Below are 72,089 nucleotides of genomic sequence, written 5' to 3' on the forward strand. Positions count from 1 at the left end.
ATAGAGTGGGGGACCCCACTGCCTGTGGTCTAATCTCCCTCTTTCATGGATTGATATTACCTGCTGGCTGCTGTTTGCATCTGTGTCTGAGTTCATTTAAAATCAGTAGACTTGAGATTTTAAGCCAGATCCATTTTTTCCAATTCTGTTGCTCTTCCAACGGATCCCAACACAGTCCTGAACACATAAATCATAAATGTTTCCAGTCATTTGACAAATATTTACCGAGCACCCATTATGTGTAGCTTGATGCTGGGGGTGGTAGTGAATGAAACAGATGTATGTTTAGGTGAACGTAATAGGTACACAGGGATGTGTGCATGTATGTTTGTGTGTGTATCAACCAATGCAGAGGTACATTCTCATCAATTTGGTGTGAGCATCAATGAGATAACACACATGAACTGCTGTAAGTTGCATGATGCCATGCAAATGTCAGACAAGCACACATCTGTCTACATGTTTCTGGAAACTGCATTTTCTGTTCAGTCATCTCTGAATGGGTAGCCCATGTCTCTTGTTGGAAAGGTAACTGCTTCCACTGAAGCCCTGGGACCTGGATCCCTGCTCTTTAGCAGCAAGGAGGCATCTAAATAAACCATACAGACTCTTGGAATGATCAGCTTGGGGGAAACCACCGGGCAGTACTCTGGGAGCTGGGACCCCCCTATCCTGGTTTTTCCAGGACTAAAGTGAGACTTTCAAGTACAAAAACTTAAGAAGTTCAAGGGAAATCAGAACATTATGAGAGGGAAGGAACTTGTTGCACAAAGAGAACAGTCTTTGGGGCCAGCTAGGCCAGGGTCCTGCCCCTGTTCCATCTCTTCCTGGCTGTGTGACCTTGGGCATGTCACTTAACCTCTCTGAGCCTTGGCCCTATCATCTGTAAGAATGCCGTGTGCTGGTAAGGGTGCTCTGAGGATAAAATAAGAAAATGCATGCAAAGGCTGCCTAGTACCTGGAACCTACTGTGCACTCAATACGAGCCCGCTCCCTTCTCTTTTCCTTGCCTTCCAGAGTGCACGGCACAGTGCAGGATGTGCAGTAGGTACACAATATCTGCTTGATGAATGACTGCGTTGGCTGCTCTCTGAGTGGCTGCACCTCCTGAACCGACAGATGAACTAGTGGGTGAATAAAGGACGTCCCTTCCTCTTACCCAGACGTGGACGAGGCTGCCCACGCAGAGGTGAGCAGTGGCTCCGGTGGGCCCGGGGTTCACTCCCATTAGAAACTGAGGTTTGCTGTAAGCGTAGGAGCTCCCTCTCCCAGCCCGCTGGCCTGGCTGCTTTCGGCACCCAGGCCTGGAGAAATCGGCCTGCCCTGTCCCGGCACACGCTGCCTTCCTCGCCTGCCTCTGGAGGGAAGCATGAGCGGGAACGGCTCTGCGTCCCACCCTGGGGAATTAAGCCTGGCTGCTCCCGGCAGCCCGGACCCCCACCGTGACTCCGTGAGCGGAGGCCAAGCCCGTGGGGTGGGCCGTAGCTGGAAGGAAGCCCCCCGTAGGGAGTAACTCGGTGGCGCGCAGAGCTCTGGTGTGAGAGGCTGAAGAGTCCAAGTCCTGGTCACACAATGACATCCCTTCCCCCCAGGGCACGGGTAGGCTTCCCGCGTGGCCCAGCCCTCACCTTCCTGCGTCTTCCTGAGGGAACGGAGGGGACCACACTCCCATTTCACGGCGGGAGAAATGGAGACTCATGCCCACCGCACGACTAGCCGGAGTGCTGGGGGTACAGACGCCATTCCCGCCCTCTTGAAGGTGACAGTTTGTGGGTGTAGTTCACAAACTGGCTCAGCTGCACTAACAGAAACTAATAATGGCTTCAGAAACACAGTTTTATTTCTCTCTCACTGAAAACCCAAGTCGGTAGGCCATCTGGGGGGTGGGTGGTTTTGCTCCAAAGTCAAACTTTTGCCCAGGTTCCTCCCTTCCTGCCCAGCCAGCCCCCGGCATGTGTCCACCCATAGGGTCAAAGCTAAAAAGAAGGAAGGTCAGGGCAGGCAGTGTCCCTCAAGGACCTGACCTGAGGGTCGCACTGCCTCGCACGCCTGCTCGCATCCCATTGGTCTGATCTTAGTCACATGGGCACATCTAGCTGCAAGGGAAGCTGGGAAATGTAGCCTCTAGCTGGGGGGCCACCTGCACAGATAAAACGTGGGAGTTTTATTACTAACAGGGAGAAGGGAAGGTTGGGTTTAGGAGGCACTTTCTGCCACATGCACAGAGACAACAATAAATACTTTTACACCATAAGTCAGGTGGACAGGGAAGGCCTCTTGTGATGACGTTTGAGCAGAGAGCTGGATGGATTTAGGTAGCATCCTTGTGCTGTCCAGGGAAAGAGTGTTCCGGGCAGAGGAAGCAGTGAGTAAGAGGCCCTGTGTGGGGAGGAGGGACAAGCCTGGCATGTTTGAGAAAAGCAGCTACAGAACAATTGCAAAGGGCCCAGTAAATCACTGGAAGGGAGTTGGATTTTATTCAGAGGGTGAAGTGTAGGGGTGAGGGGGGGACATGGGTAGATGCAGAAGCAAGGTAGGAGGCCACACATTTGTGCAGGTGAGAGGTGAGGCCTTAGTCTAGGGTGAAAGCAGAGAGAGGTGAGAATTGATGAGATGTGTTTTAACCACAGAGAGGAAAAACAGCATATATTAGAAAAATGGATCAGAGTCAAAATTTTGAATGCCCTTATATGCCTTGCTAAAAACCAAACCAAAGCAAACCTCTGGAAGTTTCCTTTGTAGGCAGTGAGGCAGCACTGAAGGCTTTGGAGCAGAGGCACGGCATGGTCAGAGCTGTACTTCGGAAGACACATGTGTGAAGTGATTTTATTAATATTAAATAAGTACAGGAAAGGTTTAGGGGGTAGCCTGTCAAGATGGCAAAGGGGAAGTGTCAAGGTCCAGCTTGTAGGGCAGATGGAAATTGCAGGTCTGCCCCTAGCCAGGCCCTGAGAGCTCAACCCTCTCACCAAGGGGACAGAGCGGGGGGCAGAGCTGTGAGATCTTCAAGACGTGTGTCCGCACACACAGTGCTCCAGAGAGCCCTGCGTCACCAGACGCAGCAGCGGGAAGCCATCATGAGAGCCTGCACAATCTATTCTAGCTGCGAATGTTTCCCGATATAATTTACAAAATTTCAGTTGGAAATGCATTAGCAGTTGAGCAGTGAGGAACTTCTCCGGGGTAAATAGGAAAACTAAATTAAAACCCCAGCTTTGAATGTGATCGAACGGTGTGCGCAGCCCCTGCAGTCTTCTCTAACCTTTTCAAGTCCAAAAGCCCTTTTGTTTCACCTGGTTTATGGGCTGGCTTCCATCTGATTTGGTTTCAGCAAGGTTTTATGGAATCCACGCAAAGCACTGTTGCTCAGCCCCGACGGAAAATCTCCCGTCCACACATCCGCAGTGAAGGGGTCTCGGGAGAGAGAGGCAGGCACTTGAAAACACACAAAGAACACACAGTAGGGAGATCAACAGCAGGAGCGAGACAGACAGACAGACAGGAATGGGGACAGAAAAAGAGAGAGGGAGAGACTGAAATGCAGAGGGAGAGAATGAGACGAACACCATGCGCTTTCCCCCTCCACACTGCCTTTAAACAACAAGATATTACACCCAGGACATGCTTTTCTTTTAAGTTGTACAAGGCCTCTCCTGGTCATATGTCAACCGGCCCCTGCATTGGAGAGTTTTGCAGGCGGCCACAAGGCCATTCACCCCTTCCCCTTGGGCATCCCCTTCTTTCAAAGAGCGGCTTCATAGCCTCCGGTCCCCTCTCCGCACGACTCTCCCTCCTTGCTGGTGTGTCTGTGTTTTTCCCTGGCTCCACTTCCCAGAGCAGGAAGTTCTGTTTGACATCACGGGATTAGTAGTTTTTCTTTGGGAATCTGAAACACAAGTCACACCCTGGACAAAGTCTAAGCTGCCTCCTCCGTCCTCTCTGAAGATCGGGAGGGGCCTGTTCTGTGGGTGCGTGACCACACAGTCCATAAGACCCCAGGCCATTCCCAGCCGCGGGGCCAACTCTGATTCTCCCTGCCCATCCTGGGTCCCTCCATTTCACAGACTGTTGTTGACAATCACTTGGAGCACCCGCTGTGTGTCTGTTAGGGGCCAGGCACCCAGGACAAAGTCTCTGTTTTCATGGAGAGTATGTTCTAGCAGGCAAACAAACAAATATCCCACTTTCAGGTGCTTTACAAAAATAATAAAGTAGAAAAATGACAGTGCGTGCTTGGTGGGAGAAGGGGTTTCTTTAGGTGGGGTGGGCAGGGACTGCTACTTCAAGGAGGAACATTTGAGCAGAGACTTAAATAACATGAAAGGAGGAGAGAAAGTAATATGCCCTGAAGTGGGAATAAGCTTGATATCTTCGAGGAATAGAAAGAAACGCCTTCATATTGCTTGGTTGCATTGGTGACCTAGATAAGTTGTTAAAAAAAAATTTTGGACACCCACTTGCACCGCCAATGTGCTGCTGTTAGCTTCCCTACAATGGGTACGAAGTGGTTAAAGAGCAACCTCTTCCTCCCCAACAAGTATCTGCAGCCAAGGGGGACACTCGGTAATGGCGCAGAGGCGGAGGCAGAGAATCCACGCCTGAACCACCACAGAGCTCTGCTCCTGAAGCTGCACGTGCCCTCCGCAGCCTGAGCAAGGGGAAGCCCTCTCCCACCCAGCCCTGCTGCTTAGCCTGACTCCCAGACATGCAAAGTTAGAAAAAGGCAGGTCTGGATGCTGCAGCACCAACCAAACAGCCCACACCTAGGCTGCAGGCGCTTTGCAGGATGCGGTGGAGGCAGAGGAAAAACAAACCTTGAATCTTCAGACATAGAGAAGAGAAACTGATGGGCCTTTAAATACGCAGTTGCTGATTCTCAATACTGAGCACCGAGCAGATGTGCACAGAGGAATTGAGAATTCCCTGCTGTGGGTGTTAAATATGGGTGGACTTCTTCCGCCTAGGCCAGGCTGCATCACAACAGCATGTTGATGCTGCAAAACTTGTTTTATGAAACAGGAAAGAAATGCACACAGAACAAAGAATTTCGCAGTCACACATGGATAATTTCTAGGAAGAAAGAATTAGCAATTGATACTAGAACTTCAGTGTGTCTGTGTAATTATATATATAATTTATAACTCTCTCTCGCTATATATAAGTCATCTGTATACAGAAGAGTGCTCTGACAAGGCTTCTTGCTTGAGTGTCCCATCCATCATACTTGCTTCTTTTATGGGAAGAACTAAAACCAAAGCAGTAAATGAATGGAAAGAAACAGTGATTTTAAATCTGATCTTCTCCTTGATTACATTAAAATTTTAAACTTCTGTATGGCCAGAGCAAGAGGGAGAGAGAGTCTTAAACAAAGTCAGAAGCCAAGCAGTACTATGGGAAACAGTATCACATAATAGACAAAGGGCTAATTTTTATTATTTACAAAGAGCTCTTAGAAATCAATAAGGAAAAGACAAACACCCGATAGATAAATGAGCAAAGTACAGGAACAGGCAGATAGCAGAGAAAAGCAGCACATTTGGCCAGTGACATAGGAAAAGATGCCCGATCTCACGCACAATTAAATAAATAAAAATTAAAACATTGTCATCTTTTTTTCTTAACAAAATAACAAAGTTTAAAAATTTGGCCTGAATTTGGAACCCCTAGAAGAGCAACCTCCCCCTAACACACATACACCAGTGTTTGAGAGGAAGTAGTTGATCTGGGGAGGGATCCCAGGAAATGGCAGCAAGAGAGTGGGGACAGAGAGAGGGAAGGGAAGAAAATAAGTGAGTTACCCTTGTCATTGGAGCTTAATGCCACTAAGGAACTGGGGAGAAGACAGGAGCACTCAGCATTATATCACGTGAGGGGAGAGAGAGCTGGGGTACTTACACACCAATCCATCAGGCACTAGCCAAAGGCTGCTGGGGGTTGTGGGGAGAGGTGGTTATTCCTTCCCTAGCCCTTCTGGCTTGCAACGAACCCCTGGCAGCCAGCAAAGCCCAAGGCAAAGAAATGCAGGTGCTGACAGTGGGAAGTTGGACATTGGGCAGCACACTCTAAAATGATAAGGGTAAGGGGTTATAGGGTCAGGGCATCAGTCTGCTATAGAAGGCTGCATTTGTTCAGTTCTTACTCTGTGCAAGGCACAGGCTAAGTATTTACATGTATCATCATCTCACTTAATATTTACAAGGACCTTATGGTATAGATACTACTTTGATCCCCATTTTCAAATGAGCAAACAGAGATACAAACAGGTTGGTTAAATAACATTCCCAAGGTCCCGCAGCAATGAGATGGAGGAGAACTGATGCATTTCAGGCTGACCAACACCAGAGCCCCATCTCTTAACTAGTGTGCTTCCCATAGATGGAAATAAACATTTTACAACCATCAATGGAAATGTAAATCTGGTACAGTCTCTTTGGCAGGTAATTTGCCAATAGCCATCAAAGTTTTGAAAATGTACATATGTGACTTGTCCACTCCACTTATAGGAATTTATTCCACAGATAAACTTGAAAAAGGGAGTAGCCATAGAGGAATAAGGAAGTAATTGCACTGCTTTTAATAAGACAGAAAACTAGAAACAATATAACTGGATTTTAATAAAGAGCTGGTAAAATACTCTCTGGTATGTCCACACAATGAAATACCATGGAGTAGTTAAATACAAGGGCAAGGAGTTATTTGTTGAAACAGAAAATAGTTTACATTTTTTAAAAAAATTGTCTCATTTTGTAAAAAGAACATATAGCAAAAAAGTGTGTTTGGTGTGACTCCATTTGCTTAAAAAGAAAAAAGATATTTGTTTAATACATATGCTTGTGTAAGATTAAAAGAGAACAATGGTCAGGACTAGGAATCTGAGGGGTAAAATGGAGGAACTTTTATTTTCACTTTATATCCTTCTGAATTATTTGAATTTTCTCCCATGGGTCACTTTTATAATTTAAAAATCCTAATAAAAAATAATAAACAAGCTAGGCACAGTGGCTCACACCTGTAATCCTAGCACTTTGGGAAGCTGAGGCAGAAGGATTGCCAGGAGTTCAAGACCAGCCTGGGCAACATAGTGAGACCCCATCTCTGCAAAAAATATTAATTAAAAAAGATCAGGCTTGGTGGTGTGCACCTGCAGTCCTAGCTATTTGGGAGGTTGAGGCAGGAGGATCACTTCAGCCCAAGAGTTTGAGTTTGCAGTGAGCTAAGATGATGCCACTACACTCTAGCCCAGGTGACAGAGTGAGACCATGTCCCTCCAAAAATTTATTTTAAATTAATAAACCAACAAACCAATCCATTACTATCCTTGGGATATTAACATCTGGCTTCTTTGGTCCACCTTGACCTGATTCTCTTCTTCCCCTAAGTGTGCCCTTCTCTTAAACTCAATCAGTCTCCTCCTCCTCTCCTTTGCCAGGCTGCTCATTTCCCTAGGATGCCTCTTCTCTACTCTGCTAACTTTCCAAATCCTACGTATCCTGCAAGCAACTACCACTCCCTCCCAGATGTCTTCCTGGGACACCCTGGCTCCCAACTGCCTCCTTCCTCTCCAAACACCAATAGCAGCTGAGCTTGGTGCCAACCATGTGACCTGGAATCTCAGTTTTCTTTATTTTCTTTCATGTCTCCCATGTCTGTATTTGTTTTTCCAGTTAGGCAGAAAACACCGTCAGAGCAGGGGCTGTGACTTATGGGGAAGGTCATGAAACTGACACGCGAATCACAAGGAAGAAGGAACCTTCATTCCTGTTGAAAACCCACCAAGGGAGCTTTTGGATCTTTTGACTTGGGAGAGTGGGGGTGGGGGGAGGCGGGCAGGGAGGAGGAAAGAAATGAAGAAAGAAAAACAGACACAAACACACATATCTGTGTGAAATATATATTTGTATGTATTTCCTGCAGATATAGATATCTTCAGATATAAAGAAATGATTCTACTGTACTGGCAGATACCAAATAGAAGTGAACGAACACCCTATGACAGATTCCTGTTGGCTTGGAAGTATTTGCACGTAGCAGTTGGTTGTCCAGGGGCTTAGGGGTGAGGGGCACAGAGCACGTGGCCACATTTGCCGTTTTGTGTCATCTTCTATGCTGGCACTCCACCAAAACTCACCTTGAAAGGATGTTTCTCCTAGCCTTGAAACTTTTGTACTCCTCCTCTGTTTGTATACCCTCCTCTCGTTCTAGGACTTGCCCTGTGAGCCACAGGTGAGTTTGTGGTAGATGCTGCACTACCACCAGGTCCCAGCCTGGCGCTCACCTTCCTTCGCCTTTTGCCTGAAACCTTTGGCAGTGCAAGACGCAGCCACATGCATGGGACTTTTCCAGCCTTGTTGTGTGGGGCTGGGAAGGTGGTATCGTGCAGTACTTCCATGTGGGAATTTCTTTCTTGCATTTCTCAGGAAATTTATGTTTTCCAACTTCTGAGAAAATGAGGAAAAGTATTATAATCCTCTTGTGCGCGCTAAAGCTTAGCAACCAAAACGCAGGCATCGCTTGTTTGAAGGAATCGAGTGACGTCAAGCAGGAAGCAAGAGCAGGAAACACTGACACGCGGAGTTCAAGGTTAAGGACGTTTCCAGGAACCAGGACCAAAGCATGCAGGAGAGAACTGGTCATAATTCACCCAGTCATGCCTGCAGTTGTGTGTTTGTGGCCTTGTATCCTGCTAATAGTGAGTCAGTCTTGCAAATGAAATAAATATTAATATATTTTTAGGGATAGTATACTTTATTCAAGTCCTACGAGTGGAGTTCCCAGAAATAACAGGGTTAGAAGCAAAATAAGTCCTGTGGCAATTTCTTGAATCTGTGTGGTGCTTTCAAACCCCGCTATGAGAACTGAATGTTACATTATTCAAATATTACCCAATAATGTTTGCTGGCACTTTCCAGTATTTGAATATTTGTTAGAGGTAAATATTCTTTATAAATTCTTTGTAAAGCTCTCTATAAATACTATTAAATGTACTATTTCTTATTTATCTAACAAAGTCTTTAGATATTCATAATAATTATTAAAGAGTATGAAGAATGTCAGAAATATTTTAAGAATAAGTTATGATTTGGGGAATTCCAATTCCTCGTTCCCAGACGTCAAAGATTAACATCTGTTGGGAATTTGGAAACACTAATGCTGTCACAGAGGATATTGGTTTCTCAATTACAAGAGCTTTGCTGTTCAACACGTGGGTGGTGAGGTCTCCTGAGGCCCCCACAAGCCCCAGGGACAGCACACAAACCAGCCGTCACAAGTGTCCTCTGTTCATCTACCAGCAGGTGAGCAGGTCGTCACCAGGGCCTGGTGATGGGTGGGTGCTTCAGCTCACAGAGGCCTGCAGTGACGATGGTGATGATGATGATGATGACAACGATGACGGCATCTGTGTGCATGAGTGCGTGCATGTGTATGTGTGTTTTTGCCAGATTCTCAGTGTGCATACGACCACTGGCTTCTCTGGGCTGTAAATTTTCCATCTGTATAATAAACCAGTTAGGGAAGCCAATGTCTTTTTCAAACTTAATTTTCAGTGAAACCCGACCCTAGGAAAACCCCCAGGGTGGACCATAAAATGACAACAATATTAGCTATGTGCCTTACCACGGTCCCAAACACTGTATACTTATAAACTTAACTAAGCCTTCCAACAACCCATATTTCCATATTACAGATGGGAAGACTGATGAGGTTCCAAAGGGGTTCAGGTACCTTGCCCAGAGCCACACATGAGCAGCCTAGTCCAGAGTCAGGAGCCTGGGCAGACAGCGGAGAACCAAGCCCTGCAACACCCCTGGGCTCCCAGAACACAGCTGGAAAAGTCACTGCCCTAAGTGATCTCCAAGGTTTTTTTTTTTTTCAGTTTAGGTCTAACTGAAAAACATTTTAATACCACTGTCCATTTTTGTAGCTTATTGAAGTCTGCAAGTCTGTGGAGCATTTACAGCACCTCACACGAGCATCACACACAGCCTGTCAGACGGAAGAGGCGTGGATTCTTAGCCTGGTATTTACAAGGAGCCGAGAGATCAGCCTGAGGTCATACTTCAATTATACGGCAGAGGCAACTCTAGAAATCAGGTCTCCTGAGTGCTGGCATATGAAAGCACTTTGTCAAGTGTGAACACTGTACAAATATTCAGTATTATTTTTGCGCCTACCTCCCAGCCCTGTACAAAGTAGCTGTTCAATAAGAGTCTGTTGAGTTGAATAGATGATTATATCTGCTTTATGATTATAGAATTAAAGTCAGAAAAGAACAATGGGAAAGCTCGTGAATTATGATTCTGTTTACATTTCCATTGTCAATCCTAATCATTTATTTCTTCCACGTATGCCCTCTGCCATCCTTAGTCTGACACACAGAGGGGAGTGGGCATTTGCTGATTACTCTTCAGCTGACCACGAGGGTTACTGGCCCAGAAGCACAATGCATAGTACAGTAGCCAGGCTGGGCTTCAAAATTTGCTGTAGAGCAGCGGGGGAGACCCTGTCTCGTGCACAAAGAACTTTGCTGCATATACCAAACCATGTCTCCCGAGAGCACCTGCTGCTGCTCATTGACAGCCTTAAAGATCTGCAAATGCTTCGACCCAGAAATTCCAATTCAAGGAGTTTGTTCTAACAAGACCCAAAGATTTGGTTAGAGAATTGTTTGCTGCGACACTGTTTACAAAAGCAAAAAATTAGGAACAGCCTAAACATCTGCAATAGGAAATTGGCTTCAATATATTATGTTAAATCTAGTCCATGAACTATTATTTAGCTGATGAAATTTTTTTGTGTGAAGCAATTCCTGTAATTGCATGAGATAATGTTCCCAACATACTTTTAAGAGGAGAAAATCAGGTAATATAATAGCAAGTGCTGGATGGGCTCAGAAATTCACATTTTTTTACATTTTTATATACATAATATATATAATGAGGCTGAAAATGTGTATATGAAAATTTAGTAGTAGTTATTTCTTCATCAGTGAGGTTACAGATGGTTTTATTGTTCATCAGTTTCTCTATAGTTTTATAAGTAAGCATATTTACTTGCATAATGAAAAATAATATAATCATGCTAAAATGATGCTATGTAGAAATACTTAATATTAATAGCACTAAAGGATGTTGATGCTTAGTAATAATGCTGACAAGTGCAGATAGTGTTTATTGAGCACTATTACATGCAGTCACTCTGCTACGTCCTTTGCCAGTTTGCTCCATTCAGTCCTTACAAAAATTACGTAAGGAAGGCATTATTAAGTGCTCTCTTTTATGGGTGGGCAATGGAAGGTTCAGAGGGGTTGACATTGAAACCACTGCATGCCGTATTTCCTCTTGTTAAATGCAGAAGCAGGGATAATTCATTTGCATGTGCACACGAGTGCTCACACACACACACACACACACACACACACACACATGCACACACGCACACAGACATATTCAGCTAGATTTTTCTTCCATGTGTGGTAAGATCATGAATTCTTTTCATTTTCTTTGTTTTACTTACCTACATTTCTTATTTTTTCTAAAACGGGGCCATACATTGACTTTGTACTAGAAAAAGGCAGAAGTATTTGAAGATTGGGAAAAAAAGCTTGCGACAGAGAACACACACCCTACATGTACCAGTGAAAACAAGGCATGAGGATATTCTAGCAGGGAAAACAGGAGGAGCTAGAATATTATGTCAGTCCCCTGAGGCGCAGTCTGTGTCTTTCTCATTCCCTGTGCCTTCCTCTCCCAGAGCAGCGTCCTGCCCCCAGGAGGAGGTGGCCCATGGGGGAGTTAGCAGGAGAGAGCCCCAGCTGTCCTCTGAGCGCTGCCTGAGTAGAACTACCTCCCAGTTTCTCAACAGCACTTCCAGATTCTCGTCAGCCCAATGGGCCTTCGAATTAGACAGACTTGTGTGCAAATTCGAACTCTGTCAACAGTGAGATCCCAGGTAAGTCACTTCACATCTCCAAGTTCCCACTGCCTGTCTATAAAACGTGCCCTATGTTATTACCCACCTCAGGATTGGGGGACTGACATAACTAAGTCATGCATGTGAAGAGCCCAGCACACTGCCTGGCACATAGTAGGTACTCAAAAAGGCAGGTATTTGTATTATTATGGTTATGAATGATTATGATCATGGCATTGAGACATATTTATGATAATATTATTGCTATTAATGTTATTTCCTGCCCCTCCCTCTTTCAGTCCCCACTCTGGCCCTCTCGAGCCTGGCCCCTTCCCTATCCCAACACCAAAGTCTTCCCCTCTTTCTCTTCCCCCAGGAAAACCTTCCAGACTATAATCAGATTCTCCTAGCCAAACTCAACCAACGAAATTAATTATTATGAATATATTAAAAGTCAAGAATGGGCCAGGTACGGTGGCTCACACCTATAATCTTAGCCAAGGCAGGAGGATCACTTGAGGCTAGAAGTTGGAGACCAGCCTGAGTAAGAGCGAGGCCGTGTCTCTACAAAAAATAGAAAAATTAGCTGGGCATGGTGGCACAAGTCTATAGTCCCAGCTATTCGGGAGGCTGAGGCAGGAGGATTGATGGAGCCCAGGAGTTTGAAGTTGCTATGAGCTAGGCTGATGCTACTGCACTCTACCCAGGTGACAGAGCAAGATCCTGTCTCAAAAAAAAGAAGTTAATAATAGTTCCACATTTGCTTTTAACAGAGACCTTCAATACCTTCACCTAAAAGCACAAGTCATGATGGGAGTTCAGCCTCCATAACTTGCTGATCTTACAGGATGATGAGAAGCTTGTTCCTGAGAGGGGGAGAATCCCAGAGGAGACTGGAGACCTCATGGCCTCACCCACATTTCCTGACCTTTGCCCCTTTCCAACCCTCCTCTTTAAGGCTCTAGATTTTTTTATGCCCATTGTAACATTTTATAAACTTTCACTTGCAGTGCCTTGAGACAGATGAACATGGGAATCCCTGAAGTTGCTCCCAACAACCCAGCCTCTTTACTGTGACCATAACCTCACTGCATAAGGCCTTTCCATAGTCTAAGGATCAAAAAGAGCCGTTAGCTTCTGCTGAACAAACACCCGCCCAGCTGTACAACTGAGCTGAGGCATCAATAAAGCCAAGAATGTATTTAAGGAAGGTGTGGTAATACCACACACACAAAAGATTATGGATTTAATGGTTGGAAAAGCAGAGAAGAAAATAGGCTATTCTTACTCATGGCTGCAAACTTGGAACCACATGCCATAAATACATTGTTAGCCCATCAAAATGACGAACTGGGATATGAGAACCAGAAGATGTTCAGTTTTCAACTCGCTGGTCTCACTGCGCGAACACAGTCCGCTGATGGCTGTATTTACGACTTCATCCCTCCAGATCTGCCTTGTTCCAAATAAATCATCACCAGTCTCACTGACCCAAATCCTATTTCTTACTAAACATCTTCAATCTCTCTCTCTTGAGCCTAAATGCAAGTGCAGTAAAAAATATTATGAATCCTTTAGGGTACTTTTCACCAATTAAAAGTGGCATATTAAATTTCTGAAAACCTTTGTAATCTGCAGTATAAAATCACATTTTATGGTAGCAGATAATTTAGAATCCATAAGCTAATTAAATGAAGTGAATGACAACTGTATTCTCTAGATAAATGATATATCAGTCACAGATAATGTACAAATTTAAGGGACTGGAACCTTTGGAAAGAGAGGGGAAAACACAATGAAAAAATTTGAGTCACGAATGATAGGCCTCATACATAAATCCAGCTAATTATATTAACTGCATAATGGAATTAATTGCTGGAGTCTTTTTGCCTCCAAATCTCCATGGAGCTATGGGAATATCTGTCTGCTATGAAGAGAGCCAGCTACCGTCTCATAATATTGGAGATTGCTATTGACACCCTGATTCTGGAACAAGATACAAGGTCCCTATTCCTGCCACATCTCTGGGCAAAGTCACAACTACTAATGAAATGGAAGGAAAGTTCCTGAATTAGGATTCAAAACCTACCTCTAGTGAAAGCGTCAATTTTCTGCCCTGGAAATCTTCAAATCATAGAATGTTAAGACTTAGGAGAAACTTACAAATCATGTAGCTTCGTACTGGGACAGATTCTGAGGCTGTGTTTAGGCTCGCCAAGCAAGAGTGCAGTGATCAACTGGAGCTTGTGTGGGAATAATGAGACATAGATACCAGACCCAACCCAATGCAAATCACACCTGTTCAGGAAATGAGGAGTCAACCCCAAAGCAGGTGGAGGGATGGCCCAAACTCAGAAGGTGCCAAGCGGTCAAGACTGGGAAGAGAATACAAGACCTTGAGCTTTCCCCACAGTGTCACCCCTCACAGTTCCTAGCAGGTCCTGAGGCAATTCTGGACATCCTAAAAGACAAAGAGAGCAACTTGTTATACTTTACATTTATTTGCATGACACTAGCAGAGAAGTATATCCCTGTACTTGGACAATTCCATAAAGAAGTGAATTCCAAGATTGTCCAGGCCAAACCAGCCCTCTTGGAGCCAGAATTGAAGTTCCTCTGACTTCAATTAATCAGAGTGATTTTAACAATGTTGATTGAACACCCAGACATACAGAGGGGAGATTCAACTGTATCAGGAGAGCTAAGCTAGAGCTGGCTGTCTCATGTACAATAGAAAAAGATTTCAAGGTCAGAGTAAAGAAGCTGCTAAAGCTATGAGGAAACCCATCATACATCAGATAAGCTGGAAGCACGGCTCCATTTGTTTTCTGAGCCCCTGGCTCCCCCACTCAAGGGGAGAGCCCTTGAGGGGAAGGATGGAACTTAACTTTAGACACTGTATGGCATTGGCTGGGTCTTCTGCTTAGACCCAAGCAGTGGAATCTTAGCAGGCAGCTGCACGGCAAACGTGTCGGTAGTGAGAACTCCCTAATCTGACAGAAGCCCGGTGCAGACTAACTTGAATTAAAAAGGGTGAGGTATGGTTCATGAAACTAAAACGTCAAGGTTACATATAATTGCAGGCATGGTTGAATCCAGGAATTCAAAAGTTGGTCATTGGATCTTGGATTTCTCCTCCATGCTTTGGTTCTCTTTTCCCCTTGTTAGCTGTATTTTCTGGCCGATCCCCCGTGTGGTAGTGCATGGCAGCTGTGAGCTGATGTCCTCCCAACGTCAAGTCTATCAGAGAAAAAGACCCTTTTTTTGCAATAGCTCTAGCGAAACTCCAGGTCTGAGTCTTATGGGACTGGGGTCACATGCCCATCCTAGCGGCACTCAGCCTGGCTGAGGGCAGTGAAACGCTCTGATTGGCCAGGCTGGGTTCCACACCAGTCACTGTGTCCTCTTACTAAGATTTCCTAAGCCACCAGTAAGTTTTAGGCAAGGTATCTTGTTCAAAGTACAACTTTAGGAAGGAGGGAAAAGTCAGTCCCATTCACGCTATGTGGCCAGAGTTGGGAAGACAGTTTTGCAAAAGAAAACCACTGGTCTGCTACCCAAAACCAGGCATTACCAGTGGAGGTAAGGGAGGACTTGGAACTCTTCCTGAGAAGCCCCTTAGAGGTGGTTAAAAGATTGACAACTGGAGCTGGGAGGACAGCGCGGGCAGAGTAGGAGCCTACGAAACCCACTCTGAGTCAGCGTTCAGCGCATGTTTCCCCGCAGTGTGAAGAGCAAGCTGGGTGCTTACCAGGGGAGTCTCCCGACATGCGGGGGAAGAGGGACAGTTGCACAGTCCTGAGCCAGCACAGTGGGCAGAATGGTGGGCCCCAGATGTTGAGATAGCGGGTCCTAATCCCTGGACCCTGCAAATGTTGTCTTATATGATATGAATAACTTTGTTGCAAATTTGATGAGGTTAAGGATCTTGAGATAAGGAGATGATCCTTGTTTACCAAGGTGGACCCTAAGTGCCATCACAAGCACCCCTGCAGGAGAGGGGCAGGGGGAGACTGACACAGACAAGGAGGGAAGGCCATGCGACTATGGAGGCAGAGACTGGAGTGATGCAGCCAAAAGCCAAGGGATTAGGGCGGCCCCCCCACAGCTGGAGGAAGCCAGGAGCAGGTTATCCCTCCCAGCCCCAGAGACGGTGTGGTCCCGCCAGCATCTTGCTTTGGCCCAGTGGCGCTGACTCAGACTCCTGCCTCCAGACCTGGGGGGGAAACAGATTCCTTTTGTGTTAAGCCGTCATGTTTGTGCTGATCTGTTACAGCAGCCGCAAGAGGCTAGTACAGATGGTATGAGGGGAGTGTAGGCTATAGCAGAAAGGGTTAGGTTAGGACCAAAGGGAGAACTGGAACTGTGCTGGGAGGGAGGGACTGTAACCTCGGCAAGGCCGGTGAGTGGGGCCGTGGTCCTGCTGTCAGTAAAGAGAGTTTCACCCACGCTGAAGGTTCACACGGAGGGATTAAGTCATCTCTCCACTACCAGTGTTGGCCGGAGCCCAGGACTTTCTTAAAGACAGACGTATGTGTCATGGTGCTGGTTCACACACTTGGAATAATGAAGCCTCTTGTTCACTGTGAAAGGGTGTTTGGGCCAAGGAGACAAAACAATGTCCTCTGCCTTCCAGAAGGCCACCGGGGTGGGGAGTGTCGCTGTAGTTGGGAGCATGGCTTGCCCTCTGGCCAGCATGCCTGGCTGGCCCCAGGCTGGGCAGGAAACAAGGCTCAGTTATCTCACCCTGTCCCCACGCTGTCCTCCAAGGATGCCTCACTGGTACACAGTGCCCAGGGGGTCCTGCTCCTTATGGTTTCCTCCTGTCCCCGAGGAGAGAAATATTTTTAATCCTTCTGATGGATTTAATCCTCTTAATGGGTTACCTTTCTTTCATGATCCAGGGAGGAGAGAGGGATTTCACTACTGATAATAATCATATTAATTAAAGTAGCTGACAGTTACTGGACACATGCCATGCAAACTGCTCCACGTCATTAATCCACACGGCAGTTTACCCCATTTGGCAGATGAGGAAACTGAGGCACAGAGTGGGTAAGTGCCCTGGCCTAAGGCCACACAGCTAGTAAGGGCTAGAACCATGCCTCATACCCAGGCATGCCAACGGCCAGGCCCATTCTCTGAGCTCCTGGTCACGGTGCCAGGCATGATGGCCTGGTGGTCAGGGCCGGGCTGCCCTCTGTGTCCCCCTACCCCCTCCTGGGGGCCGCACACCCAGAGATCCTCCAAAGATTGCTTTCTGTCGGCCTCTCATTCCTCATACTGCTACTTTTTAGCCGTGTTACTGATGAGAAAACAGCTTAGTAAAATCAATGGTTTTAAATTATACCTTTATGTACCAAGGATACAAAACAAGCTACAAAACAGAAATACTTTCCTGTGACAAAAAATCAATCGTGCTCATGCTACTGTTCCTCGAGCTGGCCTCCCCCACCCCGCCCCCCCTTCCCCCTCTTACTTAAGACTTTCTCTGCTCTTGCATCTGCCGGCTTTGTGTAGACCTTCTTCAGGTTTCTTGCTTGGGAGACTCGTTTTATCTAAAAGGTCAATTCTTTCAGCGGGGCACCAGGCAGAATTGAATATAATTATCCCAATCTCTACCGTGTAGAATTCATGCTTGAATTCATTCAAAAAATAGCATGCAGTATAATTAACTCAGAGTCCAACCAAATCTATTGAGAAAGCCTCAGGTATCATACAGTTCCACTTACAATAGAACATTTTCATTTAAGGACATTGTACGTATTAACCCAAGTCAGCATCCAATTACTCTGAATAAGTGAATTCTCTGTTCCAGGAATGTAATTTGAAAATGTTGTCATGCAATCTGAGGCAAAAGGTCCTTTTTCATTAATCTAACTCTCATTAAAGTGGAAGCCTGCAGGTTATTTCAAATCCATTAGTTTTAAATACAGGTGATTACAATTCTATTGCACATAAGACAACAGAAGTGTCTATCAAGAAATATTGGGACGTTTCGAGGGATGGGACCAGTCGGTGGTTTTGCTGTCACACCAAGAATGAGAATTACCAGCTGATGGAATGGGAGGCTTTTTTCTGAATCCCCAGGCACACGCAGTCAACTGGAGAGACCAAGCGGCAGCTCCGTGCTAGAGAGCTCACTTCTCCCAGAATTCTCTAGTGTGTGTATTTTCAATCTACTTAGCTTTGGGGGCTCAGTGAAATTAAGACTTTCCCATTTTATTCTGTAAGAGGCCAACAATCTTTGGACATAATGGTTTCATCTGCTGAGATTCTCCTCCCCTCTCCTCATCTCCACCCTACTCATCCTTCAGGTCTCTGACTCAAGGCCCCCTCTCCCAGGCAGCCTTCCCTGACTATCCCATCTCAAAGTGATCAGCTTCTGCTCTTTTTGTTGTTGAGACAGAGTTTCTCTCTGTCACCCTGGCTAGAGTGCTGTGGCATCATCATAGCTCACAGCAACCTCAAACTCCTGGGCTCAAGCCATTCTCCTGCCTCAGCCTCCTGAGTAGCTGGGACAACAGGTGTGTACCACCACACCTGGATAATTTTTTCTATTTTTTGTATAGATGGGGTCTGCCCTTGCTCAGTCTGGTCTCGCACTCCTGGCCTCGAGTGATTCTCGGGCCTCAGCCTCCCAGAGTGCTAGGATTACAGGTGTGAGCCACCGCGCCCGGCCCAGCTTCTGCCTTGAACTAATTCTATCCTGTGTATTCGGTTACTTTGGTACTTTGGCATCTGCTCTTTCAGCTTTTTAGTCAACATTTGATATTTGATTCAATTTAATAAGTATTTCTTAGGTACCTAGGAAATGTCAGGCACTAGACTAGATGCTAGAGATTCAGCGATGAACTTCACAGACCCTTTCTTTCCAGAAGCTCACATTTGAGTGGGGTGGACATGGGGAGGGTAGACAAGTAACCAGTTACACCAAGTGTCCCGTGAGTGCTATGACAAGGGAGGGTGGAAATCCAAGGGAATACGCAACCTCAACTTCATATCACTTCTTTACCTAAAACCCTCCCATTAGGTATGAACCAGAATCCAAACCCCCAAAAAGGCCTCCCGGTTTCCATGTGGATCTAGCCCTGCCTCCGTTCACCTCTGCACCGTCACACTCTTCTCTTTTAGCCACAGAAACTCTCTGAGTTTCTTAAACATTATGAACTCTTTGCTTCCTCAGTGCCTTTGCACCTGCTGTTCTCTATGCTTCTCTTTCCCAGGATCTTCCACTAACTTTTTCCTCCTTACCCCTTAGCTCTCAGCTCAAATAACACTGCCTCATGGAAGTCTCCTTAACTGTGTTTTCCAAAGTAGCCTCCAAATCTGAGCTACTCCTGGTGTATTTCTTTCAAAACCCTCAGCCACCTGAAATGTTGAGTATTTGTTCAGGGTGGTTCTTATCTCTGCCCCTCTTTAGAATATCAGTTACAAGAACGCAAGGACCTGGTCGATTGTATTTATCACAAAATCTATTGCACTTCGCCCAGAGCCTGGCATATGGGAGGCACTCAGTAAATATCTGTTGAATAAAAAGAAAAAAATGAAGAATGACTTGGGGGTTCTTGAACTAGCTGAGACTAGTTTAGGAATTATGAGGCAAAAGATATGGGAAAGAAGGAAAGAATATTGTCTTATCTTCAAATTGGATCATAACTTGGTAAGCTTCTTCATTTGTGACTCCCTAGAGTCACTCTTTCTGTATAAATGATAATTAATATTCCTGTTGTCATGTTTACCTCATTCTTCGGTGACCAGGTAAATCCAAGGGATGAGCAGAAGTGTTGGCTGAGACTGGATCTAGCAGAAGGTCCCTGGGGCTTGCCTCCTTCCAGGCTGAACGCGACCTCCCTCCGGGCACAGGATAGAATCCCCACTCCCTTCCCCTCCTGCCTCTGTCCTCCGCCTCAAGCACCCCCACCTGCAGGCCAACTGGACCTTTTTAAAAAGGTAAGTTACATTCACTAAATATCCATCCATAGAGTGCTGCAGGGTGCACCGCCCAGAGCCGGGTGTCTGGGGAACAGAAAAGTTCCAATCACCATCTCAGCTCTGCAGAGAGTTACACTCGCTTTGAGGGAATGAAACTTTCACAGAGCGATGAGCCCTTTTCGTGTTTTCAAGTTCATCTGTATCCACAAACTCTTTTCATACCCCAGAGAAACCTTCCAATGTCTACACACATTTACAGCGGAACAGAATGAACTCCAGATAAGGGAATGTCTTGCCAAAAGTCACTTACCTTGGAAGAGACAAAATTCAAACTTGAACCCAGGTCTTTGATGGCTACAAGATAATGTCACTAAGTTTGGCCCCGTTAGTGAAATCATGGTATAGATGAGAGGAAATCAGTCCCTTTGGGAATTCTTCCAGATTCCCCTGGAACAAGCAAGGTTGGGTAGGGATGGTTATGCTTGGAAGGCATCATTGAAGTGGCCCAAGGATACCTTTGACTATTACGCCTGGAGAAAGTCATTCAGTAACAGCAATTTTCCATCATTTCAGACTACCCATTCCAACCAGTCCCCACTTCTGAGGCAACACCAAGGACCACAGCCTTCCCGAGGCTTTCCCTGAATATTCTAGTTCCTGTTCCTCCATGCTGTGGCACCAAACAATCCAGCAGTTATTCAGATAGCATCTTGTGCCTTCTCTAATTGTTTCACAGGTTGTCTTATCTCCCCAAGGACAATGAAAACAACCTGGGTAGGAACAATGGCTAATAATACTAATTACAGGATAATGATGCCTTTTATGTATCCACACTTGCAAGTTTACCAAGCACATTAAAATCCTCACCAAATCTTCACCGTAGGAAGGACCAGTGCTATGATAATCCCCTGTGACAGATGAGGAAACTGAGGCAGGAGAAGATTAAATGACTTGCCTGAGATGGCACAAACCACCTAGGAGTACGAACCAAACTGGGACTTAAATCCAGTTCCTATAATTGCAAGATTCTTGTGACCATGCCACCTGAGGTCACCGTTCCCATCTAGTGTTGGCCCAAACCAGACTTTGCTCTTCTCTTTCTTTGGCAAAATCTTTGGGGTTTCCAACCTCCCCTTTCTTCTTCCCACCAGTCCTGTCACCTTCCTTCCCTGAGCACTGAGCCGCTTGGGTTCTCAAGCCAATCTGGATAACGTGCATCAAGGAGTAAGGTTCTCATTCAGAAGATTTTGCTGCTGAAAAAAAATAAAAAACAAATGAAAAAGAAAGACCTTTTTCTGGGATAGCTGCTTGCTTTGAATTTCCACAGCTGGGCCCATCAGAATTGATGGGCATCCAAGACCTCTGTGGGCTCCAAGCCTGGCTATTCCTGCCCTGCCCTTATGACCAAGAACTAGACCTTTCATTGACTTGGGCGTTTAGGCATCGGTTGGCCTGGGTGGAGTTTGCCGATGGGCCTGGGCTGCTTGGCTACCCACAGGGGACAAGACCCACAAGGAAAGACTTGCCCACCGATCAGCAGAAGGTGTGAATATCTCTAGTCCCACCCTACCCATCCTCCTTCAGCAAACAGAGGAAGCTAGTTCCCCCAGAACATACTGCCAGACCTTTCCCGGGGAAAGCCAGTCTGGGCCTCTCTGAGCTGAGCGTTGTCTTGAAAAAGGGAACGTGGTGAGAAAAAGGCACCAGAGGCCCCTACAAAGCTCCTTTCACAATATCAATATCCAGGAGACACTTAATGCTCCTGACCTGTTGCTTAAAACGTACATGGCAGACACATCCATGAATTCATGCAATTCATTTCCACGAGCAACATATGACCTTAGGTGACCTTGACGTTCCCTCTGAGGTGTGGCCAACTTGCTGCTGGGCACCCACTCCAGGAAGTGCCCCGCACATAAGCGCATGGCATCTGTGTCTGCAAAGACTGGAATAGCTCTAATGTCTGAGAATTATTAGCAGATAATAATATCTTAACTATTAAAGTTTAAAAAAAAACAAATTTATTTGTCTTACCCCTCCACCTGACTGCCACATAAACTATTAATATGTCAAGGTTTCCATCCACCCATTTCTTCCCTTCTCCCCAACTGTCCTGATTCTCCCACCACTGTAGGCAGGTGCAGGAAAGAAAGGACCCACGAGAAGAAAAATCCCCAGTTTATACTCCTTGAAACTGCACATGTGTGTTGTGCACACTCATGTGTGTCCCAACACTCGCATGTACATGCATGCACACACAGAGATGATGATGATGATGCTTAACATTTTTAAAGCACTTTTTTCCCATTCCAAGACCCTGTGCTAAGTGCATTTGTTATTACTATCCTATCTTCTGGTATAAAATCAGCCCTTCTACAATCAAGAGCTTTGTGTCTCACATTATGAAAACTGATACTTAAACCAACAGAGAATCTCCCTAACGGCTTTGCCTCCTGTGAACCACCCTCAGGACCCCTGTACGGAGCTTCTGGTCTTGTCCTCTTTGTTTCTCTTAGCTGAGCCAGAGACTCTTCTTCGTTTTAAAAGGACATTTGAATTTCTTTGCAAATGTATATTTGACCTCATTTACCGTGATTCCCTTTATTTTCAAAATGTATGTTTGGCTATCTTTTCAAACCCTCTTGAAGTTTGTTTACTTGTGAGGACAAGATTCTTCTCCTATGGATTTGAAAGCATTTTCTGGAAGGGATGGTTGGGGTGGGGGAGGTGGATAGCATATTTGTATTTATGTCTGAAATCGTTTGTACTTGTGTATAAGTATATGTATTATGGGCTAAGTATTGTGTACAAATGTTTGTATTTGTATGCAAAAGAAAATTGGTGGGATTTATATGTTAAAAGCTGAGGTGAGAAAGTCACCAGCTTATCCTGGGGGCCCTCTCTTCTTTCTGCATGCAGACTTCAAGTACATGTTAAAAGTTGTACTTCAAAACTGGTCTTTCCCCCCAAATATCTCGTAACATTTTTTGAGAAATGTAATTATCCTTGTTTACAACTGAGATCCAGAGGGATTAAAAAATTCACCCCATGTCTTACAGCCAGCAAATGAAGAAGCCAAGGTTCACACCCAAATCTAACTCTTTTTCAAACTTTTTATGAAATGTTGATTTTACAAAAGGGTTTGTTGTTGTGGTTTTGGTTTGCTCCCTTTGACCCTCCAACTGAGAGGGAACCTGTTTTGGGCTCAACCTCAGCTTAGGAGACTGGTTTGCCATCCCTGTATTCCCTGCTCTGGATCACAGGAGGGGTGACCCTTGCAGGCTGCCTCCCCGGCTCCCACGTCACTTGGCTTCTAGCTGGGTTCAGTCAATGGGAGACCCTGGTGGGAAGAGGGAAGGCAGCAGAGATAAAAGAAGCCAGCGTATTTCTGCTTCTTTCTTTCTGCCTTAGGAAGTGCCCTGGGCAGGGCCTGATTCTCCTCCCTAGTTCCAGATCCCACCTGGCAGACTGTTACAGTTCTAGCTTCTACCTTGGACTCCAGCCATCCACCTGCTCCCTTTGACCTTCCAACCGAGAGGCAGCAGTGGCATTGTGATGGCTAATCTCTCATTGTCCCACTGTCCCCTGTTTGACTTCTCTCCCTTCTACCACCTGGGTAACCAATCCCCTATATTAAATTCCTTCCTTTACGGTACTTAGACTGGAGTCTGCTTTCCTGGCCTGAGCCTGACTAATACACAGATGGACACACATGAACCCTCTGAGAAGAACACAAGAGCAGTCCCAATTAAAATGGTGTGGAGAGTTCACATTTGTTGAACACATTTCCTGTATTGCAAAGCAAGACTTTACCAAGTACGAATGCAGACAGGCAAAAAACTCTACCTGTGTAAGTGCATATGAAGAATCTTTCAGTGTATTTTAGCAAACAGCATTTGCCAGTCCCTTGCAGGGTAAGAATGGTGACAGAGCCCCTGTGGACTCCACTCACTACTCACTGCTCCTTTAATTGCCTACAAATGATAGCAAGACTCGGCACAAACCTGGTCATTAGTATTAGACAAATGTAGTTCAGACTCTAAATCTGAACCCACGAGTCCGTATCTGATTTTTGGCCTTTCACTCTTGCTTTACCTTCTCCTGTGTCGGGTCCTGGTTGGTCTGGCAAGTGGCCTGGACAAGGAGAATTTGGGAGGCATCACTGGGAGGCAGATGTTTCTCCTGGAACTACTGCATAGACGTACTACCATAGCCACGCTTTTCCCTGAGCACCTCCTCGAAAATGGCTTCTTCCTTCCTCCTCCAGGAAGTCCCTGCAGACATCCGCGTCTGAATCTGGCATAAATGAGTTACAGTATCAAATATTAACTAGAGTATTAAATCTAACTTGGTTTCTAAATTGCCCGTATTGCTGCGAAAATCTCAATCCAGGCCATCCATAGTGGGCATATCAGAGTTCATCAGAGACTCAGAACCAGCAGGAGATATAGACATAGACAAAGATATAGATATGAATATGTATTATATTTATTTAATATAAGGAATTGGCTTACATGATTATGGAGACTGGTAAGTCCGAAGTCTGCGAAGCTGATGTCCCAGTCCTAACGCCAGAAGCTACGATAGAACCAGGAAGAGCTGATGTCCCGGTCTGCAGGCTGTCAGGCAGCAGAACTTTCTCTCACTTGGCAGAGGGTCAGCCTTGTGTTCTAGTCGGGCCTTTCACTGATGAGACGAGGCCCACCCACATTACGGAGGGCCTGCTTCACTCAGCCTACAGATTTAAATGCCAATCTCATCCAAAAATAGCCTCCCAGAAACACTCAGAATGATGTTTGATCAGATAGCTGGGCACCTTGTGGCCCAGTCAACACATAAAATTAGCCATCGCAGTGGGTAAGAGGTTTTATAAAACATAAAGGTTAAAACCACAAGGATTATTCCACTTCTATGAGGTCCCTAGTGCAGTTGAATTCACAGAGACAAAAAGTGGAACGGTGGATGCCAGGGTTTGGGAGAGGAAGGATTGGCAGTTAGTATTTACTGGGTACAGTGTTTCCATTGGGAACAGTAAAAATGTTCTGGAAATGGGCAGCGGGATGGTTGTCCAGCCACGTGAATGTACGTTTGCCACTGAACAATACATATCAAAATGGTTAAAATGGTAAACTTTATGTTATGTACATTTTACCAAAATAATTTTTAAAAAACAAACAAAAAATTAACATAAATACTATTTAGGCAATGGAGTTATTAGTTGTTTTAAAATGAATTAATAAATATTTTTATAATGTTTTAGTTAAAAAAAAAACAAGGCTTCTTTCAGTTATCTGTTGTTTGCCTAACAAACCACACCAAAACCTCGTAGCTCAAAGCAATGACCAGTCGTCACTATTGCTATTCTGCTCTCCTTTGGCATCTCCCACGCAGGTGCAGCCACCTAAGCCGACTTCTCTCCCACGCCTGGCACGTGGCGGGCAGCGAGACCGGCAGGCTGGGCCTTCTCTGCGTCTCCGCGTGGTCTGCCCCCAGGGCCACTTCGGACTTCTTCACCTGGTGGTCAGACCCCAAGAGAAAGGGCTACGTATGAGACAGCCAAAGTGGAGGCTGCCAGCCCGCTTACATCTGGGCCTGGACCTGTCATCATGTCCCTTCTATCCTAGTCTAGTGGCACCAGCCCACCTTCAAGGGGCAGGAAACTAACCCCCACCTCTCAGAGGGGAAAATGAGAAGAATCTGTGGCCACCTTAATCCACCGTGAGGCACCTGAACAATGACAGCAAGCACAGAATGCAAGAGTGTTCTTCCTGGACTTTCATTTCTAGTCATCATCTCCTGGCTGAGCAAATCCTTGCTTGAATAGGGTTTCAAAGCAGAGACCGCACGCAAAGAGCTCGTTTGCAAAGGTTCAGTTTATGGAACATCTGTTCAATGCTAGAACTCTGCAGAAATTCATCTCAACTTTCCAGGATGACTCAGAAGCTGCGGCACCCTGGGAAGGCCCGGGTCGCCCCCAGGAGCATCCATTATCATTTCACTGGTCCTGCACCCAGGGCTGGTTGACAGGATGCCAAAGAGATAAACCGCTTTTACTGTAATTCGCACTCTGGGAAAAAAAAAAGGAATTTACTAAGCAAATTAAGAGGGTGAAGAAAGTTGCAGGGGGTGACATTTAGCCCACTCAAGGCACCAAACTTTTCAAGCACTTTAGAAGCCTGATTTACATACAATTACAGGAATGCTTCATTTTTCCACCCCTGTCAGAGGAGGAGCAGCTTCATAGAAGTGAATTTTTCGATAATGGCTGCTTTTCCCCTAGAGGCACCGAGCCATTTTCACCAGACTGGACAGAAGGCTTTGCCAAATGTGTGGTAAGCAGCCTTGGGCCTCCGAGTGAGCACCCAGCAAAACGCTCCACCCTTCTCTGATGAGCCCAAAGGCACGTCATTCAGGTCCCTAAAACAATGGCTCTGGAATCACCTGAACACCAAATGGCTGTCTTCACGCATTCAAAGTACATCGACTGCCCTCCTTCCTCCTGCCTGCTGCTGCTGTTGTTCTAACTTCAGGTGCAAGGAGTCGCAGGCACGAAGTTGGGACAGCCCACTCCTAGGTAAGCGCCATTGTTTTCATCGTTCTCTTCTGTTTAATTTTTTTTTTTCTTCCTAATCCCCTGGCCCACACCTCACCTCTCCTTTTCTCCCCTGGTCCCACAGTTGCTATTTATTCTTTCATGCACACATCCTAGTAAAATGCAGTGTGTTTTCCCGTGTCTGTGTTGTACATTAATGTAAATGGTGTTGTGCTATAGAAATCTTCGTTCCCTACTTTTTTCCTAAACTTCACGTCTTTCAGATGGACCTGTCCTGCTTCTAAAGCTGCTTTGCATTTCGTGTCTATCCAAGCACTTTCCCTTGGGATTGCTTTAGGAACGGACAACCAGGTCACCCCCCCACTCCCCATCTCAGCAACTAGGCTGCAATGAGCATCCTTGCATACCTAGAAGATTCCTCTGGGGGTGGGCCCAGGGCTGAGACAGCAAGATTCCAGGGTCTACACATCCCAGTTGCACACACGCAACCAGATGACTCTCCAGGTGGCTGTGTCAGTCCCTGTGCCACCAGCAGGTCACGAGTGGTGACCCACATCATCACTGACACTTGGTATTATTCCACTTTTGTGGCTTTGTGGTCAATCTGATGTGTATAAAACGGTACCTACTTGTTTTACTTTCTGTCTCACTGATGGTGAGGGGGTTGGGCCTCTCTCCTCAGGCCTGGTAGGCATCCTGGATTGCTGAGTCATTGTTCCTCCCAGTCTGTCACCTGCAGTCAGTTGTCTGCAATGTTCCTTAGCAAACCAAATGCTTAACGTAGTAAACACGCTCCTTCCCATGTTTTGTAGCCCTTTTCTCTCCCCTGCTAATCTCACCTTTTAACCCCTCTCCATATATTTTTTTCCCAGTCTGCCCCCTACACCTCCTGACCCCACCTCCCAGCACAGTTCCCACACCTGGGTCTTATTCCGGCTTGCTTTCTGTCGGGCATGTCCTTTTCCCAGGCAAACGCCTACCAAGCCCTAAAGCCAAATTCAAGTCTTTCCTAAAACCCCAAAGGAAACTTGTCTTTTACTCCCAGTTTGCCCGAGCACCGTGCTTGCCTTTGTATTTACTTCACTTCATTCCGTCCTCTCCTCAAATTAGTCATTGTGATCCCCGCCTTCCCCTTGAAGATGAAAGGCCGCCTGACGGTGGAGTTTGAGCTCTACCTACCTTTCCATTCCTGGGGGAAGCAGCACAGGGGCAGGCAGGTAACGAGTAATCAGTAGGTGCCTATCAAACAAATGAAATCAATTTAAGAAAAAAGTTTACAGCCTGGAAGGTGAGCCATCTCTGGCCAGCATTCACGCAGTCTGTAGAAACAGGCTGACACTGAAGACAACTTCAACGTCAAGCCCAGCGAGAATCGTTTTGAAACAAGCAACAGCACAGAAGGGGTTCATTCAGCAAGGCCAAGGCTCCAGACTGACCTGGTCTCTATGGGACAGATCTCCTCCATGTGAGTGGAAAAAATGGGGAACAGGGAAGATCCCAAGTCTTTCCTCCTGGGGTAAAGATGTCTGATCATTCCATTCTGCCGTGGTGCACCTGTTGTGTTCCGGTTGTCTCCCACTGCATGACAACCCACCACAGAATAGCTCTTAAGAGCAACGACAATGACTTGTTATTCTCTCTCACATACTTGGGGTTTGATTTGGCTCAGCTGGGAAGTTCTTACATGCGAGGTGGGTGGGCAGGTGGGTACGTGGTGCAGTCAGACTGTAGCAAGAGCGGGAATTATCTTGCAAGCCTGCCCAGGTTCAAGGACAGGGGAAATAGACTCTATATCTTGATGCAAAATGGCAAAATTTGGAAAGAGCATGTGGGACCTCAAATATTACTAAGGCCATTTTTGGAAAATACCACCTGCCCACACTTTGCGTCTTCCTAAGCCAAAACCCAGGCTGCAGGTTTGACAACGCTCATCTCGGAAAGCCTCGGTCACCTGCTCTGTACAGCGAGCAGGCTGGGTCAGGCTGGTGGATTTCAAATTTAATTATAGTAACTTTTGCCTAATAAAATCTTTTTCTGAAACTTAACATATAAAGCAGGTAACAAGGAAGCTGTTATCTTGAAATAAAGACAACACAAAGCCCTGTCCACCTGGCCTCCCCTTTCTACCCTGACGTCTAAGCTCCCTTCCGGCTGGAGCCTTCGCTGCTCCGACAATTGCAAACCCTCAAGTTAGAGCTCAGGGACAGGTCCTGGGATCCTCCCTGGCTCTCCAACTTCTGCCTGAAGATCCAGAAACGCTCCTTCTCTCTCCGCTCCCATTACCCAGCCTGCAGCTGATTGATCCAACCTAACAGAGACAGATTGGCAAAGTCACCCTCACAGTAGGTGTGTGAGAGTAATGGTACCCAGGGGGGACAGGTGAGCAAAAAGGGAACAAACCCAGGCAATTTTCAGACATCTCCACTGTCCATTACTTTGTTCACTTAAATAAACAAATAACCCCCAGGCAATCAGCAGCCAGAACCTCGGCAGCTGCAGGAATGATTTCCTTTCATTAGACACAAAGACTAATCGATGCCCCTTAATCGCACCGCCACACGCCCAAACAGCACAAGCAAATCCCCAGCCAGCCTCTACTTCTTGGCATCTACTTGACACAGGGTGGAGGAGAAATGCCCATTTCTACCCGGCTAAAGGACTGAACGGCAATAACCGAGAGAGGAGACCGGTCCCACCCGACACGGCGGGGGCTTCCTGCTGGTAGAGGTAGCAGATGCAGCCTTGTATGCCTGAGATGCCAGCAAAAGCGAAGTGCGAAAGGGCTGTCAGGAGCTGAGTGCGGTCAGCATCTCCGTGCCGGGCCAGCTGCCCGGGGCCAGCATCTCCCATGCCCGGGGCCAGCTGCCCGGGGTCAGCATCTCCGTGCCGGGCCAGCTGCCCGGGGCCAGCATCTCCGTGCCGGGCCAGCTGCCCGGGGCCAGCAGGGTGGCTCTTGAAGAAGTGCCAGGTCCACCCAGAAGCAGTCCCCACACCAACCTCTATGGTCCACTCTGACCCTTGAATGTGTCCAGGGACTGCTGCTAGCAAGACTCTGGGCACATCCCTCCTTTTCCCAGTGAATGGATCACTTTGGGACAGGGACCACGCTGACCCCTCGGCCAGATAACCGGGCAGTGACCTGTCCTAAGCGGCCAGAAACCACCTTCTCTCTCTCACTCTGGCTGTGCTCCCAACTCCAACATCCTTCCCCATGGGCCCATCCTAAAGTTAGTTTTGGGTAAAATTTTAGGGGTCGCATATTCCCAGACCTACTCCAGCCCTGCCTTATGGGGCACTGCTGCCAGCTCTGGTCACGAACTCAGGGAGCACCTCAGCGGCAGAGCTGGCGTCCGTTCCAGCGACGTCCCAGGAAAAAGCCCCACAGACAACGCTGTCTTGTCTGCCGCGGCAAGATTCAGTAAATCTCAGATTCCTGTCTTTTTCTTTGTACCATCATGATTTTGGCCCTCCTCCACATTTTATGTAATATTTTTCATAGAATCAAATCACTCTGTAGGAAAAAAGAGATCATATTTATTTTAAAGAAAACTTTTTATCACTGCCCAAACTGGAAATCCAATATCGCACGCCATAAATAGACTATGACTATAAAAAGTAAGCACAATGGGAGTTCATGGTGGATTAAACACAGACATTTTCCTCTGCTCATTCCTGAAACCCTCATAAAATGACAGTTAAGGAATAAAAAAGAAAAAGGCATAAACCCACAGGACCAAAAAGAACCGAAGAGGAGCAGAGAGGAAATGACAGATGTCAACAAAATTTGGGGGGGGGGGTGGCTCATGAGAAAATGGATTAAGATTAATTGACATCCAGGCCTGCGGAAAGGGAGCACAGAATTGAGCTGTTCTGAGCAACGGTTCACTGAAAGTCTCCAGCCAGCTAAGAGTTCAGGTAGGGCTGAAACCAGAAGGATTGATGGAAAGTCCGAATTAGAAACTGACAGAACCCTAGATTCCCTCTCCCCCCATCCTCAGCCAGGGACCACTTCTTCCCATTCCCAGAAAAAGCTGATATAATAAGATCAGTCCTTCCATCATCAAAGGAATTTTATGACGCATATTGTCAAAGTTGAAACTGCAACTAACAATAGTAATAAATCGTCAGTGTTTTCCTACCTGGGGATCGCACTGTCCTTAGGCCGTGGGACGTTGGCCTGAGTGCACTAAAATGGTAAGGCCCAAAGGGACATTGGTGGCCACTGCAGCTTCTGGCAAACTCAGATAAGAAAAAATATTACATCCTTGGAATGGAGCATAAAACTGTAAAAAGAAACACCCAGACAACAAGAAAAAGCTAAAAACAGATGGAGGAGAGTAGATCAAGGATAAGAAAATGAATGGGTTGTTTCAGGTTTGCCATCTGAATAGTAGATATTCTGGAGACACAGAAATAGAATATACAGAGGAGAGGAAATGATTAAAGAAATAATACAAGAATATTTCCCGGAAACTAAAGACTTTGCTGTTCTGCTTGAAAGGGCTCACCAAGTACCTAACTGAACGAATGAACAACCAGCCACACCAAGGGAGATCAGCATGAAATTTCAGAACAGCAGGAATAGAGAGAAAAGCCCAAAATCTTCCAGAGAGAAAACGACAATCAAAATAAAACAACAACATCAAAAATCCAGGTCTCGTATGTAAGAAATTAGGAATGAATCAATGAACTTTTCCTTAGCAACTCTGAAAGCCAGTGGAAGAGTGGCTCTAAAATTTGGAGAGAAAACTACCTCAAGTCTTGAATTTTATACACAGCCAAACTATCAATTCCACGTAATGGAGTAATAGACACTTTTTTTTAAGGTATGTAAGGTGTCAAAACTTTGCTTCCAAAATACCTTTTCTCAGTAATATATCACAGGATATGCTCCACCAAAACAAAGAAGTAAATCAAGAAAAACAAAGACATGAGACCCTGGGCGCAGGAGCTGTGGCACAGGGCAGCAGCAGAGGGAAGTCCCTGGTGGTAGCCGTGCAGTGGGCAGAGGCGGCCTCAAGATCAGATGGGGCTGTAGGATGCACAGCTCCAGGAGAGATGCCCCAGGAAAAATGGAGCTGATGGGTTAACTGATGGGGCTGGCCAGGTATAAAATTGGATTGAAGGCCTTTGTATAGAGCTCATGGAGGGTGTGGGAAGAGTCACCCCCATGGTCAAAGAAAGCCAAGCAAAAGGAATCAGGGGCAGGAACGAATGACATCCTGAGACACTACTCAGCGAAGCTGGAAATAGTCTTTACCCACTCATCATAATGAATCACTACATCTGGATTTAATCATAAAAAAATACAACAAAACTATGGTGGGGAGCTGGAGGGAGGGGAGATATATGTGAGGAAGATATGACCATTCATTTATATTTGGAAATTAATAATATCTACCTGTTGCATGAAGAAAATCAGGAAGTAGTGGCATAGGCACACAGATGGAAAAAAATCAGAAGAAACAGCTCTAAGAATGGACAGTGGTTGCTGAGGGAATTGGTGGGCCGAGCCCAGGGGCTGCGGTTCAGCATGAGTCTTGCACTGTCCAGCTGGGCATTAAACAACGGTTATGTATATTTTGATACAGTATTTTAAAGAAATTAAAAATAAATACGATGAACACAAAACAATTTGATTGAATTTTCACTGGATATTGTTGCCTGTTCAAAGCTTTGAGCCTGAGGCCTAATTTCTACTTAAAAAGGAGATTAGAGGTGGGGCATGGTGGCTCATGCTTATAATCCCAGCACTTTGGGAGGCCAAGGCAGGAGGATCGCTTGAGGCAGGAATTCAAGACCAGCCTGGGCAACATAGCGAGACCCCCATCTCCACAAAAAACAGAAAAATTAGCTGGGCATGGTGGCACATGCCTGTAGTCCCAGCTACTGGGGAGGCTGAGGCAGGAGGATTGCTTGAGCCCAGGAGTTTGAGGCTGCAGTGAGCTATGATGATGCCACGGCACTCCAGACTGGGCAACAGAGTGAGAAATCTCAGGGCACAAACTGTCTGCTGATGCTTTCCCTGAAGAATGGAGGGGTCTTTGGAGAGGTTCCTGCAATAAACAATCCAACCACCCGGCTGAGCAGGACAGCCTTGGAAGACGGGGGAATAGACGGTCACGTTACTGTGGACAGCCAGGAGTGGCTGGCTCCTCAGGGCCCAGGCCGAGTGTGGGGGGATGTGGGTTGGGATCTTAAAGACAATGAATGAAGAATCATTGACCAGTGTTAATGAATGCCACCTCTGTATTTATCTATACTCACGGTACCTTGGTCTACGTTTTGGGATAAAATGAGTATTAAACAGCGTTACTATCAGGGAAAGCTAATTACACTCTGATAATGATTAGACCTCAAAACCTGAGGACCTGAACCTTGGTGACCTTTGTCTTCGTTCAGCAATTCAGAAACAGCAGGAGAGAGAGGCCCAGCCTCAGGCAGCACAGAGGTGACGAGGAGCTGTAGGAACCAGGCCAGTCCCCACCTCGGCTGGGCAGCAAAAGCTGTTTTGGGCACTTTTTTTTTTTCCATTTCAAGTTTCCACTGTCTTGGGAATTGAAGGCGTTTTAGCTTCTTTTTACATAGACAAACAGTTTTAAATCTGCTAAAAGATTTTGAATAATACACAATGGAAGGCAACGGCCACACACACCTTTGCTGCTTGCCACTTAATGTGTTCTAGGATGTTTCCCCTCAATTTCCCTGGCCCAGCCCTGATGGGAGAAACGGGGACACCAGGCCACCAGGGTGCCAGCAAACCACCTGATTTGGGGTCTGTGTCCGCGTCTACACGGCTTCCTGAGAGCTGCCAGCCCCAGCGCTCGTGCACCTGCTGTTGAAGTTTCCTCTCTCCTGGAAGGAGCGTGCTGAATCATATTCTTTTCTCACACATATAAAGTTTGTTTCCTGATGAAAACAGAACTGAACTGGGTTATTTATTCTCAGAAACAATCTGTGAGCAAAAATCTTCAGCCCACACCTGTTGAGGCAAACCTCCCTCCTCCAGCGCTCCTGGGAGCAGCCGCCAGGGCTGGGCCATCCTTCCTCTCACTTGCCCGTATTTCAGGCATCTGGATAAAGGCACGAGTCCGGGGGATTTGGAGACCAACTCAAAAAATCAGTAAGGCAGGAGCCTGCTCGAAAAGAGCCCGCAGAGTTAGCTTCCCAGCCACCATCCTGGGCTTGCAAATGGCTTTTTCTCAAAGAAACAGCAAGACCAGGCCCTCAGGCTGCGGTGCAGCGCCGGCTGCAACTTCCATCAGACTCCAGCTGATGGGAGACGGTTTCAAAGTCAAACCCACTCAGAAAGATCTGGGCGTGGGCCGTCGGCGGCAGCTCTCTGATGCCATCAGCTATTGCCTTGGCAAAGCGAAACAACAGCAACAAACCCGCAAAGCAAGCAAACCAAAGGAAAACCCTCACTTTATTTAATTTTTTAAATCCTTGATTTAAAAACAAAGTCAGGTTTAGTTTCAAAGCTAGTCTGGGGACAGAAGCAGAGCTTCGGGCAGCCTTCCTGCCCCTCCCCTGAAAGCCCCAGCAGGGCGGTGACGGCCCCCTCACCTCCCCCGGCCCCGCCCCTCCCTGCCCATTCCACCCAGCACAAGACAGGAGATTTGTTACCGCTGATGTGTGGCCCGTCCTTATGAAGGGGGCTTTTCATTAACAAAGTAGTGAGTGGTGTCATCTTCCCCTGAGTCGGAATCATTCACTATTAGCACAATGTGTTATTATTGTATTTTTAATTGAAATGTAAATTCTGGGAACACTCTGACCCAATTTACTCCCAGGGAAAAAAGGGCAAAATTCTCATTTTCAGGGCTCTAGAAATGCAAGTTAGTGTTATTAATGATTAAGCTCTTTTTCCTTCCCCCCCCCGCTGCGGGGCGGGGGCCCGGAATGGGGACCTTCTTATCCAGGCAGAATAGTAACATTACCCCATCCTCGGGGCACATTTGATCTCGAGGTAGATGACTGGGTGGGAAGCTCGCGTATTCCCCCCGTTCCTGGGGTTCACACCTGGACCGGAGTGTGTAGATGCGGTTTCAGGTTTTAAATGACTACGATGATTGACGTGTGATTAAACGATTGATTTGGTGAGGAGATTATTGTCCCGTCTGTTTCAAAGAAACTCTCTTTGTAAAAACAGAACCGAATGGAGACAGGATGATTCAGAGGTTGATTCAGACTTTGCCCACAAACATTGTACACTCACGCCCCTTTGGCTGATGTTTCTAGAACTTACACTAGAATTCAAAGGGCAGTGCGGATTTGCAGCATTGACCCTCCTTGCACAGAGAGAAGAGAGCACTCACTCCACCTCCACCGACAAATATTTACTGAGCACCTACTAAGCGCCAGGCACGAGGAGAGGGATAGGTAAGCAAAGATGAATATTTTATAAGCACCTCTACCTTCCTATACGATGCAAAAGTACAAAAAGTTCATCTGGCCCAGAATCCTACTGTGTCTCTCACCAGTGCCATTAATTCCACGTATGTACTATGTGACACAGAAATGAATGGTCACAGCCTCTGCTCAGAGTTAGTGCAAGAGACAGATGACAAGTCCAGCCCAATGAGACAGGGTCATAGACCACGGTCCTCAACCAGGGGTAGCTTTGCACTGCCCCCACCCCACAAGGAGCATTTGGCAGTGTCTGGAGATGGCACAACTGGGGAGAGTTGCTGCTGGCATCCAGCGGGTAGAGGCCAGGGATGCTGCTAACCCTCTGTCTTACGAGGCACAGGACAGTCTCAGAACAGCAGAGAATGATGCGACCCAAATGCTGATAGTGCTGAGGTGGAGAAACCCTGTTATAGGCAGAGAATTGTCTACAGAATTCACTACGGAGGCAGAAGTAGGGGAAAGGGGTGGCCCACAGCTAATGATGTGGGCAGACCTTGCAGAAGACGGGGGCTTGGAGCACAGCAATGTCACACCCTCCATGGAACCCACAGTGTCACTTCTGGGTCACCACTAAATAAAGCCAGAAGAGCGAGGTCTCTAGAAGCCACCGACCTTCTCTCACTTGTCAATTTAGATATGCAAAGTCTCCTGATAGGAATCCCCTAATCTAATCCATCATTTTATAGACGGGAAGGTTAAGGCCTTGTTAAGGGAACAGACTGTATGATCACCTAGCAACCTCTTGGTTAACGAAGGAGGGTAAAGTCCCCCATTGGAGAGGAGCAGACCCCCTCCCTTTCCCCAAAGGTGAGGGACAGCACTGTCCCATGCTGCCCAGTGGGGTCACACTCATAAGGCAGAAGGGACCAACTCCAGCAGCCCTCTCAATCCAGACTTGCCTGTCAGCTGAAGCCCAGGCTGTGGGGAAGAGGAGACCCTATTTGCTCAAGCTTTTCAGGTCACTCTTAAGTTATTTGTGGCTTCCTCTGAGCAAAATGAAAATAAATGCAAGTTAGGAGAGAAATGGTTGGTGAACCTCAGTAGCAGACGGGGACTCTGGGACTTCAAGGCTTCAGGTAGGCGCCACGCTCAGCCCAGCAAAAGCAAGCGGAACGTCACCGCCTGTTATTGGACCATCCCCAGGTCAGATCTTTGGGGGGGTGTGGTTTTCTTTTTAAAGAAACTTGGGATTTTGCTCCATCTGCTCATAGTCCACAGGCCAAGTGCTCGGGCAGGAGGAGCCGAGACTCACATGGGTGGGGGATGGGGCCATGGAAGAGTCAGCCCCTCCATGGTTTCCACCCTCTCGGAGCCTGCGACTCTGCCACGGTGTGTCCACCGACCAGGAGTCAGGGCTCGGGTGCCAACACGTCTGCCTGGTGTGGGGACCACCATTCGGTCAGCCGCCCTGTGACAAGGCTGATCCTCTGAACTCGGAGCAGACACCGCAGGGTCCCTTCCAGGCCTGCATTCCCAATCAGCTGTCTCCTTCCATGAGGGTCAAGAGCAAGGTCCCCATTTCCACAGACACAGAGGGCGAAGCAGAAAGCCCAGAACTTTCTCTGTGGGGCAGACTCCACTCATCAGTAAGTCAGCCGGCAACAGACCCACCCCGGGCCGGGAAGCGGATGTGAGAGGAGCGCAGTTGTCCTACCAGCCGGACTTTATCATCCGGCTTCGCAAGGCACCCGTATATCACATCCCTGGTGGGCAGCAATGACAAAATGACCCCCGAGAAGTTGTGCTGCAAGAGTCCAGGGCAGAGACAGAGCCCTGGGTGTGGAGTGGTCAGAGAGGACTCTCAGTTCCTTCAAAAGTCTCTGAAAAGGACGGGCGGGATTCCCTGGGCCCTGCCCCTGGGGACATTCTCTGGGAGATAGAAAAGCCAGGAGGAGCTTTCAGTCCCTTTGGGAGAGGGAAGTTCTCGAGAGTCCAGACCATCTACCCACGCACGTCCCAGGCACGTCACTGATGGGTCCTTATGCACCCCAAACCCAACACCTCCTAGTCCGAATTCTTCGTGTCTCTCCCAAGCCTGTGGCCCTTTCCAAATAACTGTCCCAGAGAGTGACACCACGGTCTACCCTGCCGCCAAACCAGAAATGGGGAAGTCATCTTAGAGTCCTCCACCTCCCTAATCCACTCATCCCTGGCAGCCAACCCCCCCTCCTTAGCATCTCTGCTCCTTCCTATGTCCCCGTAAGATCTCCACCCACTGCGGATGCCTTAGCTCGGGTTCCTCGGGCTCCTTGCCCGTTCGCCCTGTCAGTGTCCTGACTTATCTTCCCACTTCCAGCCTGGATGTCTTCCAGTAAATCCCTCCCCGAAGGAGCTTTCTAAAAGGCCAAGCAGAACATAAAAGTAACTGGTGTTTATTTAGCATTTACTATGTGCCTGGCTCTGGCACTCAGTCATCTCCCTTATCTCCTTTTGTCCTTGCAGCTACCCTCTGAGATGGTTATTACTTGACAATAAGGACTTGGAAGCTTAGGGAGGTGAGAGACACATAAGGTGACACAGCTCTTAAGTGAGAGTTGAGTCCTGGACCTCTACGCTCGAGGCCACACTCGCAGCTAGAAGCTCTGTGCTTCCTCAGCTATACGCTCCATGCTTAAAATTCCTCCCTGGAGGCCCAGTGCCTTCTGGATGGAAGTCCAACTTGCCCAGCCTGCCGGTCTCATTTCCTAGTAGTCCTCACCCCTCCACCTTCACCCAACCCTGCACCATGTCTCACTGCCATGCACTGACTAATCTAAACCTCTGAAACTAACCAACCAAGCTTCCAAAGAAACAGGTCATCCTTGAAAGCAAGCCCCCTCCAACTTCCTGTTGCCACCTGCTCTTCAAGATATCGTGCAAACACTTCTTGCTCTAGGAAGTCTTCTCGGGTTAAACGTGCTGCCTTGGTGCCACCACGGCCCCCCAGGTCTCTGTCCCAGGAATTACACTCTACTGCAGTCGTCTTTATGCATTTGGCTAAACTAGACTGTGAGTTTCCTGGGAGCAGGAGCCATATCTTTGTTTTCTTTGTCCCAGCACAGTGTCAGCATAGGGTAGGTGCTTGATAAATAGTTGTTGGGCAGATATATGAAACAGGTTCTTAAAGCATTGAGCATTAGAATGTGGGTTACATTGAAGGCCAAGACGCTCAGCAGCAGAGAGAAAGAAAAAAGCGAAAAGGAGGTTGCGGGGTGGGGAGATGAAGGTAGAAATATACATGGTGGAATAAGTGGACTGAATATTCGTGTCTGCCCAAAATTCACATGTTGTGATCCTACACCCCAAGGTGATGGTAAGAGGAGGTAAGACTTTGGGAGGTGATTAGGTCACAAGAATGGAGTCCTTATGAATAAGGTTAGAGCCCTTATAAAAGAGACCCCAGAGGGCTTCCCTCTGCCATGTGAGGACACAGAGAAGGCTTCATCCGTGAGAGGAATTGGGCCCTCACAGGACACCGAACCTACTGGAGCCGTGACCTTGAACTTTCCAATCTCCAGAACTGTGAGAAATCAATTTCTGTTGTTAAGCCACCCAGGACGCGGTACTTGGCTATAGCCCAAACAGACTGAAACGGCATTCCTCCAGTTTTACTATAATAGTGGAGACATTCACCTGGAATCAGGCCTTGGGGATGGTATATTCCAGAGGCTACAAAGAGACAGTGAAACCCCAGGGACAAAGGACACTGGAACTGCCATAATTCGAAGCCTGGCATCTTAATCACATTCTATCCAGGGCGTGTGGCCATCCCACACAGCATTCAGTAGAGGACGTGAGTTTTATTGTAATCGTGCCGTGGGGAGTCACTCAGAATGTACAGTCTTTTGATATCCCAGCTCTGCCATGGATTAGCTGTGTGACCTCAGGAATGTTCCTTAACCTCTCTGTACCTCGGCATCCTTGTTACCAAATAGAGATAATACAACCATCAACCTTTTGCATTTCTGTGACTATAAAATCAAATAAAACTTCTCAAGCAAAGATTCACAAAACAGTAGCTAATATTGTGGTGATACACATAATATCCTTGCAGGTAGTGACAAATTTAGAGAATGATTTTTTGTCTAAGCATTTCATAGCACCCCTTCTGATTAGCAGAGCCCTCCAGGGTGGGAAGTCATGGAATTATAAGTGCGAGAAGCTGCGTCTGCTGACGAATCCACAAACCAGGAATGAAACCCCACCACGCGGTAGTGAAGACCGGCGTGTGTCCTCTTGCGTTCCTGCTGTGCAGGCTCGGGAGTGACCCGACCGGCCATCTCGGGGAGAGTGCAGCCCGACACTAAGTAACTCGGGATTAAAAGACTATCGATAGTTTGTGACAGGAGCTTCCTGAGAAACGCATCCTTGTCAAACAGCAGCAATCATTAAATATATGAGGATCAGTCAGTGTAATCAGTTCTTTTCATATGGATTGATTGGGTTAGCAAAGTAACCCAGCCAGGAGACGACTGACATTTCTGCATCCTTTTCAGACAAGCTGGGGAGGGGCAGGGCAGGCAGACGTGCACAGGGAACCGCCCCCGCCCTGCCCCATGGGCAGTCTCCACCTGTGTCTTGCTTGCAGCAATATAGACGGGGGCCACGGTCTGGGGTTCAAAGGCACAGGCAAGGAGGCTGATGCACAAGCGGTTCCTCCCCGAGTCCCGACAAGCCCGAAAGCAATTCCCCCTCTGTCTCCTTCCACTCCCCACCAAGACCGACTTGCTGAAATCACAGATTGCAAGTGGGAAGAGGCCACTGGGCCCTGAAAGCTCGTGGTCCTGAAAAGCCCCCTCCACCCAGCTGCACAGAAAAGGGAACCAGAAGTCAGTGTTAGCTAGAAACAGACAGCGGGGGTCTGGCAGGCCGAAGAAAGGTTCCTCCACCGGAACATTTCTGTGAAAGATGAAGGGCGATGGGGCTTCCCGGAGAAAAGCTTGGGGGGGTGGGCGGAGAGAGGTCAGAGGGCTCCCAGGCAAGGCTCCACCCCTCCTATCAACCTCCTCCCATCACTGCCACCTGGAGTAGGGTACAAAACTTTACTCCTTGGGGTACAACCTACCTATGGCTTCTACACTACCCAGATTTCTCACGGCTGGAGAGAACGTGGTAAAACACACGACTTTTGAGCCACGTCCCCTGGCCCACCCAATTTCAGCACTGGGGTGGTAGACAGTTCCACACCCAGTGCGGGTGGCATCTCTTCCTACCCAAGGCAACCTTCCACCAGTGGGGTGGGAGCCTACAGCCAATCCCAGGCTCATCCCGCAGGAGGGACTCAGACAATCTTTGGTGCTATAGAGGCCCAGGTACCCATGGCAGTAACCAACTCAATTTTTTTTTTTTTTTGGCTTTCCCTCCTTCCCTTTTACATTCTCCCTTCCCCCTCACTTTTGCTTCCCAGGGTCACCTCTCAAATAAAATGCCTGTACCCTTGTCTTAGGTTCTGCTTTTTTTTTTTTTTTTGGTGGGACCCAAACTAAGCTGCGTGGGAGGCTAAGGACCAGGAGCCCTTCCAGGGCCGCACACTTTGGAGCCAGTAGACGCCAGGCTCGCCACAGACCAAACCAGGGTGCTGCTGTGCCGCCGAGATGCCCCACACAGCCGGTCTCTAGGGATGGCTCATTGGCACAAGCATGGCTCTGGGCGTAGGACATTCCCATTTGAGCCTCACGACCGTGCCAGGGGGCAGGACAGGGAACCGTCCTTGTCTCCCGAGTGGCAAAACGGGATGCATTCTCACAAGTTCTGTGAAATAGTTTTGATTGAATCTTTAATGAAGTTATCCAACGTAATATATTCTAGCTTGGCATTTTCCCATTCTTTTATATCAAGAAATCCTTGCAGTAACCCACCTTTGGAGCATGTGGAAGTGACACATTTTGTTTCATCTTTTTCCAGCCCAGCCTTTCTGAAAGCATAGCATACTGTAGGCGATACAGGGACACACCACTTCACAACCTTGAATCACACAGTGAGAACATTATTCCTTTTTCCATTTTCTTCCAATCCTGCAAAGCTAAGCAGAAAGGCTCGATTTAGTGCTGATGTGTCTTTAACTCCTCCCCAAAACTTGGCGATCTCTCTGTTTAACAAAGAGAGAGTGGGCCTCAGATGGGCAACAGTTTCTGGATAGAATTTATGATTTCTTTATTGTCATGGAGTTAATTTTCAAGTTTGCTTACTTTTATAGCCAAGGAGGGTCAAATTCCATTTATGGAAGTGATATAAGCTTTCTCTTTTGAATAAATTTACTAAAGCAAAAACACAGAGTCATTTAAAAATATTAAGTCACTGATCATGGTAAAATTTATGATTGCTGATTGAGAACGCCTGCAGTCTGAGAAATAGTGCTGTAAGCCCCACTCCACTAATGATATCATCCTCTGTTTTCACAGTCAGTGTGTTTGTTTCTTTGTTTGAGACAGAGTATTGCTCTGTTGCCCAGCCTAGCTCACAGCAACCTCAAACTCCTGGGCTCAAGGGATCCTCCTGCCTCAGCCTCCCGAATAGCTGGGGCTACAGGCACGCACCACCATGCGTGGCTAATTTCTCTATTCTTTGTAGACACAGTGTCTTGCTCTTGCTCTGGCTGGTCTTGAACTCCTGGCTTCAAGTGACCCTCCAGCCTCGGCCTCCCAAAGTGCTAGGATTACAGGTGAGATCCACCATGCCCAGCCAATAGTTAGCTCTCTTATTTGATGATTCGAATAGAAAATTTTCCACTGAAAGAAAGCGTTGAATCTGGAAAAGGGTTCCAGAACCGGCTGTGACCTTGACAAGGTCACAACAGTTTCTCCATCTTTAAAACGGGTGGTAGGATGGATAAGACAATCTCTAGTCACCCTTTAGCTCTGATGTTTTCAACAGCTGTGATGTCCTTGCTGCCCAAGTGTGGATGACTCTCAAGTCCTGCTCCTCAGCCCTAACTTCTGCAATGAGCTCAGGGCCTCAAGCACATCATGTCCCAGACTAATGTCACCCTCTCCCCTTGGTCTCTCCGTGTCTCCTTGGCCTTCTCAGCACCCATTCTCCACTGCCGTTCTCTCTGCTCCAGTCTTGGCCTTCACCCGCTCTCCTGGACTGAACCGACAGCTTCCTGCCTGGTCTCCCTGCTTCCCTACTTGCCTTCCCAGATACGAGCCTCACAGATCACCTGGCAGCTAGATCTAAAAGCAAAATCTAGCCATGCTGGGATGATATAATATACAAGCCTCTTACCATAGTCTGCAAGATCTTCTACCATCTGGTCTCCGCTGGAGTCTCCTCTGTTAAAATCTATGACATCTCACCCTGAGCCTGATTCTTCTGACTGACCAATTCCTCCCCATCCCCAAAGAGCCCCCTCAGGCATCACCTGTTCCATGAAGCTTTTCTCGTCGGCTTACCCAGTGCCAGGCCGAGATAGGCACAGCTCACTCTGGAGCTCTTGTGCCTATCTCGTGGCTTTTGATTGTGTCACATGGTCTCATAGATGAGTGTCCATCTTCCCCGCCACACTGCCAGCTCTTTGTGTGCTTAGTGCCCAGCACAGGGACTGGCATACAGTAAGTGTTCAATAAATACGATAAATGAACGAGTGACTTAATTCCTGATTTAGCTCATAACTCTGCAAGTCTACCACTCTTCCCATAGAATTCTTTCAATTCACTCCGTGGTTGTCCTCTTCATACCTTGGCATGTTCTCATATGTTACCTTGTGAGGGCAGGGTTACTTTATCACCTACACCAATAATGCTGTGTCCAGGAGCCTCTACACTTCTGCAGGACAGGGATCACCTCCTCCTTCCCCCACTCTCCCTTTGCTGAGAAAACAGTAGGCGCTCGTGAGCAACTACCGTTGTCCAAAGAGACACAAGCTCTTCATTAACACAAACAGGACATCTTCCAGGCCCCTTACACCCCCTGTTTCTATCTGGCACCTTCTAAGTCAGGCCCCTTTGGCTGCTCCCGAGCCGCTGTCCATCTGCGCTAGAGCACGCCACAGCCCCAGATACAATTATATATGGAAGAAAGAAATTTCTATTTTGGTCTCAAGAAAATTATGTGATTTTGCTTAAGTTCAATTTTAAAACATGGAATATGACCGAACTTAATGTTAGTACTTAGGAAAAATGTTCACGGTAATTACAGATGAGGATACATATATGCAATTTATTTCAAATTTAGTAATACAAAAAAATTCTGGATCCTAACATAACTATTTATAACTTGGCCAGGAGAACTCTGAGAATCCCAGTTATTTCGCCAGAATAGGTTATTCTTCATGTATCTTATTTAAGCAATAATGCATGACAGAGCGGGAATTATGGCATATTAATTCCCACCTAGTGTGCTATTAGGCTAACGCTGATGGCCGAGAGCTGTCAGTGCAACTAGGCATGAATTAATATCTAATAATTCCCCTGCTGAAATGTCTTATTGAGATTATAGCATTTTATTAGTAAAGGTTATTCCTTTAAAAATGTTTTTGTATGCTAATTGGGAAAACGGGTCTCGGCAAGGGAAAAGCTTCCTTGCTTTCTCCAGTAGCCATTTCTGACACTTCTCTTTGATGTTCCCAACACTTCGGCCTTGTTGACACAGAAATATCACCTTTCGGAAGATTTCTCAGAAGCTGGGTGCCGAGGAGACCCTCAGCAATTGAAAATCTGCACGTAACCGCTTGCTTTGGCCAGAAATTCTGTTCTATGGAATTGAAGTGAGCCTTGCAAATGTCAGCTCAGCCCAGCGAGGTGCTAAGAGGGCAAGATGTTGAAGACTCTTCCGACATCAGTGAGGAGGCTGCTGTGGGATAGTGGGGACCAGGCAAGGTCTGAGTCTGAGGGGCAGGGTTCGAATCCTGGATGTAGCACTTACTGGCTGGCAGCAACTCTTGGGCCAAGTCCCTTAACCCTCTCTGGCCCACAGCTTCTTTCTAATACAGCGGGCATTGCTCCGCCTCCCAGGCCTGTTGTACTGCAGAAGCATCCACTCCCTGCTCCTTCTCTCCCCACCTACCTGTTCCTAAACTGAAGCCAAAGTGATCTCTGGAACACACACACCAGGTAAAACTGCGTGGCTGCTCTCCTGCCCTGGTATACAGACTAACAGTCTCATGCTGGCTTCTAAGTCCCCACATACCCTATAGGGATGGAAGCCACCTTCTCGCTGGCTAGATTCCCGCTGCTCTAGCTTCTTTCTGCTGCTCCCACAGGGCTGGCCCCCGTACGAGCCCCTCCCCCACTCTTCCTTCTCATTAGCCTTTCCCTGGTTAACTCTTCTGCAAAGTTCAGGTCCCTGCTAAAACCAGAGAAGCCGGCCCTAAATACACACGGTAGGCATTCTGGATCACCTCCATCTGGGCACACAGAGGGTCACCCCTTCCCACCCTTCTTCACATTAGATGTGGCCATGTGACTCCAATTGGGGATGAAATGTGACCAGAAGTGATGCGTGTTGCCTCCATCAGACTAAAGCACTTTTCTTCCCCTGTGGCTGTGGAAGCAGGACTGCCATGGAGCCCCTCTCAGTCTGTCTTCAGTGAGTATAAGGAGCAGAGGGTCCCTCCTGGCCTGCTAGAGAGAGAAACAAATAGGTCCTGCTAACCCTGAGGACTGGGGCCTATTTGTTACGCAGCAAAACATGACCTAACCTGGCTGATACATCCAACCCTAAGGGTTCCATCCTAACCCTCACACTTGGCTGGGTCTCTCTATAACACCTTGAACTCTTCCCTTCAAATCACTTATCATGATCATAATTAGTTACATGTCATTATTTGCTTAGTGTCTGTTTGTCCCACGGGACTGAAAGCTCCATGAGAGCAATGATAATGCCTGCTTTGCTTATCACTGTATCCCCAGCTCCAATGTGCCTGGCTCATGTTAGATGCTCCGTGATGGTTGTTAAATGGCTGAATGAAAAAAATGAATGATTCAAATAAATGAATAGCAGTATAAATACAGCCACTTAGGAAACATCTCCCAACAAGTGCTTAATGGTTCAACTGAACAAAATCTCTGCTGGGTAAGTGGAAAGACGGCTCCTACCCCCACCCTGAGCAATCGCCCTGTCTCAGTCTCAAACTTGCTGTGTGACCTGGAGCCAGCGTCTTCCCCTACCTGGGATTTGGCTTCCTCCTCTGTCAAATGAAGGTAATCTTTTCTGGGAACCTTCCCTATGTGGGGCTAGGATATAATAAAGTATGTATTCATAAATTAAATGAATTAATTACGCTGAGCAGTGAATTAGCAAATAATGCCACCCCCAATTGTACTTCCCCAGACTGATGGCAGCCGGCATCTCCGGATGTGTCAGTCACCGAATTCTGCAAGGCGCCTCACCCACGCAGCACGGTGACTCCCGCTCAGAGACCTCTTTGGGGCGTCCTGCAGCAATATCCACCATAGGAGGGTCTAGACTGAGGCCAAGGAAAAAAGGCGTTATTTTCCTAGGGAGGCTGGTGAGCGCCCTTCTGATCGGAAATGTGTGCGGTTGCTTCACGCAACACAGAGAAGAGACAGGACTACATCATCGCTCATCCACAGTCTACTGGCAAGAGAGGGGTTCTCCAGTTTACGGAGCTTGGGAAACGTCATTCTTCCCCTCCCCTCCCCCAGATGAAAGAGGCTCTAGGAGAGAGGAACAAACGCAGTTGCCCATGTATTACAAAATCAATGCCCATCCAAGCGGAGGGGCTGTCACTGTCCGCTATGTGGACAAATGTGCCAGAGGAGACACGGCCCAACTCTCCGCCGCTCTGCTTTCCTCTCTGCACAGTTTTTACAGCCATAGTTAGATTCTGAGCAGATCCGAAAGAGCTTCACGAGGGAAGAGCCAAGCTCAAAGGCCTAGGAGCAACTGGGCCCTGAGCAGGGGAAAGGGACGTCCTGTCTCTCAGCCGTGACTTCTCCGTGGAGGTGTGGCCTCAGGAGGGGTGGCCGGCAAGGCAGTGAGGTCAGGTCGCCAATAAATCCTTGGTAGTCTAGCGTGTTCCTGACTTTCCATCTTAGTTTTGGATTCTCATGAGACTTCTGCTTTGCCTGTCTGAAGCTGCCCGTGCCCGTGTCTACTCCTTTTAGCAAATACCAAAGGAATCAAATTTTCTTCCTGGGCGTCGGGGGCAGACAGGAACGTGAGCTTCACTCTCCCTCCTGTCTGACCTCTTGTGGAGAGCTGACTTCTAGCCTATGACCAGGCTGAGGGCTGCAAGTGATGCTTCCAAATGTTCTCTCCACCCTCCGTGGGCGCTCTTCTCCCTGTGTTAGGGAGGATTTGCTTTAATTCCAGTCTCTGTCCAAAGTGCCCACCTCGGCCTCCGCGGATATCAGCCCAGAGGCAGTAAACAAGCTGCAGGCATCGTTTGCAACAGAAACCAGAAGGCCAGAAATCACTGCCTGGCAAACGTGGTCACTTCCTGCTGGCCTTGTCTACCCTCTGTACAAGAGATGTATGTGGTATCTCCTGAAGAAGAAAACTACCTCTTAGCCAGAACGGTGACTTCCCCAAGTGTGTTTGTTCAGGGGGGGCGTCTCTCATGGCTGCATTCTGTGCTGAAAACCATGTGATTGAAAAGATTCTAAAGAGGGTAAACCCATTGTAGAGACTGGATTACTGAGGCAAGTAGAACAGCTAACTGTGATGAAAGGGACTCAGGGCCTCTAGGTTTTATCTGTGGGTTAAAACTAAAACTAGGCTTTCTCTTCTACTCACTAAACCATATCACAAGCCTCAGAACTTCATGCTGCTTGTTAAAATGCATATTCCCAGGCCCCGTACCACGATCCGCCACATCAGGATCTCTGGAGCTGAGACCCTGGAATCTGCAGTCTTAGCAATTTGGAAATCAGGCATCTAGTCTCATGTTTTCTCACACACATTCAGCCAACTGGATTCTGATGAGCCGTGAAATCCAAGAATCTCAGCAATAAAACTAAATTCCTCCCACCTCTCTTTAAAGTTACCTTAAAAGGAGGCAGATTTGAAAGTTGACAAGGGCAGTATCTTAGCGTGGACGAATGGGCTAGTTAGACTGGCCCAGTTGAAACATACAAGTCTTTAAAAGTCCCTTTCTTCCGCATGGCATTTTTCTGGTGCTGGTTGTTGCTGTTGTTAAAATCCTTTCTCCACTCGTGCAAATATCCACCCCAGATATTTGTGAAGCCTTCCAGAGGGATCTGAACTAGATGCCACCAGTTTTGAACCAGCCTCAGAGGAAGGTATCGGGGAGACAATGTCAGGTCTGGTCCTGGGATGCGCACTCTCTCCAGGCCATGAATTTCGATTTCTTCCTCCTGCTGTCTGGAGGTGAAGTTCTGCCCCTGCCCTGGCCCCCTCAGAGGTACACCTCCCCTCTGGTAAGCAGCTGGGCCTTCTTGGCAGCTGCTGCAGATTAGTAAATTACAAGTTCGAGATTAAAAAAGAAATGACTAAAGAATAAAACCTTTAGTCTGGCAATTTGAAGTCAGACTGCCACAATGAACACCTGTTGAGAAAGACCATTATTAGAAGCTGGAGGCTCTGGGTGAAAAGATCACTGGGAATTAATTTTGATTGCCTCCCGAAACTCTGCATAACAAATGATCTCCAATGGGGGTGTCAAGGGACTTGCATTCGAAGGAGGGGGCTAGATTTTGTTTTGAGCAAGGTAATATAAGCTCTGCCAGGGCATTAAAATCCACCATTGGCTGCCCTTGTCCATTTCCCTCTGTTGAAACAGATTGTGCATGCTAAGGTTACCTTGTATTATGCTTCTGGGGAAGAAAAGAGAAACAATTGATATCAAAATCTTTTCAAAAGGTTAGTTGAGAAAGCATGAGGTCAGAGACTCATGACTCCCAAATTGTTAAATCGTTTATTTACGTCTGTGTCTATGTAAATGGAGATTTGGGTGTGTTCTTAGTGATTTAAGCAGCCCTTGTTTTATTTTTTAACCATATATACTACACACACACACACACACACACACACGTATCTATAATTTTTTTTAAGGGAAGACTACAGAGTAAAAGATGTGTTAATAAATGAATTCACTTGCAGTTAGGTGGCCTTTGTACTTTGTAATGTCATCAGAAATAAGAAAACGGCATTTGAGATCACCGGGTACTGAGGAATAGATGGGCGATGGCCAGGGGGGTGGGGGTGGGGGCGGTGGTGGATATACTGAATATTAAGTAGTTTCATTCTTTCCTGAAAAGAAAGAGACTCCAACTAAAATATGCCGGCGTCCTACCTGTCTGTCAGCCCCTGATTAAATCTAAAAGCAGGCATCCCATCTGTTTGCCCAAATGAAAAGTGTAATATTCTACTAACTACTTTCTATTATCACTCGACTTAAGAGTTTCCTGCAAAATGATCCTCAGTTCATTCGAAGTTTATTTGGCACACAAAGGGAAGCTCCAGAAAGCGTTATGCTTTTAAGCTAATAAGCAGCACACCCAGCTGACTCTGTGGCTGAATTCTCAACACTCTAGCCATTAATATAACACGAATTTTCATAGTCCGGACCTCCATTTGTCATGAGGCATACAACCTGGAAACACCCTGAAATCAATGGATAGCTAAGAATATAAACAAAATGACAAAATGTTAATACTTTGTCTCGGGTTAGGATCTTTCTAATAGTGAGAAGATGGAAGCTATGTAACTATTTTGGGTTATGTAATAATATTTCCCCACCAAGTATATGGCTTTACTAAATGAACCATACTTTGCACTTTCAAATGTTGGGGCTTAGCCTCCAAGATCTGAGCATGACACAGGCACGATCGCCCACCTCCAAACCTCCAAAGAGTCAACTCTCACAAAGATGCTTCCAGTACTCTTCCTTTTTTTCTAGGGCATCAAAAAGCTCTGGGAAACCTTGCTGTGAGGGAAGCTTACTTGGGCTGCTTGCAAATGTCCTCTCCCCATAAGCAAACACTTCTAAAAAGAATTCCAATTTCTGCACGATTTGGGAAGTCTTTGGGGGTTCCTTGGAGATATTAGATAATCGAATATAGCTTTCTCCCATTGAAAAAAAAATCTCACATCCAACAGCCTCCTCCAAACTCCCAACACCCCTCGACACACCAGTCAATTTTATGACAAAATTAATCTGCAGCGTGACTTATGGAGCCCCAGAGGGAAGCCGGTAAATATGTAAACATGTTTTTTTTTTTTTCGGTTTCCGTTTCGCATGAATACAAAATAAACTGCGGCCCTCCGCACGCAGGAAAGTTCCTCCTTAAAGTTAATAAAATCTGTCAACTTCCATAAAGGCCCAGAGGAAGGGGGTCCACAGGTGCAGGCGCTCGGGCGGAGGCGCGAGAAGTCGAGGCAGCTAATAAAGAGCCCGGGGCGCTGCGCCTCCTTCCCTGAATTGCCATCAAGCGTTATTAGAGTCATCTGCCGCCTCCGAGGTGCGTCCCCCGCGCTCGCCCCGCAGAAGCGACAATGACATTTGGCTGCGCTGCAGGTGCGGCTGTGTGTGGCCGCGCGGCCTGAGTGGGGCCGCCTTTGTGGCGCTCGGGTCCTTTGATCTGGGCCACAAAGCGCCGCGAAGCTGCAGCCCCCTCTGCCTTCTGCGACCGGGGGGTTGGGGGGGCGGGGAGGGCCGGCGGGGGAGGGGCGAGGAGGGAGGAGCAGAGAGCGGCAGGGAGGGAGGGGGCTCCGGAGGGGGTGATCCATAATATTTATTTTAACAATAGCTTCAAATCTTTTTAAACATCATAAGAACACGGCTCATTAAGCCCACAACAGCCTTGAAATTGTGTTATAAAACCGCAAAACAGAAATCAATACATTTGCTAGAAAGGAGGTAATGAAATATATTGAGTTGCCTGAGAAGTGGTTTGTATGAATCATAATATTATTATGGGCGCATCAATTCCATTTCCAATACTTAAAGTTAACCAGCTAGCGAAGAGCGCCCTGAACCCTCGTTAAACAAGCTCTCCCCGATCATTTGCCAGGCTGGCGCATCCTATAAATAACCCGGGGCGGGGCCGGATCGATGCTGCCCACCCCAGAGCTTCAGCTGCCGCAGCCCTATTGCTTCCCAGCCTGATCAATACGGGCTCACAATGGCCGGGAGAAAGCCGGGGGCAGGCCCCGGAGCTCCAGGCTGGAGCCGCCCAGAGCAACATGGCCAGGTCCACAAAGGGGACTTTGACCAGCTGCTCGGCCCCTGCGAACCAGGACTGCAGCTTCCCTCCCAGCCCTCTGGCGAGCCGGGGTTCCCACTGCTCCCGCCACCCTGGTGTGTGAACAGGAGGACCCAGGCCCCGGGACCCCAGTAACCACCCAAAGCCGGGGGTGAGCTCCAGTTTGTTTTCTCAGTACTTTCTGTTTGCAAATACATGTGGTTTTTCTTTCCGCTGTGCTGTCAGTGATTTAAAACTGGGTGTATCTTTCTCATTCTCCTTCCTGATATATTTTGAAATAGGACAGGATTCTGTAATGTGCAGGAAGCTAAATACTGGGAAGAGATCATGGGTCTGTGGGGCCTAAAGCTTAGGCAATTTGGGAGGAGGATCTCTTAAGGAAAAACCATCTTATTTTTTACAAATTTCATAAAAACATATGAACCCATTGCCAAGGCCCCTCCCAGGCCTTAGAGGGGGCTGGATTGGTGGGGACCCCTGAAGCTAGAGCCTCACAGCTTCTGGGGCAGTCTGACCCAGAGAAAGTCCAGGCCCCCTGGAATTGTTTTGTCCCGGAATTTCCGTGCTGTCTCCACCTTCTGGCATGTGAGCCCCCTAAGGGCTGCAGCTTTGTCTGGCGTTCTTGCCTCCGTGTCCCCAGAGCCCACGCCTGTCACATGATAGGTGTAGGGTGCATGGACAGACCTGGGAGTGGTCTGCCCTGCAGGGCCAGCCAGGGAGCCACAGGGTCATGTCTCAGTGACAGTGGTTTCTCTGAGGCCTTGAGACCGGCAGCCTCTTTGTACAACCTCTGGCTCCACCTGTGGCCTTTGCAGGGTGCACGTGGACTGACTGTTAAATCAAGAAGAGGCAGTCAGCTCCTGCGAGATTCTCACGTGGTCAGTAAAACAGCCCCAGGTAAATATGTATGCACACACATGAGCAAGCCCTAGTCAACTCCTGGAACATTCTCAAGTGGTCAGTAAAACACAGCCACGTGTAAACGAGTATGCACACACATGGGTAAACCCTCACACATGAACACATGCATACACACTAAGCCAGGGCAATGAAGGTGTGACCCCTCAGGTAACCCAAGTGTTACGAAAGACTCTTTCTGCTTCAGTAGATACCAGGAAAGCAGATTGGGAGGACCCAAAACAGTAATTCTTAGCCCAGGGGACATTTGGCAATGTCTCGACTCATTTTTGGTTGTCACTACCTGGAGGGTGGGGAGGAGGTAGAAGCTACGCAGCTGGCATGCAGTGGGCAGACTCAGGGATGCCGCTAAATATCCTGCAATGCACCGGACAGCCCCCACCACAAAGAATTGTCCAGTCCCAAATGACAATGGTGCTGAGGCTGAGGCTGCGCCAAAGCCTTTCTTCTTGCCAGTATTTACAGTGCTGCTGCTCCTGCTTCTACCACAGTGCCTTTGACGTTGTCTCTAGAAGGGGCATGGGCAATGCCAAACCCTGTGCTCCTCTCTTGATATCATGGCTGGGTAACAGGGCCCTTATTCCAGCCTTGACTTGCTAACCACACACAGCCATTGTCCCCAAAGTGCTGCTGCTGCTGCTATAGCTCTGGACCTTTGCCCCAGGGCCACTTGAACACAATCCCTCCCCCAGACCACTCGTGAAGAGGGCTACTCCAGCACACCAGCTAGTCACCGGCTGCTGAGGGCTGGCTGTCCCAGCTCCTGCTTGGCCTCTGAGGTACCTGACTCCATTCATTTCAGAATCTTTGCAGAATCATTTCGATTCTGCAGTATAATACAGGAATTAGACACGGAATGTGCCTATACTTCAGGATCTAAAAGCTGGGTAAAAATAATTTTTCCAGCACTAGGCTTTTTCCCCGATCTTGTTCTTATTTCCCCACGCCTTCTCCCCTCTTCCCTTCCCCCACTGCCTGCCATCTCATACTTATCCCAGAACTGATCATTCCTACCATCTTGGCCAGTTGCAGCTACAGAGCAAGTTTCCACTTTCACTGGCGAGGAGAGATCCGTGGTCACCTGAAACAGCACACACATGATTCTCTTTGTTTGGAGAGAGGAGTGCCATTCCTGCTGCATAATCCCAATTATGCACAATTAGCTGACTCAGGCCAGTGCTGGCCACTTATTGACCAGACAGATGGTCACCCGGGCTATGATTTTGTCATTGCAGAACCTGGAAACCAGTTTAGTTTGGGCACAGAAAACTAAGAAATAGCCCTACATTTCCATGTGGCCTCATACCTACAGATAATCCTCTGTTCATATTAAGAACCAAACTAGAAAGTAATCTGTTGTCTAGTTTTTAGGTGTTTTTTCAAAAATTATTTTTAGAATTAAATTGTTTTCACTTCCAGCATGCACCTGAGGAATGAGACTAAAAGAAAAACTCTGTGAAACTAAATTGTCCAGATTGTAGAGTTTATAATGCCTATAAAAAATTAGCCCTGATGATTTAAATTTTAAAACTTCAGAGAAGGACAAAGTTTAGGAAAATGAAAGAAATTGCCCAGTCCTGAACATATTAAACTAACTCAAACAAAATAACTCAATTATCCTTCGAGTTAGGATTTGCCATAATTTGGTCATGGTTTATGAAACCAATATTGAGTAAGAAAGTCAAAATGATTTCTTTCTCTGTAAATTTTTGGGGTTTTGTTTATAAACACAGGGATTCCATCATAAAATATATGGGTTTTTTTTTTTTAAACCAAGCACACAAAACATTAGGAATTTCTCCAAAATGGCAAACAATTTATTCTTGTTTACTATGTTTATGACCTACAGGGTGTCCATAAAATCTGGAAGCGTAAGCAAATATAAATAATGTGATCAAGGACATCTTAATCATAAACACAACTAATAATATCTGTATTTCCAGACTTTATGGACATCTTTTATTATCACTGTCATGTAGACAATACAATGAAAATCTAATTAACATTTCTTATGTTATACGCAAATATGTAGTCAAGTTGAGAGTAAGTGTATCTTTCTTCACATAACAATGCAGTTATTCCATTTTTTGGAGGGCAGATCCAGATTTAAATACAGTGAAAGATCTTTCTTTATGAGAAGTGAATTTACCAGTTTTGGAAGTAGAGGGTTTCATAGGTTGGAATTCCTTAAAGCAAGACACAAAATGATAACAGTAACGATGACAGTGACGATGAGAGTGGGATTCACGTTCACGGAGCCCCACTGTGTAGCGGACATTCTGCCACGTACTTTACAGGGTTGATCTCGATGGAATCTTCTTGGTCTTTTATACCTGGGTCAGGACATATCTTTAAGCACATAAACCTGATACGGCAAAAGTCCTTGTTTTACTTGGTTTCCAGGCATGTGTGCTACTATGAATGAAGCACATGCTTGTGCAGGGAGAACCCAGGAAACTTGAAATCGGCAGCCCTGTGTTCTGCTCTCTTTCAAATAATAAGCCACGTGACCTTGGTTCGATCACTTCCCCTTTCTAGGTCTCAGTTTCCTGTAGTGTGCAGCAAAATTTTGCTAGGGCTAAAAATTCTAGAAATGGTGTTACTATCACCGCTATTTATGAGAAAACTCCCTTTGTTTTAACAAAGAAAGCAACTAACACACCCTGTTGTCCATAGGCAGGTAAGGTGTTCACCGGAACCCGGACTGTCCTGTCTACTGAGAGGCCTTGTCGCACTGGCTGGAACTATTTGAAAGAAATCTTAGGAGCCAGTTCCAGTGTTCTTACTTGGATTTGCAGTTTGAACCAGGGCTTGATGACTTACGTGACAACTATTTATCAGACTGTCTTATGCCTCATGTAGACTTCTTATTCTTGAGGGCAATGCTGTTATCATATTCACATGGTATCACCATGGTATCTTTTTCCTCAGATAAAAAATACTTATTTGAAGACTCAAAGATGAAACTGACTGAACTAATAGGTCAGGATTTGACTTTGGGGGTTTCTACTTGAGCTGGAGCCACTATTTTGAGGAATTCTGCAGCAGGAAATACATTTGCCCACATTTTGAAGTTAATTTCTTTCGACCACACATTCTTACCATCTGTAGTCCAAACTATTGAATATGATTCAATTGATTATGAGCAAATGCCATTTGTCACACTGCCTAAGTTTACAGTAGTCTCCAGTTGGGGAGTGTGTGTGTGTGTGTGTGTGTATACGTGTGTGTCCTATGCTACCACTTGCATGTTGGGTGCATTTGTGTCTGCAGATGTTTATATCCTGCCAGTGAGGAATGGGCTTGCCTGTCTACAACTTTGCAAATCTTAAGCATTGGCTATATCATTTTCAGCAGTTGAATCAATATTTTAATGAAAAATGACAAAGAAAATGAGTATTTGGAAACCAAAGGTTGCCGACTGAGAGCAGAAAAAAATAAAAGACTGCACATTGCCTAAAAGAGAGAGACCTGAGAATTGACTTCCCATCCATCTCTTTTATTCCTGCACTTATTTTATAGCCAATACATTCTCTTTCAGCCCATGATTGCTTATTTTAAATCGTCTTCCAGTCCCACGGCTCTGTCTTCCCTGTCTCTGTCTTCCCCCTGCCCCCCCTTCTCCAAGGCCTCCCAAATGATACCGTCTGCCATTAGCTGATGTTGCTGATTAGAGTCCAGAGATGCCTCTTGTCTTTGGCCAACCCTGGGGACAGGAGATAAGAAGAGCAAATGCCCTCCCCAGAAGACGATCTGCAGGAAGTGAGGCTCCACTGACCCCTCACCGCAGGTCCCAGGCTCCGCAGAGGAGCCACATAAAATACTGCAAGAGGCAAAGTTGCCAACAAGTGCCGCACACAGGGATGATCCAGTTGCAGGCACAAATCGATCTTAGGGCGTGAATCACTGACCTCAGCCCAGGCTCGCACTCTCTAAATTCTGCATCCGTGTTAACTAAAGATTGCGTTTGCATTGTTACCGCTGGGAAAGTGATTCCTGGGTCTGTTGAGTTTTGTATCTCTTACACAGCACCTACTTGGGAAGGCTTTTTGTTTAATCTTTTAAATATCGGAAACACAATGCCAAACATTTTCAAGTTAGACTCCTCTTCCATTCACAATAAACCCCAGAAAGAATCTGGGTAGAAGAAGAGGAGCAGCAAACATTCCCTTTGTTCTGGATTGAACTGCTGGTATTTGGATCATCCATAGGGTGTATGATAACAAATTGTCTCGACACCAATGGTCTCCGTGCAAAGGTCGGGTGAAGGCCCAGAGATTTGGGCCTGCAGATAAAAGGGATGTGCACATTTCTCAACAGAAGGGAAGGGGGGTGGTTTCGGTGACTTTGCTTACTATCTGTGGAGTTCCCCAGCAAATTCACGTATTGCGAAAGCTATGAAGGAGTAAAACCTCCATGCAAGGAGAGGCTCAGGGAATAGGATTGCAAATATCTGAATTTAACTAAGTGTTCATCAAAACCTCTTTTTGAATTTAGAAACTCTATTTAGAAAGTGTTTTCTACCGAGCCCTACAGTCTGGGGCTGTGCCTTCGCACTCCCTCTGGGTCAGTGTTTACAGGAAAGTTCGGACCCAAATGAGTACGCACACTAGAACCCCTCCATTCAGCCCTGGAACTTAATTCTAAAAATACAAACTCTAGTTTTACTTTTTAAAAATTATTTTTAAATTTCTAATAAAATAATAATTATGAAAATAAAATAGCAGTTATTCCAGATTCTAGTAACAGGAGTTCTAATTAACTGAGACATTATTCTAATGTAGAGTCTTAGGGCAAAGTCCTGTACTTTATTGGTAGCACATTAATTTGAATTTTAAGTGGATGTTAACTATTAATCCTGGACAGCAAGTTTCTCAACCTCAGCACTGTTGACATTTGGGTGGGGTAATTCTTTGCTGTAGGGGACTGTCCTGTGTGTTGCAGGATGCAGCAACCCTGGTCTCTACCTCCTAGATGCTAATAGCAACCTCCCTCTTCCAACTGTGACAACCAAAAATGTCTCTGGATGTAGCCTAATGTTTCTTGGGGGCTAAAATCACTCCCAGTTTAGAGCCATGCTCTAATCAAAGGGAGAATTCATTTATTAGACATTTTTATTCCACTTAAAAGAGAGTTAGCACAAAGTTTGAGTGCTTTTCTGGACATAGGGTAAAAGAAATAAACAAAATAAATTATGGATTTCCATCCATAGAATGGAATATGAAACAACCATTAAAAACATGTTTTAAATGATACCATAGGCATGAGACTATGCTTATCCTGTAACATTAGATAATAAAAGAGTAAAAATGAAAGTATATGTGCTATATATGTATTGTGTAAGAGACCCATATTTGAAAATATTGAAAATATTCTAAAAGGAAAAACATAAAAATGAAAAACATAGTTATCTATGGGTGGTAGGATTATGCAGTATATCTTTTCTCATTTAAATTTCTTTGGTTTTGCCAATTGTCTACAAAAACCATGTATTTTTATGATTTCAAAACCAGACACAGAAAAAGGACAAAGAATCTTACACACAAGAAGAGAAAAGCTGCAACACGCTGCTGTCCTCTATTCCTAATTGAATTTTCTTCTGCACCCTGAAGGAAGCACAGCGATTCTTTCCTACGCATCTGATCCTTTTGCTCATTAAACCCTCACATCTGCTTCACTCTGCAGTCTTAAGTTTCTGAGGCCAGAATTCATGACGTTGTTTATTTTATTTTACACCTTGCTTCTCAGCCTGGACGTACTCATTCATTCTTTCATTCATTCGATTCTCTGACGCTGTGCTGGATACTGGGAACTCAGTGGGGGAGCAAGGCAGGTGGAGTCCCTGCTCTCATGGAAGACAGACAGTAAAACAGTAAACGGATGCGTGGATGAGATAATTCCAGAGAGTGATAGGAGCTGTGAGGGCGAGATAGCAGGGCCGCTGTGTTATAAAAGCGAGGATACAGGAGAAAGTGCTGCTCTAGTCTGGGTGATCAGGGAAGGCACCTCTGAGGAGGTGACATTTAAGCTGAGAACTAGAGAACAAGAGGAAGAGAGTCCTGGGGAAATTGGGAAGATCTGGGGAGTTTTCCAGGGATGAATTTTTAAGCTCAAATGTACCTAATGAGCATGGCACATTCAAAGAAGAGAAGAAAGGCCATCGAAGCTTTGCAAGACAGTAGCTGGAGGCCAGGCCCAGAGGTTGGCAGGACCCTGAGTGCACAGCCCTGCTATGTCCAGGCTCAGGTCTAGGCACACAAGGGGGTGGCAGTGGTGAACCAGAATCTTTGGGGCCAGCGCCCTGGAATTTGCATTGTAAAGCAAGCTTTCAAGGTGAATTTCATGCACTGGAAATTTTGAGAACCGTATTTCCAGAGTATTCACTTTACTTAAAAATTGAGAGGGTGGCTGGGACAGAGGTAGGGAATGAACCAACTCAGATTTTTGCTACTCAGGGTGGTCCATGAGCCAGAAAGAGCAGCAGCGTCACCTGGGAGCTTGTCAGCATGCAGCGTCTCAGGCCCTTCCTAGATCTGCCAAATCAGCTTCTGCATTTCAACAATATTCCCGGTGATTGGAGTACATGCGAAAGTTTGAGAAGCACTGATTTAAACCAGCACGTGATATATTATAATAAAGCTCAGATAGAGAAGATAAGGGAGATTGTATGATTTTTGCTGATAAAAGATAAGACAGCCACAAAATACCTGATTATACTATCTATCATTTTTTTCCTCTGGAATTAGGAGGTCATAGTAAAAATGCCAAGTAAAACTCTGCAGGAGGTTATGCCCATGTTTAGCCTCCTTGGATGAACTGTGGTGTCTGAACCGAAATGTTGTAATCTGAACTTACTGGTTTGACAAAGTTTCACTCAACTGAAACTTATTTTACCATTAAAAAAATTTTTTTAAAGAGAGGGTAAGTTTTTTATTAATGCAGCCAAGCATACATACATATGTAAAACAAAGACCCCAGTTAAAATGGCTTTTATTAAAAAGACAGGCAATAATGAATGCTGGCGAGGATGTGGAGAAAGGAGAGCCCTTGTACACTGTTGGTGGGACTGTAAATTAGTGCAACCACTATGGAGAGCAGTATAGAGATTCCTCAAAAAACTAAAAGTAGAACCACCATATGACCCAGCAATCCTGCTGCTGGGTACATATTCAAAGGAGGCGAAATCCATATATTGAAAAAATATCTGCACTCCCATATTTATTGGAGCACTATTCACAATAGCCAAGATGTGGAATCAACCTGAGTGTCCACCAGCAGATGAATAGATAAAGAGATTGTGGTGCCTACACACAGTGGCATATTATACAGCCACAAAAAAAAGAATGAAATCCTGCCATTTGCAATGACCTGGATGGGACTGGAGAACATTATGTTAAGTGAAATAAGCCAAGCATGGAAAGATACATCTTGCATATTCTTACTCATATTTGGGACCTAAATATTAAACAAAACAAAACAAAACAAGAAATATAAACATTATGGAATCAATAGAGACTTCTTCCACTCACCCTTCACCATCACACATCTTATTTGCGGTCCCCTTCCTCTTACCTGTGTAATACGTCACACATCTCACCGGTGTTGTCATCTCTGCACTCTTCCTTGACTCTGTAAAACACCTCTCTTTCTTTTTTTCCAATTCACATGGATTTTTGTTTTTGTTTCCTATGCAACACCTTTTGCCAATTCTAGGACAGGTCTTGCTTCTTTTCTTTCAGTGGTCAGAGAAAGACCACGTTTATCTGAGCCCGGTGCATATTCAACGGATCTCTCTAATAAAATGATTCAACTGATCACAGCTCCTAACTTTATCTCTTTGTCCTTTGAAGCCGATAGCTATTATTTCTAGCAACCATCACTAAACCAAGAATAAACACTCTGTTTTCTCTAAAACTGCTGCATTCTGTTAAAGGGAACTAGAATTAGAAAAGGCTCAATTTCTCCCAGCCCTCGATGATGAAAGGAAACCAAAGTGTGACGCGACCAGGCTTGAGGGCAGAAGCCCAGTGACTTTTCCGTGTACACCAGGCGGCCCGTCTCCCTCGGCGATGGGCAAGACCGTGCTCAGGTTTATGCCACCTGTGAATGAGGACTCACGGATACGCAACACTGTCTTTTTTTGTTTGTTTGTTTGTTTCATTTTTCTTTGTTGATTTGGAGGCAGGGGCTGCTGGCGTTCTTTTTCTGCCCGTATTGTCATAAAGACGTTTCTTGTGGAAAGGATCTGATCTTTGCCTGGTGTCCTGGTTGGAGGTAACTTAGACGGGAAGGAGACAAGGACACCTGGCCTGGGGAAGAGCACCCTCCCCGGGAACAGCGAGGGGGGCTGTCTCACTCAGGTTTCTGGTGTCTGGTGCAGCCTGGGACTGTCGTGGTGATGCCCTTGTGAAGAGGATTGTTTCTGCATCTAGGACTTCCATAGCAGGAGGGCTTTCTGGTTCCCCCAACTTCCAGAAACAGAAGCCCTAGGAAATGAGATCACTTATTTAGCTCAGTGCAAAGCTGTTAGTGGTTTGGTTTACTTCTCACCTCACTGGCTGCGGCGTTGCGCTGCGCCCACATCATGCAGAGTGTAAATGTCTCTAGAGCAGTCCTTGCGGTGCTCAGTATCGATTCACATTCCGCTTGGGCAGCTCAACAGCTTTTACAAAAGTACCCGCCTGTAGCCATGTGAATTACTCTTCCCGTCGTTTTGCAACAGGGTAAGCAACAGGAGGGTGAATGCTTACTCTGCTTTCATCACTGATGAATCCCAGCACCTAGAACAGTGCCCAGCACAGAGTAGGTGCTCACTAAACATTTGCTGAATGAATGAATGAACTCCACCCGGCAAGCCAGGGCCTGAGAAGGCTTTCCGGAGCCCTTGTAGTGGCCACAGTTTAGTGTCCTGTGTGCAGACTTCTAGAAGGCTCCACTGTACTCTGCAGGCTTACATGGTGGTCTCCACCACCCTGTGAGCACCAGAGAGCAATCCTGGTGCTTAACAAACTGCCTGGCACTTAGGAGGTGTTTAATAGTTTGCCATTTGATGAAAGAAGGGAAGCAAAGAGGGCAGAGGAAGGTGGAAGGGAGGGCCTGGGCCAGAGGCTAATTAGAGACTGCTCTCTCTAGATAACTCGATCTCCTTCTCGGGGAAGCTAACCTTTTTTAGTTTTTGCTGTGACCGGGCCTGAACGGAACATTCCAAACACAGAGGTGGTAGGGCCTTTTTGCCAGAAGGCAAGCACAACATCTAAAATAATGTTTCCTTGGTGAGAGCACTGGCCTAGCAGAGAGAAATCCTGAATTTAAATAGTTTCCTGCCACATACTCTAAAACCCCAGAGAGATCAATAGATTCTCTAGACCTCAGTTTCTTCACCTGTGTAGAGGGACTAGCAGCGCCATCCGCTCTGCCCCGCAGGGTGAAAGTACTTGTGAAGCTCAAAGGCCCAGCATGCGAAGGGCGATCAGCAAAACTTCTTTCCCACCCTCGGGCTCAGCTGCAAGCCAGTGTGTTCTTTCCCTCCCTTTTCCTGCTTAGCATCCCCAACAAGGACTTCTGCAGGAAATCCAGGGTCCTGTCTAAACCCAAAGGTTGGCTTCCTAGCGGAGCCCTTCTCCTGAAATGCCCTATGCCAGGCATCGCTGCCTTTGCTGTGTTTGTCTCTTCACCTTGAGGTATCTGCATCCCCGCCCGGCCCTGGGAGGCTGATCTGTGCTTGCATTCATCACTAAAGCAAGGTCCTTCTGTCTCTTGGCCTTGCTTTCCTCTCTTGCAAAGAGTCAAACCTTACAGAGGCTGGCGGGCGGGTAGATGAGTGAGAAGGAAGGGTAGAGACAGAAGAAGAGTGGAGAGCAGGTTTGCACCCTCCAAAGGGGACGGCCGTGCCTTTGTGCCAGCTCATTGTTGAAACGTGGGAAGGCAAGAACACCAGATCATCTGACGTTTGAAAAAAAAATCTTGAAATTTGAACTTTTGTGTGAGATCTCTTGACTTTTAAACGTTGGCAATACTTTCAAATTTGTTCACTACTCCGCATGAGCCAACTAAAACACATCTGTGGGCCCAACTCAGTCTGTGCGTCTCCAACTCCTGACCTAAGGGCTCTGGGCACCTTTTTAGCTCTGGGAGCCATGGCTTTTCTGGGCTGCGAAGTTTGATCAGAAATACCCAAAGCTCCTTCCACCCTTCCTTTTCCTCTTCTGTCCTTGTTGCATCTCGTTGGGGCTACTGGGATAGCCTCTAACTTAGTACCTGTGCAGGGGACATCATTTGGAAATAGGGTCTTTGCAAATGTAACCAAGGTAAGATGAGGACCACAGAGTGGATGTTGATTCAATATGGCTGGTGTCCTTGTACGAAGAGGAGAAGAGACGTGGAAAAGAGATGCGGAGACTCACACAGACACAGAGGGAGGATGACGTGGAGACACCCCAGAAGATTGCCATGGGGTGGCAGAGATTGGAGTGATGTGTCTACAAGCCAAGGACTGCTGGCAACACCAGAAGCTCAGAGAAAGGCATGGACCAGATTCTCGCCTGGAGGCTCAGAGACAGAGCACTGCTCTGCCAACACCCTGGTCTCAGACTTCTAGCCTCCCAGACCGTGAGAGAATTCATTTCTATTGTGTTACAGCAGCCCCAGGAAACTAACACAGTGGCCGGCCAGCCGATGAACGCCAAGAGAGGAACAAAGATCACCCTATCAATCTTCCCACCACTTCTCACCTCCCGCATGGCCCTCCTCTCGGATTTCCTACATTTTAACGACTTCTCTAAACATTTCCTTGATTTTCCAGGAATTTTCAAATCTAGCTTTGTGCGAGTCAGAAAATGTGAGTTGCTTTGATCCCTTTCACTTGGAGACAAAAATACACTAGCCGCTCATGCCTGCAAACTATTTCCTCACAGTCATAATTCAGACGCAACTTTTCCTTTTTGGTGAAAGACTGCACGACTCACAGTCTATGAAACGTAAAAGGCAAAACAGTGGGTTTGTTTTCCCACGAGACAGGAAAAGATGGAGGGGAGGGACTAAAGCCCCACACACTGCCAGGTGAACGGATTATTTCCTCTATGGAAAAGATACAAAAATGATTTGATCTGTAGGCACTGACAAGGCCTTTGTAGGGCAGATAGTGATGATCACGTGCATAAAGCATCCACTGCTCGCTGAAGGAAGATACTGGAATTAGTGCGTGGGTTTGGGTCAGCGTGGTTCCCTGCGATTTCTGTCTGCACTGCACGCTGCACGGGGAGAACTCTGGACAGCAGGCTTCCCCTGGCAGGAGGAGGTGCTTAGAGAGCAGATCACTTGCCTGTGAATCCCTGAGCATTGAAAGGGACATTAGAACGGGGAAGAGACAGAGGGGAGATTTATTTCTTTTGTAACTCTAGGCCTGAGGTTTGGCTAGGGAGGGACTGTTAGCGAGTTTCTTGGGAAGATCTGTGACCGGGCACCTGTGCTCTGGAGCTGGGTTGTTTGGGTTCAGATTCTTGTGGCTCACAAGAAGGTCTAAGGTGTGTGACCTTAGACATTTAACTTAACCTCTCTGCACCTTAGTTTCCTTATCCACAAAATGGGTTCAACAATAACACCTACCTCATGTGGTTATTACAGGGATTCAAAAAGTTCATTCAAGGAAAGCATCTGGAATGGTGTCTGACACTTTATAATCGCTAGATACATCTTATTGCAGTGGTTAACTGCGGCCTCAGTGACGCTAAGTAAGAAAGCACTGCCACGCTGGTGGCTTGAAAGAATCACCATTTATTCCCATACAGCCAGGGGTGGGTTCCGCGCAGCTGGGTGCACTCAGGTGCCTGTGGCTGGGCCTGGCTGGGGATGAGCTCCCGCGTCTCCCGAGGCCAGTGGGCACGCTCCTCGCAGGGGCGCAAGGGCACAGGTAGAAGCACGCAGGCACCCCCAGGTCTGACTTGGCACTGGCACACCGCGGCGGCCACCTCATTCCCCTGCTCAAGCTCAGGGAGGCAGGGAAGGGCCCCCTGCCCACGGCGGGGACGCACCGCAAGTTCCCCGCAAAGGGTATGGCTCAAAGAGGGCTGAGGAACTGATGCCAGTAATGCGAACTGCCAGGGTAACTCTTTCATTATCCTTTAAATAAGAAGTATGGGACTGAGAATCAGGGCTGAGATTTGGTATCCTGAGCTTCAACTCCCAGGCTGACCTTGGGCAAGTCACTTCCAGACCCCAACGGAGAAGGATAATCTAGATACCTCAGGCCCTAGCTCTCAGGCCAACTTCTGTATATCCAAAGAAGGTTCTTTCTGGCCACTGCTAGCTCCGAACGTTTAGGAAAACGTGTGCATGCGTGTGCGTGTTTGTGTGCGTGCTGCGATCGAGTAGTGTTTCCAAAGCGTCTCTTCTAGGAATGATTCCTTAGAACTCCACACTATTAGGCTATGCTAAGCCCCATAGTTAGTGTAATAGTGACTAAGGATGCTTAGAAATGGCAGAATTTGGGAAGGATGTTATCTTAGTTGTCCAAGAGCTGGGCCCAATTACCAATGGGGGAGGGATCTTAAAGGGGCCGTGTAGCTTGTTGCAGTAATTAAGCTTTCCTGCTCAGGGTTTCTGTTTCCTCTTCTGCACTCATGTGTGTGTTTAAGGAGAAACCCCCTTGACGACCAAATGCTATTAAAATCCTCCATGTGGAAGCAGCCCGGGAGAGGAGAACACACACAGCTAGCACCCCAGCCCAGCCGCTGGCCTTCCTTGCAGAGGCAGCAGCTAGGAAACTCTGTGTCATGGACGAGTGATTGCAAAGAGCACGTGGGAACCGTGCTGTCTACCTGCCCTGTCATCACCGCTCTCTCCATCCCCAACCCCGACCGCCAGCCCTCTCTCTAGGGCCCCTGGGTCTGTGCTTCAGCTGAGAAACAGGGGAGAACCATTTTCCAGGGCCTTGTCACTAGCTTCCAAACTTAAAAATATTATACATATATATGTCCCTAATATTATTATAGCTTTTAAGAAATTTTATTTTTCAGTTGACATAATAATTGTACACAGACATGGGGTACATAGTAAAGTTTCAATACATATAACGTACAGTGATCAGATCAGGGTTATTAGCATTTCCACCATCTCAAATATTTATCATGCCTTTGTATTTCAAACTTTTCTGATGGTGACTCATGCTAAGCACTACATTCATCACTGTGACCCAGTGCACACGTATCCATGCACATATATACAACTGAAACAAAAGTTTCACCAGATGCTCCTTACCCTGTGATATACTCTGATATTTTCTATTCTATTATGTTAGGAAATAATGCTGCTGCTGATGATCTACTGTACTGAAGGCCTAACGCACTAACGGGTCACAACCTACTGTTTGGAAAACTCTGGAGCAGCTCAAAGGTGGCTGCTGACAAATAAGGGGGTGGGGAGAGGGGCTTAAATAAAACTCGTAAAGGCCCACAGACCTCACACTGCTCGGAAGCAAGAGGCAGCTGGTTAGAAGAGCAGCAGGCAAAGCTGAGTGAAGCAGCAGGACGTGGTCACCTTATTTTGATTTTGGGAACATCACTGATGTGAAATTGCCCTGCACCGTAAGGATTTTTCCTGCATAGGATTAGAAAGACTGTTGGAGAGTTTCCCATTCTTTCTAAAATAAATATACTTAAGTTTTAAAGAGGGAGTAAACTTAAATTATTAAATAAGTGTAGGTGGTATTAAACAGTAGAGGTGGTACTCCAGTAACGTGACGGGAATGTGACAAGTGTCTGAAGGAAGCCACTGGGAAATACTGATGGAAGTCTAACCCCTCACGGAACAGATGGGAAAACAGTAACACGGATCAAGCAATGATCCCCAAATGTCCAAAGTCGGCTCTCAAGCTAGCGACGGCTCCAGGTTTGCTGGTGTCCAGGTGTCCCTTCTTTGCTCCCTGGGCCTCAGTTTTGTCATCTGTTCAATGGGTTGTTTTAAATCACAAGCAAAATAAGACCTGTAGGAATGCCCCAAATTCTGGATGGAAAAGCGGATCTGCAGGCTGCCCCTAACATCAGGAGTGGGGTCTACCATGCTTACATGTTTACTCATGTTTACAGGTGACTGTCTGGGCCTCATACTGAATGTAGCTGTGATTACAAGATGATGTGACCCTCTGGTCTCTGGGTATCATGTCCTGACAGACCACACTGTGTCAGCATTCAGCCTGGCCACGTTGGACAGGGTCCCACCCGGGGTCTAACAAGAAAGGATTGACTTGTGTGTGGCCTCCAGGACAGTCTTGTGTGTCCTCAAAGCTCTCCATAGAACATAAGTAAAAGCTGATCCCGGAGTTGCCCTGGGTGAGGTGGACAGCCAAGGGCCACACACAGAAGATGGTCTGTTCCCTGTGGTGTTTATAAAGGCCGGTCACACTCCCCACCCCCGTCGTCCCTGGCTTCAGAGAGGGCTGGAGCCAAGCTGACACGCGGCCGTGAGTCTTTGTTAAACTTGAGCTCAGATGGCCGTAGAAACCCAAGAGAAGCCAAATCATATGTTTAAACAGTTAAGAGGAAGCCAGGCCCAGCAAGGCACTACAAACCCTGGATTTAGCCTGGGTGAATTTTCCTTCTCTGGGATTTCCTGTCCTTTTTCTGGATGTTTCTATCTATCGAATGTTCTCTGGAAGTTGGTTTAAGGCCATCAACTCTGTGGTGAAAGAGAGCCTTACACAGTACTTACACAGTACTTCGGCTTAGCTGCTAAAATGTCAACGCTGCCCAACTGTGTGGTTCCAAAGCCAGGCTTACATGACACAAGCTCCAGGCCTCTGTCAATCTGCCCTTGCAGTGGAAAGAGACCAAACCTTAAGACAGGGCTTAAAGAACCATCCACAACAACAAAGGCGGCATGTTACCCCAATGACTGCCTGGGGGGTGGGCCACGGTGGGGTTGGTGGGGGGCAGAAAGGAGGTAGGTCCTTAAGGAACGTAAAATAAGTGAACCCAAAAGGCCTCCTGCAATGTTCTTAGACTGCAGTTAAAATTTAACAATTTTTTTATGTAAATCATCTGGCATACTCAATTGCATGGGGTGGGGGCAGCTGGGAGGGAACAATGGGCTGGGATTAGATAATTTACTTAGTGCTAAAACTCCAGGAAGTTTATGTTGATCTGGGCCTGGATCTTGTTACTTTTTAGCTCAAATCTAAATCTTTATCTTCCTATTATAGTTGAGAGGACATTTTTTACTTAGTCATTTTTACAGTTGTAATTTTTTACCCCCTTTCATCAAATAGAGCTGGTTAGATTAGCAGCTCTTAGCACTGAGATGAAAATATTGGTAGGGCCCAGTGGGTCCTGTTTTGTTTATTCTAACAGAGCAGGCTTTGATCTAAACATATTTCCTGGGGTCTGGACGAGATGACCTAATTCCTGTCTTATCCGTCTCCACTTTTCTGTGAATCTCAGATTGCGCTCCAGTGTGGAGCCCTTTGAAATTCACTTTACGGTTTTTACCACTTTGCTACCCACCCCCCCACATTCATTTCACTGGGGTGGGGTGTGTTAGTAAGGAGTCCACTGCTTTATTTTTTTAACAGGACTGCTAAGTTTGAACAGAGGGGGAGCCTTTTTTTTTTTTTGAAGTTCTCTCATTCTTGACATTCACAACACGCCAAAAACAATAAGCAAATAATCTACTGCTAGAAATTTATGTCAACTGCAAATCATTTAGGATTTTCTGTTTGAATACTTTTGTTCTAATTTTAAAAAAAAACTGCCCCCCTCCCCACGAAAGAGCCATTTGAATAAACCTAGCTTGTGAAGATTGTGATGTGAGAACCACAAAGCCCAGAGTTAGCTTCAGGTACAGCCAAGTGATCTGCAAGGACTCCCCCTTAGTCTCTCCGCCCCCTCCCACCCAGACACGGGACGGTCACCTTGGACAGGTCGGGTCTATCATTCCTTCTCTGCTCTTTTTTTCCTCCCCAGGCCCCTGTCAATCGCCAAATTGATCTTCCAAATATTTTTCCAGAAAGAAGGAAGCCCCTGTGTGTGTGTGTGTGTGTGTGTGTGTGTGTGTGTCTGGCAGGGGGAAGCAGTGGTGATAAAGGAAGACAGAAAAGAGAAAATAAAAAGCACAATAGAATATAGGGAAAGGCAGACACAGAAAGAGCAGGGAAAGAATGAGAGGATGACAGCAACACAGAGGAAGAAGAGGAAACTCAGTTACTGGAAATAAAAAAACCTCAAGGGGGAGAAAAACGACAAGTTGCTAACATTTGTAAATTTTGAGTGATGGGGGTTTGTTATATTCTTCTCTGTACTTTTCTGTATTTTTACAACAATTCACATGAAGGAAAATGTCACCCAAGTGATTATGTTTAGTTAAAAAAATTCTGTGAACTTAGCTGCAGCCACAGCCTTTCTTAAAGGAGCGAGGTCGGTGACTCCAGGACCCCAGGGTGCACCCCAAGCTCGGCAGGGGAAGGCGGGAGTGGGTGCTGCGGTGGGGGCCGGGCAGGGGCGGCGCGTGCGGAAATAAACCCTGTTGCTCTATGAGTACGAATCCATTTCTCCTCTGCTCGGCTGAGCCGGCAGGCTGAGTGCATTGCTCTCGCTGCGGGGAGAGGCAGGGCCGAGGGCACTGTCCTGTTTGGGACCTGGATGGAAAGGGAAGTGGGCAGGTAATGGTCAATAGATTAGAAAGACAGTCAATCGATAACGGAAAGGCAGGCGCAAAAGGGGAGAGGGGACAGAGGGGAGGCGAGGGGAGGAGGGGCAGAGAAAGACCTTTTCCTAAACGCTTCTGTTGCCCCTGAAAATCCGTCTAAATGCAAAGCTACTTTTGCTGCCCTGAACTCCCTTTCAGAAAACGCTAGAAGGGAGGCGGTGGGCGAAGAGAGGGAGAAGAAACAAGGTGCCCGGGCTCCCGCTCCCCACCGCCCGCCTCGCGCGCAGAGCCCGGGTGGCGCAGCGACCTCCGCGCCCTTCCCCACGTGCGGGAGCCGGGGAGGCCGCGACCACGGGAGCCGGGCCCAGCTGCGCGAGCGTGCGAGGTGGCCTGCGTCGCGCGCCAGCCCCTGGCCCCTTTTGGGGGGACCCGCAGGGCGCCGGGGAGTGTGCGGGAGAGGACACTGTCGCAGTCTGCCCCTCGCGGTGGCCGGCAGCGCTGATCTCCTCCCCGATGTCCCCGGGCTCATCCCGGGGCGCAGGGTTAGCTTCCAGGGGAAGAGCCGGGGCGTAGAGGGCGCGCGGCCACGGGGCACCCCCTCCCCGCCAAGCCCGGCGACGGGAAGGTGGTGGACGTCTCCGCAACGAAAACCAGCACATCGGGGTCTGGCCTGCGTAGACCGAGAGCTTCTGGCTGGAACTGTGGCCTTCCCTCCTGGTCCCTACTCTTGGAAAAGGTCACTGCTACGGCGGCGGGATCCGGATTGGAGAGGCGAAATGGAGAAATCTCGCCCTATGTCGGTGCTGAGGCCTCAGAATACTTCTCTGCATCAGGACGTCCGCACACCCCCGTCGCCGCCTCCCCTGGTTCTGGGGCGCCCACCCCACCCCTGCATTGTCCGGGCCAGGGGTCAGCGCGCATCTCCCGCGAGGCACATCTGGCCTGGGCCGGGGGCTGGGCCGGCGCGGGCGCCCCCTCGGCGCCAGGGCGTAGAGGTCGAAGGACAAGCTGGGGGCAGTTCGGCTACTTCCTGGGCTCAAGGCGACCTCCACGCTTTTTCCCTTACCTGGATACAGCCACTGGCTACCGCAGTTCACCACCTCCCTGGGGGAAAAAACATTCGCAGATTCTTCCAGACACAACTTCCACCCATTGGGTTTGTTCACCCCCAAAACAGTGCTCATGAGGAAAACCTATTTCCCCCCAGAACAAAAGGGAGACAGAAAGAATCAAACTGAATTTTGATGCTGAAATATTCAAGTTGACTCTACCTATCCTTTGTCACAGACTTTTCCTTTCAGATATGCATGTGCGTTTAAATGTCTAAAAGACTAATTAAATAAAGAACACGTTGACCTCTGGGTTGAGGACCAGTTTCAGAGTCAAGATTATATAACCTGCTTGCATCGGGAACCCAGCAATGAAACTCTCAGTTGCCTGAAAAAAATGGACTGAATTAAGTGAAATAAAACCATAATAGTGGAAATAAAACTGAAATCTAAATCGGCATAAATATCTTGCTTAAGGAAACTTACCTGTCGGGATGAAACCTCCAGCGTTCTTTGATTTCATTTTTTTTCCTCTGGGTGGGGGGTTGTGAGTGGAAAGGCTATAAAATACATTCCCAACAAGTCATGGATTTTGGGAAAATATCTAAAGCCTCCAAATTTCAAAATAAAAGGAAACACAGGCCCATGCAGACCTGCTTCTGGTGTGCCTTTTACAATTCCTCATTTAAAGAGAGATACACACTCACATACACAATTTACTGTCACCTGGGGAAACGTTAAAATACATTTAGGGGCCTGGCTAAATAGAAATGCACTCTAAAAACACAGACACAGTATTTTGCTTTATCTGTTGCAAAAAAAAATGTATTTGATTACTTGAGTAAAATTACAGTATCTCTGTTGTTAGTAAGTATTAAATGTTAAAGAAATTGGACCCCCCTTCCTTTCAACTTTCCAAGAAAGTGCATGTAACAGTCCAATTTTTTTTCTTCCATACCTAATACAAAATAAACAAACACTATACCTGCTCTCTTGATCAAGAAGAAGCATTTGCTCTTGTAAGGAACATATGTACATTTTAATGAAAGTGATATTTCTTGTATATACAAGAGCATCTACATTTTCTCCACTGAAGGTTGTTCAAGATGCTATACTTAGCAGCATTGTGAAATTCCAGCACACATTTTCTATTGTGAATATACCTACAAGGCAAAATGTTACGTCTCAGTTTCAACTACCAAAACAACACTTGTTTTTTTTTTTCTCTAGAGAATTCTGCGTGCTTATTACTGTACAGAAACTTATTAACATTGAGGACGACTCAAGTAAAAAGCACAATACAAATAGCAGTTCAAAACGGAAATGGTTAAATCTACAAAACAAAAAAGCAGGTTGAATTTTAGAATAAAAATCAAAAAACCAAACCTTCCAAAGAACCGCACTGTTCAGTCTGTACTTTCAGTTCTTTTCCTTAAATCTGTTTTGAAAGATTAGACAATGTGTTTGCTGATAAAATTTTCCAGCAGGATCAAAGTGTACATTTATACACAGACTTTATTAGAGATCTAATGCATCACGGAGGCATTGCATCACCACCAAATTCATATTAAACTGGATATAGAAAATAAGTTAATGCCAGATTACAACTGCCTAGCAGGGCAACTTGCAATTGCCATAAATGTTACAGCAAGTTTACAGCACTCTAGTCAATTAGTATTTAGTCCAAAATACAGAAGACCAAAGTTAACGCTTGCATTCTGTTTGCAAAGCAAGGTTATATCACTAATAAATAAGCTTTCTTAGAACTCTAGAAGTTGAACAAGGTACAAAAAGAATGTCTTCATAATGTTGTAGTTCATAGAACTGGGGAACCGGAAGGCAGGGGCAGGGGGCAAGGACTAGGAGGCCACCACAGGTCGCATTCTGAACAGGAATGCTACGTCTCCAGGCCAGCTTGCTTTAACTTGTGATGATCTCTTTGCTGTCCTCCACGAAGCGGGTGAAGCGGAAGTTGGTTCCGTTCTCGCTGCTTGCCATCTTCTCCAGGCCAGCCAGAGGAGCACTGGGCTCTGAGTTCTGGAGCTTCTCCAGGTTTCCTGTCAGCCCACTAATCGGTGAGCTGTTCCCACTGTCGAGGCTTCCAGGAATTGGAGGGACGCCACCGTTCTGAATGACGGAGATCTCGTTGGCCTTCATCGCCAGCCCATTGGAGAGCGCTGCTGCATACTGATTCCAGAAACTGGAAGGATCCCCACTTCCTGATCTTGCCGCCAAATCCTTCTGGAACATTTCTGGGAACTTGATGGAACTGCCTCCTAGGAATGTCATGGGGCCGTCCACGGAGAGCCGCCGGCCTCGGCGCGCAGGCGTGCTGTTCCACATGTGAGTGCCCATGTGTACCTGGGATGTGGAGAGAGACGGGGGACAGGGAAAGAAGAGGAGGGGGGAGAGAAGCTTAATAGGTGAATCTGTCTCAACTCATATCCCAACCCCTGACGAAGAAGTGGCCCAAATGTCTATTCTCATTACGTGACAGGCAGGGGAAAAGGCAGCAGGAACCCTCCACTCCCCTCCACGGGTAATAACGTGTTTGCTCCGCGCATCCCGGGGCCATCTCTCCTCCTCCTGGGCAGAGATGCCTTACTTACTCTTTTTTTATTACCCATATTTAGCTTATAATGGCCTCGAGCAAGCCAGGCAGTCGCAGATAGCTCCTTTCAGGCTTAGAATTGTTATGTCCACTCTCATTGCAATGGTAAGTATTGTATCTGACACCCTTTACCCTATAAATGTCCTTTTCAGCTAGGAAGAAAGTACCCCTCGCTGATTGCCCACTGGAGGGCCCGTGCACGGAAAGAAAAGCCAGAGAGTAATTATTCATCTCACATTACTGGCAGCAATCTCCAGAGAAATGCTCTGTCAACAGAAAAATGTACACACTAAGAGTGCTCAACTGTTGCTCTAGAACTTAAGCATATTTACTTTATTTCCAACACATATCAGTAGGAAATGCCGTATAATCAATTATCATAATACCCATTAGCAGAGCAGTGACGTTATTGTTTTTAGACAAACAAACCATGCTGGACTGCATGGTTATGAAAAATAGATGCATGCGCCGAGGAGAACTGTAATTATTAAGTGATACAGGCAGCACTCGGGCCACACGGAGGTCTTTAATCAATACCCCATGGCAACGCCAGGCTGTCTTACTTGGTAGGTAAAGCAATTCATTTGGTGCACTTAGCGAGACAACAGAGAGAGGCCGCTGCTTCGCTTAGGTACCAAATTATTCAATGTGCTCTGACATGCAGCCAGCTGCAGCCTGCTCTTGTCCCTGCCACGAGGCTGACCCTCCCAGGCACCCACGTTTCTCCCCAGGCAGCCACGTGCAGCAGGTTCCCTCGTGAGAACTCTTTCCCTGAACATCTGGGCCCCTGACTCTGGGGGCATGCATTACAATCAGTGACAATGAGGAAGGGATGGGGTGGGTGGGGTGCAGATGGAGTCTGTACCTTAAGATTGCCTTTTGTTGTGAAAGCTCTTCCACAAATAGTGCAAGCAAAGGGTTTCTCTCCAGTGTGAGTTCTCTCGTGAATCTGCAGGGCA

At 46.8% G+C, this 72,089-nt stretch overlaps 1 protein-coding gene and 1 long non-coding RNA gene across 2 annotated transcripts in view; both read right to left on the reverse strand.

Moving 5' to 3' along the window:
• Positions 1 to 24,359: 24,359 nt before the first annotated feature.
• Positions 24,360 to 52,029, reverse strand: LOC123624976. The gene is made up of 5 exons (XR_006730328.1): positions 51,850 to 52,029; positions 40,648 to 40,811; positions 27,578 to 27,637; positions 27,028 to 27,156; positions 24,360 to 25,912 (listed from the first exon to the last, which is right to left on the reverse strand). It is a non-coding gene; the product is annotated as an uncharacterized LOC123624976 (long non-coding RNA).
• Positions 52,030 to 69,322: 17,293 nt separating this feature from the next.
• Positions 69,323 to 72,089, reverse strand: part of SALL1 (spalt like transcription factor 1) — a 15,595-nt gene continuing 12,828 nt past the window's right edge. Inside the window, exons 2-3 of the mRNA XM_045533272.1 lie at positions 71,996 to 72,089; positions 69,323 to 70,880 (exon numbers count right to left, since the gene is read on the reverse strand). The exon at positions 71,996 to 72,089 is cut by the window's right edge and continues 3,334 nt beyond it. Coding sequence (XP_045389228.1) covers positions 70,440 to 70,880; positions 71,996 to 72,089 — 535 coding nt within the window. The 3' untranslated portion in view covers positions 69,323 to 70,439. The remainder of the gene's footprint in view (positions 70,881 to 71,995) is intronic.

Source organism: Lemur catta, chromosome 20, assembly GCF_020740605.2.
Source record: "Lemur catta isolate mLemCat1 chromosome 20, mLemCat1.pri, whole genome shotgun sequence".
Taxonomy (NCBI): Eukaryota; Metazoa; Chordata; class Mammalia; order Primates; family Lemuridae; genus Lemur; species Lemur catta.